The sequence below is a fragment of the Bos indicus x Bos taurus genome, chromosome 23, assembly GCF_003369695.1.
Source record: "Bos indicus x Bos taurus breed Angus x Brahman F1 hybrid chromosome 23, Bos_hybrid_MaternalHap_v2.0, whole genome shotgun sequence".
Lineage (NCBI taxonomy): Eukaryota > Metazoa > Chordata > Mammalia > Artiodactyla > Bovidae > Bos > Bos indicus x Bos taurus.
The window spans coordinates 43868380-43940468 of record NC_040098.1 but is presented as its reverse complement, the minus strand read 5'-3'; the positions used below and the strand labels follow the sequence as shown (position 1 = coordinate 43940468).

The following is a 72089-nucleotide window of genomic DNA, read 5'->3' as shown; positions in this document are numbered from 1 at the left end:
TAATCACTCATTAGCTGCAGACTACCTTCCTCCTGGGGAAAGCATAGCATCTTGAGCATCTCTGAGCAAGGAGGCGCCTTCTGGAGAAGGACATGGTGTGAGTCATTGGTAACCAGTGCTCATGGCAGCCTGAGATGGGCACACCAGCAGGTAAAGGGAAACTGATCAGGGTATCAGCTGCATCAAAGGATGCAGAGTGTGTACATGTTAAGTTGCTTCAGTCATGTCCAACTCTTTGTAACCCCATGGACTGTAGCTCACCAGGCTCCTCTGTCCATGGGATTCTCCAGGCAAGAATACTGGAGTGGGTGCTCGCTTCGGCAGCACATATACTAAAATTGGAACGATACAGAGAAGATTAGCATGGCCCCTGCGCATGGATGACACGCAAATTCGTGAAGCGTTCCATATTTTTAGCAAAAATAAACAAATGGGACCTAATTAAACTTAAAAGCTTCTGCACAACTAAGGAAACTATTAGCAAGATGAAAAGTCAGGCTTCAGAATGGGAGAAGCTAATAGCAAATGAAGCAACGGACAAACAACTAATCTCAAAAATATACAAGCAACTCCTACAGCTCAACTCCAGAAAAATAAATGACCCAATCAAAAAATGGGCCAAAGAACTAAATAGACATTTCTCCAAAGAGGACATACAGATGGCTAACAAACACATGAAAAGATTCTCAACATCACTCATCAGAGAAATGCAAATCAAAACCACTATGAGGTACCATTTCATGCCAGTCAGAATGGCTGCAGTCCATAAGTCTACAAGCAATAAATGCTGGAGAGGGTGTGGAGAAAAGGGAACCCTCTTACACTGTTGGTGGGAATGCAAACTAGTACAGCCACTATGGAGAACAGTGTGGAGATTCCTTAAAAAACTGGAAATAGAACTGCCTTATGATCCAGCAATCCCACTGCTGGGCATACACACTGAGGAAACCAGAAGGGAAAGAGACACGTGTACCCCAATGTTCATTGCAGCACTGTTTATAATAGCCAGGACATGGAAGCAACCTAGATGCCCATCAGCAGATGAATGGATAAGAAAGCTGTGGTACATATACACAATGGAGTATTACTCAGCCATTAAAAAGAATACATTTGAATCAGTTCTAATGAGATGGATGAAACTGGAACCTATTATACAGAGTGAAGTAAGCCAGAAAGAAAAACACCAATGCATATATATGGAATTTAGAAAGATGGTAACAATAACCCTGTGTACGAGACAGCAAAAGAGACACCGATGTATAGATCAGTCTTATGGACTCTGTGGGAGAGGGAAAGGGTGGGGAGATTTGGGAGAATAGCATTGAAACATGTATAATATCATGTATGAAACGAGTCGCCAGTCCAGGTTCGATGCACGGTACTGGATGCTTGGGGCTGGGTTATTGGGACGACCCAGAGGGAGGGTAGGGGAGGGAGGAGGGAGGAGGGTTCAGGATGGGGAACGCGGGTATACCTGTAGCGGATTCATTTCGATATTTGGCAAAACTAATACAATATTGTAAAGTTTAAAAATAAAATAAAATTAAAAAAAAAAAAAAGAATACTGGAGTGGGTTACGATGCCCTCCTCCAGGGATCTTCCTGACCCAGGGATCGAACTCGAGTCTCTTAAGCCTCCGGTATTGGCAATGAGTTCTTTACCACTAGCACCACCTCGGAAGTCCAAGGATGCGGGGACTTAGCTTCAGATTGCGTCTCTGATCACACGGTTGATCATATCAGTGGCCGCATCAGCTATCAGAGAACTCACTGAAAGAAAAAAAAAAAACGCTTGCATTACGAAAGATTATTGGAATTTCACGAGTCTTTCGAATCATGTCATGGAGACACGATCAGCAAATACTTTCAAATCTTAATAGGAATAATGTGGGAAGAGCGTCTTTTGTAGAGAAGTCGGTTGTTAGAACGCACGTGTAAGCAGGAGCCCAGTCACAAGTTTGGCAGTGCTTCTATGGCCAGGGCTGAGTTCCATCATGTTTATGTTCATGGTCTGTCAGCCACGTGAGTGTCTGTCTGTGTCAGTGTAGATTATTTTAGTCTATAAGGTCCTAGTGGGGACAGGTCCCAATGTATATATTGTTCTCTGAGTCACTTCAGTCGTGTCCGACTCTGTGAGACCCCATAGACGGCAGCCCACCAGGCTCCCCCGTCCCTGGGATTCTCCAGGCAAGAACACTGGAGTGGGTTGCCATTTCCTTCTCCAGGGAGTCTTCCTGACCCAGGGATTGAACCCTGGTCTCCTGCACTGCAGGCAGTTTCTTTACCCACTGAGCTACCCAGGAAGCCCTATTTGCTTTGGGATGATGGCAACAGTGTTCTACTTAATAATTGCCCAGGTTTTAGCCATGTGACTAAGACAGCCTCCGAAGCAGGATGCCCACACTCAAACAATTCCAGGAACCAGACAGCCAGTGTAAAAGAGTGAAGCTGATGGTGCATAGAGCAGTAGAGATCAGTGGGAGCTGTCACAGACTAGAGACTGTAAAGGAATTCAAATCAGAAAGCTTGAAACACGACACGGGCCAAACAAAACACTTCTGTGGCTCAGACCTGGTTAAAATGTCACCAGTTAGTGGCCTACAGGCTGATCGGAGCTCAGAGCTGGAAAATCAGGCCAATTACAGATGTCCTGGATGGGCTCTGCTGTCTTACATTTGTCTGGCTCCCTGAAGAGTCAAAAACTATTATTATTTCAAAACCAGCATGAGATATCACCCCACCCCTGTCAGAACGGCTATCATCAAAAAGTCCACAGATGACAAACGTCGACGAAGATGTGGAGGAAAGTGAACCCACGTGAATGGTTGGTGGAACTGTAAATTGACACCCCCACGGTGGAAAACAGGGTGGAGGTTTCTTTTAAAAAGTGAAAATAGAACTACCATCTGACCTAGCAATTCCACTCCTATGTATATAAACGGAAAAAACAAAAGTATTAGTTCAAAAAGATACACGCACCCCCGTGTTCATAGCAGCTTTATTTACAGTCGCCGAGACACGAAAGCAACTTAAGTGTCCATCGACAGCTGAATGATAAAAAAAAAGATGTGGTGCATATATACGATGGAATACTATTCAGCTATAAAAAAGAACAAGATGTTGCCATTTGGAGCAACATGAGCAGACCTGGAGGGCATTGTGCTTAGTGAAATAAGTCAGAAAGAGAAAGAGAACTACTGTATGACATCATTTATGTGTGGAATCTAAAAACTACAACAAACTAGTGGATATAACATAAAAGAAGCCGACTCACAGATAGAGAACAAGTTAGCGGTTACCAGAGGGGAGGGGACAATATAGGGCTGGGGAGGGGGCAGTACCAACTATCCGCTGTAAGTCAGGCTCAAGGATGTATTATTGTACCATAGGTTGAATATAGTCAGTATTTTATACAACTCTAAATGGAAAGTAACCTTTACAATTGTATGAAAGTTAAACATTTTTTTGGAAACTGTTACATTTGCCTCTGCCCACTGCCCCATGGGTGATTGGAAGAACCAGCGTTTTCAGTCACGCTTCTCTGCCTGTAAAACCAGATGTAGAGGTGATCTTGAGATACTTCTTGGCTTGCCAGGGAAATCTGAGTCATAGGTGTCCCATTTACTTAACAAGCTGCAAGAAACACCTCAAAAGAGCCATTTCCTATTACAGTGCCCTACATCGAGCAGGCCCTCCTTAAAAACTTCCTGATGCTCGAACAAGCTAGTTTCATAATACTTGCTTCCACGTCTTTAATCCACCGTGTGGCTTTTATTTTAAGCATGAAGGTTTTCAGTCTATTATGATGCAAAGATTACATGTACGGGTAGCGTGTTGGGGAGGATGTGGAAAGTTGGAACGCTCATGCACGGCTGGTGGAAATGAAACATGAGGCAGTCACTCTGAAAAAGAGTGCAGTGGGTAAACATGGAGTAATCATAGGACCCAGAAATCCCACTCCTGTTCCCAAAAGGAATGAAAGCGTATGTCCATATGCTGCCGCCTTTACGTGCCATCTTGTCCTGACCAATCACAGTGGTGTGTACTAAGGGGAGAATTTTTTAAAGAAAGAGTCTGACTCAATCTTCACAACTGTATTTACTGAAAAATAAAGTCAAATGTGAAATTCACTATGAGGTTTGTTCAGCAGTATCTTTCTGAAAATATGGGGAAATCTTACTTAAAAGTATGTTTGTTTTACTATAAAATTTAAAATATACACTTATGCCCAGAAGGATCTGAATTGATGTTTGCTCTTTTAATTAACACATAATATATGGTTTTCCAATAGCCCACGGAACTTATGATTAAGCCATACTTTTATGAACGATGAGACTAATGACAAGGACGTGTCCAGACAATTTCCTGATGGTCCAGTGTTCAGGACTTTGTGTTTCTGTGGGAACTGTGATCCTGCATGCCAAGCACTGTGGCGAAAACAACAATAAGATTTGTTCACAGATATCATAGCAGCATTATTTATAAGAGTCAAAAGGTGGAAACAGTCCCGATGTCCACCAATGGAAGAATGAATAAGGTAGTGGGGGTGGTATGGTTTAGTCACTAAGTCGTGTCTGACTTTTGCAACTCCGTGGACTAAAGTAGTATATCCATACAATGGAACATCCATACAGTGGAAGTCCATCCATACAATGGAACAGCATTCAACAGTAAAAAGAAATGAAATTCTAACACATGCCACACCATGGATAAACCTTGAAAACTATCTGCTAAGTGAAGAAGCCAGTCACAAAAGACCACGTATTTTATGATTCTGTTTATATAAAATGTCCAAAGTAGGCCAATCCGTAGAGACAGAAAGTAGATGAGTGGTTACCAGGAGCTGAGGGAAGGAGAGATTGGGGAGTGACTACTAATAGTATAAGGTTTCTTTTTGAGATGATGAAAATGTTCTAAAATTGATCGTGGTGATGGTTGTACAACTTTTGAATACACTAAAAACCATTGAATTGTACACTTTCAATAGAAGAATTCTGTGGTATGTGAAACATATCTCAATAAAGCTGTGATTTAAAAGAAGATTATATGTATTAGGGAGGGTTTTGTCCTAGCCACCAAATCCCGTGTGTAGGAATGAACTATAATACAACTTTAAATGCTTTGCTCACTGTGAGGTATATGGTAGGTGATCAAAAGATGCTTAATGAATAAATCTTGAATAGACTTCTGAAAACCTAGAATATTCAGTGAATTGGGTTAGGAGATTCTGATCACTTTTCAAAATTTCTGGAGGCTATCCTGAAAAATATGGATTTTCTTTCCTACTGGAAAGAGCCTAGCATGCAACCTGGCATGTGGCAGCCTCTCAGTAGATAGTACTTCCTTTCTTCCTTTTCCAAAACAGCTTTAAAATCTATTCGTAGTATTCCACTTTCCTTACTTAGTATCAAGTTAGTCAGCTTCATAATGGATCATTAACAGAAAGAGAGGTTAGTTAGTATTAGTTGCTCAGTCATGTCCAACTTTGTACTGTAGCCCACCAGGCTCCGCTGTCCATGGAATTCTCCTGGCAGGAATACTGGAGTGGGTTGCCAGTCCCTTCTCTAGGAGATTTCTCAACCCAGGGATCGAACCCGGATCTCCCACGTTGCAGGCAGATTCTTCATCATCTGAGCCACAGGGAGGCCCAGAAAGAGAAAAAGGAATTCAAAAAGACCAATCTTACTTGTAGTCAACAGTTCGAGTTATAATCAGATAAAAACTGGCTTTTTGAATGCTGTTTAGTACAGTGGTTTTCAAACTTGAAGAGTGCTTCAGAATCACCTAAAGGGCGGGGCCCAGCAATTTGCATTTCCAACAAGTCCCCAGGTAGCCTTGCTGCTTCTATTCTGGGGAACACATTCTGGGAATCCCTGGACTGGAATTTTTCTTTTTTAAAGAATTTTTAAAAATTTTTGAAGCAATCACAAAGTTACGAAGAAGTTACATTTATTGGAAGGACCGAATCTGAAACTCCAATACTTTGGCCACCTGATGCAAAGAGCCAACTCATTAGAAAAGATCTTGATGCTGGGAAAGATTGAAGGCAAGGGGAAAAGGGGATGACAGAGGATGAGATGGTTGGATAGCATCACTGAGTCAATGGACATGAGTTTGAGCAAACTCCAGGAGATGTTGAGGAGAGAGAAGCCTGGCATGCTGCAGTCTAGATCAGATTAGATCAGATCAGTCGCTCAGTCGTGTCTGACTCTTTGCGACCCCATGAATCACAGCACGCCAGGCCTCCCTGTCCATCACCAACTCCCGGAGTTCACTCAGACTCACATCCATCGAGTCGGTGATGCCATCCAGCCATCTCATCCTCTGTCGTCCCCTTCTCCTCTTGGTCCCAATCCCTCCCAGCATCAGAGTCTTTTCCAATGAGTCAACTCTTCGCATGAGGTGGCCAAAGTACTGGAGTTTCAACTTTAGCATCATTCCTTCCAAAGAAATCCCAGGGCTGATCTCCTTCAGAATGGACTGGTTGGATCTCTTTGCAGTCCAAGGGACTCTCAAGAGTCTTCTCCAATACCACAGTTCAAAAGCATCAATTCTTCGGCGCTCAGCCTTCTTCACAGTCCAACTCTGAAAGCCATACATGACCACAGGAAAAACCATAGCCTTGACTAGATGGACCTTTGTTGGCAAAGTAATGTCTCTGCTTTTGAATATGCTATCTAGGTTGATCATAGCTTTCCTTCCAAGGAGTAAGCGTCTTTTAATTTCATGGCTGCAGTCACCATCTGCAGTGATTTTGGAGCCCAGAAAAATAAAGTCTGACACTGTTTCCACTGTTTCCCCATCTATTTCCCATGAAGGGATGGGACCGGATGCCATGGTCTTCGTTTTCTGAATGTTGAGCTTTAAGCCAACTTTTTCACTCTCCACTTTCACTTTCATCAAGAGGTTTTTGAGTTCCTCTTCACTTTCTGCCATAAGGGTGGTGTCATCTGCATATCTGAGGTTATTGATATTTCTCCCAGCAATCTTGATTCCAGCTTGTGTTTCTTCCAGTCCAGCATTTCTCATGATGTACTCTGCATATAAGTTAAATAAGCAGGGTGACAATATACAACCTTGACATACTCCTTTTCCTATTTGGAACCAGTCTGTTGTTCCATGTCCAGTTCTAACTGTTGCTTCCTGACCTGCATACAGATTTCTCAAGAGGCAGGTCAGGTGATCTGGTATTCCCATCTCTTTCAGAATTTTCCACAGTTGATTGTGATCCACACAGTCAAAGGCTTTGGCATAGTCAATAAAGCAGAAATAGATGTTTTTCTGGAACTCTCTTGCTCTTTCCATGATCCAGCGGATGTTGGCAATTTGATCTCTGGTTCCTCTGCCTTTTCCAAAATCAGCTTGAACATCAGGAAGTTCACGTTTCGCATATTGCTGAAGGCTGGCTTGGAGAATTTTGAGCATTATTTTCTAGCATGTGAGATGAGTGCAATTGTGTGGTAGTTTGAGCATTCTCTGGCATTGCCTTTCTTTGGGATTGGAATGAAAACTGACCTTTTCCAGTCCTGTGGCCACTGCTGAGTTTTCCAAATTTGCAGGCATATTGAGTGCAGCAGTTTCACAGCATCATCTTTCAGGATTTGGAATAGCTCAACTGGAATTCTATCACCTCCGCTAGCTTTGTTCATAGTGATGCTTTCTAAGGCCCACTTAACTTCACATTCCAGGATGTCTATGGGGTCACAAAGAGTTGGACACAACTTAGTGACTGAAGAACAACAAAGAAGCTGGAAATAAAGGACAAAAAGCTTTTTAAAAAACTGACCTATTTGAAAATAAGTTGCTGACTCACAACCTATCACCTTCTAAAACTTTAGTGTGGAATTCCTACAAACCAAGATATTCTGCTACATCACCAAAGTATGACCATTGTGATCAGGAAAGGAACACTGATGCATTGCTCCCACCCAATCTTTCCATACTACTCAAATTTTGCAAACTGCTCGAATAACATTGTTTACAGCCAAAGGATCCAGTTCAGAATCATGCATTTCAGTGACTTGTCACGTTCTCATAGTCATGAACAGTTCCTAGTCTCTCCTCGACTTTCATGACCCTGGCACTTTTGAAGGTCACAGACTCATTATTCCTGGAGCAACCCCCGATTTGGATTGATCTGCTATTTCCTCATGAGTAGGTTCAAGTTATGTGTCTTGAGCAGGAATCCCAAACGGATGCTTCTGTGCTCCTCTCAGTGCATCCTCTCAGGCTACACGATTTCAGTCTCTCCTGTTAATGACGAGGCAAATTTCCTTTGTGTAATAAAGGTGGTATCTGCCACGTTTCTCTCCTCTTTGTCATTAATAGCTATTATGTGAAGAAGTATTTTGAGCTGATCTGAATTTCTCACTTCTTGTCAAATTTTCAGTTTATTCATTAGATTATTTACTTGTGTCTCTATGGACACGTGGCTTCTCGTTTTATGCAACAGATTCATAATCTGCTCCTATGATTATTCACCCTGATGTTCAAATTATCCCTGACTTGGCTCGTGGGAACGCTTTCAAGTCGACCTCTATATCCTTTTGACATGCCCTGGTCATTCTTTGAGCATTTGCTTATTTTCTGGCACAACAAAATGCTCCAGGTTCATTTTGTACTTTCTCTGCTGCAGTCCTGGAATCAGCCATCTCTCTAAGGAGCCATGGTTCCTTTCAGTTGAAAGTGGCCTTAAAGTCCAAATCTGGGCCCAGGGGTGCTCACTGCTGCTGGAGCGCTGGTCCCTCAGGCATCCTCAGGGAGCGCTAAGGTACATAGACTGCTGTGCCGGTTCTCTACTGAGTGTTGAGGAGTAGTTGCCCAGTCGTGTCCGACGCTTTGCAACCTATGGACTGTAGCCTGCCAGGCTCCTCTGTCAGTTCTCTATAGCTGCACAAATTAGCAGCTTACGACAACACGCAGTTATTATCATTTGGTTTCTGAGGTCAGGAGTCCAGCCATGGCTTAGCTGATCCTCTGCATCACGGTCCCAAAAACTGTCAGCTGGGGCTGTGTTTTTGTCTCCAGGCTCAACTGGGGAAGGATCCACTTCCAAGCTCATGTGATGGCAGAATTCAGTTCTTTGTGGATTTGTTAGACAAAGAGCCTCAGTTTCCTGGAGGCTGTTGGCTAGAGGTTGTTGCCGTTTAGTTGCTCACTCAAGTCTGACTCTCTTGCGACCCCATGGGGTGTGACCCGCCAGGCTCCTCTGTCCATGGGATTCTCCAGATAAGAATACTGGAGTGGGTTGCCTTCTGTTATGGGATTGGGAGGGTCAAAGAGGACCCTCTCTTATTCTGAGGACCCTCAAGGACCTCAGTTCTTGGTAAGAACACAAAGAATAAAGTTGCCTCCAATTTTTTTTATCCATGTGGGCCTCTCCACAGGACAAGTGACCAAACACAGCAGCATCCTTCGTGAAAACAGGCAAAGGAGAGAGTCTCCAAGCAGGACAGACATGATCTTATGCAATATAATTACAGAAAAGACATCCTATTCGTTTTGTATTCTGTTGGTTGAGAGCAAGTCACTGGTCATGCCACACTCAAGGGGAGGGAATTAATTACAGAAGGGCATGAGCTCCAGGAGGGGTGGACTATTAGGGACCACCTTGGAATCTTTAACCTTAATCACCTTAATAATAGGCAAAGCCAAGGGGGAAGCCCAGGCCTCCTAAAATGCATAACTGGGGAGTCCAGAAGCTACAGTGCATATTTACATACGTACATCTATGCCTGTATCTCTCTCTGTCTAGTCTCTCTATCTGACTATCATCTGTCTTTCTATCTGGAAAATCATGGTTTGTGTTCACATGTCCAGTTCCGATCCAACACCACCATGTCCGTTCTGGCTCTCTCCCTTTCCACATTTGTAACTCCTTTCTCGAGCGTGAGAAACCTTCATAGATTTATTTATCTGATCAGTTCCGTGGGATCACCTCCACCCCTCCCTCTTATGGATGCTTTCCTCTCTGCTCAGGCTCCAACACGCTCACAGAAGGATGACTTGGTCATTGTGTTCACACTCTGACACACACGTGGAGCCGCCCTGTCTGTGGATGCCCCCACCCTCACGGGCTCTGACCCCCCCATCAGATTTCCCCCTGGCACAGAGGTCCTCTTTACCTAGAGTGGGTGCCAACACGCTGCAGGTAACTCTCTCCCTCACCGTGAATGTCCACCTCTCTCTGCCCCATCTAATACTTTAGGATGACCGAATCATTTGGGAAGAGAAGGGAAGGACCAGACAGGAAAAGAGCCACTTCTCTTCAATGATTCTTTATTTCCTCATCAGGTGTGATGCTCCTTTCTTCCCCCCAAAGGTGGGAGAATAGGTATAAAACATTCCCTGAACAGATGGTGTAAAATACAGGTGGCTATTCTATAAATCTGCAGCCTATAAGCTGGAGTTGGAGGAACTCTGATGTGTGAAGCAGTAGAAAAAAAAAAATGAAAGAGGACAAAGGTAAACAAGGATGCTCAGCCCTTTGATTTGAGCTCTAGGCTTTCCCTGAGCTCATCTCTCTTCTAGCCAGAGAAGCCCACTTTGCTGTCCTTCGTGTTAGTTCAATTCCTCACTTCATTCAAGGGCCAGCTCCCAAGGCTCCATCTTCTATGGAAGCGCTCCCTAACCTGAGCCCGGCCGATTTATCCCCTTTTCAAATTCCATCCATGCTCCTGTCCTTGTCATCATGCTCCATTGCTTGATTCTGTATGACCTTGCACTGATCTCTAGCTCTTTTATGTAGACACATCTTTTCTCCTAAGCTAGGTAGTAAGTTCCTTAAAGATCTACTTCGTTCTGTCTTTCACATGCTTGTTGAGTGATTGATACCAGCCGCCCTGGGTAGGCACACGCTACTGGGCTGACGTGAGAAAGATGGGAATCTTTTCAGAAGAATGGCCACTAGCTCTTTCATCTCTTATTCCTTTGTTTGGTTGTGTCTCCAGGCTGAAGGCAAGCACAGCATCAAAAAGTTCAATAAATATGGACTGAATTAGAATTTAGTACATGCAGTAACTATCTCTACAGAATATGTGGACCCCAGAAGCCGTACATCATATTTCACCTACCCCAGTGGTTGGTGGACGATGGTCAGTGTTGTTGTTGTTCTTTCGTCACTAAATCTTGTTCAACTCCCTGCAACCCCACGGACTGCAGCACGCAAGGCCTCCCTGTCCTTCACCATTTCCCAAAGTTTGCTCGAACTCCTGTCCATTGAGTCAGTGACGCCATCCAAGCATCTCATTCTCCGTTGTCCCCCTCCTCTCCTGCCCTCAATTTTTCCCAGCATCAGGGTGTTTTCCAATGAGGCAGCTCTTGGCATCGGGTGGCCAAACTATTGGAGCTTCAGCTTCAGCATCAGTCCTTCCAATGAATATTCAGGGTTGATATCCTTTAGGATGCACTGGTTGGATCTCCTTGAAGTCCAAGGGTCTTCAAACACCACAGCTCAAAAGCATCAGTTCTTTGGTGCTCAGCCTTCTTTATGGTCAGTAACATGCATATAAAACTGGATGGATGGTTTTATTTATATCCCTGGATTTCAGGACCCCATATATAACGTGAGCACCATAATTTAAAGAGTCTCACTGAACATGGATGCACAATTACATTTGCAAACCACTGAAAGAGAGGGATCAAAGAGTCAGATCATCTTCCGACACAGTCTGAGTTAAGAAAGGCAGCAGCTTTGATTGCGATTAAAAAATAGTAAGAACAATTTTCTGGCGTGACGCGCACCCTCAGTCTTGACCGTGTCACAGCCACGGGGTTTAAGGCACTTGCTTCCTGTGGAGACTTCGGAGCCGCACATGACTTGATTTTCAGACTTATAATAACAAACCAGAAGGTTTTCTTATAATAAAATCCCTAGTAACTGTGTAGGGGTGAACATGAGTCACCACCACAGAAATGTTAACTGGTTTGACCCAAGTCACTGAAAAGCATCAGACCTGGAAAATCTTGACCTTGTGACCGGAACACCTTCCAAGAGGCCTTGTGGACATCATCATCTTTTTTTTTCCCTTATTGGTGTTCATCATGAATAAGACAGTGGCTTTGGGTTGTATTTACTTGGTAGTCAAGTGATACTATCAAGTCTTCCCTAATCACCCTGATCTAGCACTCAGCTAGTCAAAACAGACCCAAAGAATAGCATCGTGCAATCAGGACACGGAGCACACCCTTCTGCTGCCTGCCGGGGTGACAGCCCCGGCTCCACACGGCTGCACAAGGCTCCTTTAAGGGGTGGGAGCAGGAGAGAATGCCTGCGGGCTGCCAGAACCCGTGAGCCTGGCGAAGAGGATCCCGAACATGTGAAGAGGGAGATGCGAAATGTAAACAGAGCCCTTTCTCCTTGGCAAAAACAAGACACAAGAGACACCACGGGGGAGAAAGAAACAGAATTTTTAGATGTGCTAGTTATGACTGTTTTTAGAGGTTTTTTCCCCAGCAGATTCAAAAGTAGTTTTTTTTTTTTTTTTTAATAGAACGTTTGAATCTGGTTTTATAAAGTAATCGAATACACATGTACACACACACACCCCCACTTGCCCATGTAGTTGGCCAGGGGATGTCTGAAGAAATGCAACCAGCATTTTGACTCTGTTCTGGGTGCCAGAGGTCACAGTGGTGGCCTCTGAGTGTCCTTGCTCCTTGAGAAGCACAAAGGGAAAGGCTGCAGTTTTAGGAGAGGGTGAGCTCTCCAAGGAACATTTTCTTGAGATTCTCTGAGTCCTTTGTTTGTTTAACTACCATTTTAAATCAACACACTCTCGTGATGGGAAGGAGACCCCTTGAAAAGAGGAGGCTGGACCCTAGCAGGCAGCACAAACTTCCTCAGATGCACGTGCAGCTGAAAATGTTCTCTAGCTGGAAACTGAAGGAGAAACGAGAAGCTTTTGTTCAAGAGAGGTTCTGTGGTGAGTTTTTATGTTTAGCCAAGATTTTGGCTAGATATCCTACTCTCCAGTTAAGAGATTTACTTAAATTCTACCTATATTAATCAGATTACTGTTTTAAAAACACTGGAGTTCTAACCACTGGATGGCCAGAAAGTTCCTTCTAACATTTTTTTAAACACTTAAACTGAACCCAATATAAGACTCACTTCCTTGAACCAAGACAGAGAGGAAAGGTCAAGAAATATGGAGGTTCAGTGACATTTCTTACCAACCATTATTAATAGCATCTACTGCTCAGGATTAACCAAATGCCAATGATTTTGTCCTCATAAGGTTCTCATAATATATGCATCCTCGGATGTAAAAAATGTGTCCAGGGTTTTTCTTTGTTTCAAGCTTAGCTATTTCTTACATCTAAGTTTTAAAGTGAAAGTGAAGTCGTGTCCAACTCTTTGTGACCCCATGGTCTGTAGCCTGCCAGGATCCTTCGTCATGGGATTTTCCAGGCAGGAATACTGGAGTGGGTTGTCATTTTCTTCTCCAGGAGATGTTCCTGACCCAGGGATCAAACCCGGGTCTCCCGCACTGCAGGCAGACTTTTTACTGTCTGAGCCACCAGGGGAGCTAAAGTAGAAGTTTTACAGTAGAAACATTTATTGTTAGCATATGTGATCATTTTTAAGAGTGAATGTTTGTAAAAAAATTTATTTCTTTGTTCATGAACACCATTGCATGTTAGACATTGTGCTGCATGAGATACAAAGAGAAATTAAAGGTAGAATTCTGGAATGCTAAAGTTATCTAGTCAACCCCAATTGTTATTGCTGTTGTTATTTGGTCACTAAGTCATGTTCAACTCTTTTGCAGCCCCATGGACTATAGCCTGCCAGGCTTCTCGGTCCATGGGATTTCCCAGGCAAGCATACTGTAGCGGGCTGCCATTTCCTTCTCCAGTGGATCTTCCTGACCCAGGGACTGAATCCTGGTCTCCTGCATTGGCAGGCAGACTCTTTACCGCTGAGCCACCTGGGAAGCCCCAGTATCTATATTTAAATGTTTTGTGAAGGTAGATGGTTAATCAAACATTAGGGAAAGGAATTTTGTGTGTCACTTCCTCCATTGCCCTACAGGCATCCTTGGGGCAGGAACTTGATTGTTTCCATATCCTGTATTATTCCTGTATTCCACAGCTAAATACCATCTCAGTAGCTCAGTAAATATGGAACTAACTGAGGGCTGAAGACCTGCATCCTCCCTGGCCTAGGCATGTTCTATGTTGAGGTCTTGTGGCACACAGAAGGGGGAGCTGTGGGCACAGTTACAAACCCCCAGGGTGGGCACTACAAAGCCTTTCTCAGCTAAGTTCAGTCTCTCAGTCCTGTCCGGCTCTGCGACCCCAGGGACTGCAAGACACAGGCGTCCCTGTCCATCACCAGCTCCTGGAGTTCACCCAGACTCGTGTCCTTCGAGTGGGTGATGCCATCCAGCCATCTCATCCTCTTCTCCTTCTCCTCCCACCTTCAATCTTTCCCAGCATCAGGGTCTTTTCCAATGAGTCAGTCCTTTGCATCAGGTGGCCAGAGTATTGGAGCTTCAGCTTCAACATCAGTCCTTCCAATGAATATTCAGGACTGATTTCCTTTAGGATAGACTGGCTGGATCTCCTTGCAGTTCAAGGGACTCTCAAGAGCCTTCTGCAACACTACAGTTCAAAAGCATCAATTCTTCAGTGCTCAGCTTTCTTTATAGTCCAACCCTTATATCCATACATGACTACTGAAAAAACCACAGCTTTGACTAGATGGACCTTTGTTGGCAAAGTAATGTCTCTGCTTTTTAGTATACTGTCTAGGTTGATCATAGCTTTTCTTCCAAGAAGCAAGCGTCTTTTACTTTCAGTCACCATTTGCAGTGATTTTGGAGCCCCCAAAATAAAGTCTGACACTGTTTCCGCTGTTTCCCCATCTATTTGCCATGAAGTGATGGGACCAGATGCCATGACCTTAGTTTCTTGAATGTTGAGTTTTAAGCCATCTTTTTGACTCTCCTCTTTCACTTTCATCAAGAGGCTCTTTTAGTTCTTCTTCACTTTCTGCCACAAATGTAGTATCATTTGCATATCTGAGGTTCTTGATATTTATCCCAGCAATCTTGATTCCAGCTTGCACTTCATCCAACCCAGTATTTCGCATGATGTACTCTGGATATGTTAAACAAGCAGAGTGACAATATGCAGCCTTGACAAACTCCTTTCCCGATTTGGAAGCACTCTGTTGTTCCATGTCCAGTTCTAACTGTTGCTTCCTGACCTGCATACAGATTTCTCAGGAGGCAGGTCAGGTGGTCTGCTATTCTCATCTCTTTAAGAATGTTCCACAGTCTGTTGTGGTCCACACAGTAAAAGGCTTTGGTGTAGTCAATAAACCAGATATTTTTCTGGAACTCTCTTGCTTTTTCGATGATCCAGCAGATGTTGGCAATTTGATCTCTGGTTCCTCTGCTTTTCTAAATCCAGCTTGAACATCTGGAAGTTCACGGTTCACGAACTGTTGAAGCCTGACTTGGAGAATTTTGAGCATTACTTTGCTAGCATGTGAGATGAGTGCAATTGTGCGGTAGTTTGAGCATTCGTTGGCATTGCCTTTCTTTGGGATTGGAATGAAAACTGACCTTTTCCAGTCCTGTGGCCACTGCTGAGTTTTCCAAATTTGCTGGCATATTGAGTGCAGCACTTTCACAGTATCATCTTTCAGGATTTGAAATAGCTCAACTGGAATTCCATCACCTCTACTAGCTTTGTTCGTAGTGATGCTTTCTAAGGCCCACTTGACTTCACATTCCAGGATGTCTGGCTCTAGGTCAGTGATCACACCATTGTGATTATCTGGGTCATGAAGACCTTTTTTTGTACAGTTCTTCTGTGTATTCTTGTCACCTCTTCTTAATATCTTCTGCTTCTGTTAGGTCCATACCATTTCTGTCCTTTATCGAGCCTATCTTTGCATGAAATATTCCCTTGGTATCTCTAATTTTCTTGAGGAGATCTCTAATCTTTCCCATTCTATTTCTATTCTATTGTTTTCCTCTATTTCTTTGCATAGAAGTAATGGAACACCTAACTCAAATTAGGTGACTTGGGACCACAAGATGGTGGAGTAGAAGGAAGTGTGTTCATCTTCTCCTGCAAGAGCTCCAAAATTACAATTCACTGCTGAGCAACTGTCGACAGGAGAATGTTAGATCCCACCAAAAAAGATACCCCGTGTCTAAGAGCAAAGGTGAAGCACCAGTGAGACGGTAAGAGGGGGGAAATCATGTTTAGAATCAAACCGCATACCTGCCAGACCTGCCAGGGACGCTCAGTGGGCTCAGACAAACCTCGTGCGAACCAGGACCCGGAGACCCGACAGAGACTGAGCCAGAACTGCTCGAGTGTCTCCTGGAGAGGTACGGGTCAGCAGTAGCCTGCCACAGGGGCAGAAGTTCTGGGTGCAGCAGACCTGGGTATGCATAAGCATACTGGAGGAGGTCACCATTAACCCCACCATAGAGCCACCCCACTAGAGACTGACCAAGACTTGCCCATGAGTGTCCAAGAGTCTCTGGCAGAGGTTTGGGTCAGCGGTGGCCTGCTGTGGGTTGGAGGCACTGAGTGCAGCAGTGCCTGCATGGAACCTTTTGAAGTAATTATCTTCATTACCTCCACCATAGTTTGGCCTCAGGTCAAACAGTGGGGGGACACATCTCCATCCATCAATGGAAAATTGGATTAAAGATTTACTGAGCATGGCCCCACCCATCAGAACAACTTCCAGTTTCCACCTGGTCAGTCTCTCCCATCAGGAAGCTTCCATAAGCCTCTTATCTTTATCCATCAGAGGGAAGACAGAATGAAAACCACAATCACAGAAAACTAACCAAACAGATCACGTGGACCAGAGCCTTGTCTAACTCAATGAAACTATGAGTCATGCCGTTTAGGACCACCCAAGATGGATGGGTCCTGGTGGAGAGTTCTGACAAAACATGGTCCACTGGAGAAGGGAATGGCAAACCACTTAGTATTCTTGCCTTGAGAACCCCAGGAACAGTATGAAAAGGCAAAAAGATAAGACACTGAAAGACAAATTCTCCAGGTCGGTAGGTGCCCAGTATGCTACTGGAGATCAGTGGAGAACTAACTCCAGAAAGAATGAAGAGATGGAGCCAAAGCAAAAACAACACCCAGTTGCAAATGTGACTGGTGATGGAAGTAAAGTCCAGTGCTATAAAGAGCAATATGGCATAAGAACCTGGAATGTTAGGTCCATGAATCAAGGCAAATTGGAAGTGGTCAAACAGGTGATGGCAAGAGTGAATATCGACATTTTAGGAATCGGTCCTTCCTAAAATCACTGATTAGGAATGGAATGGATGAATTTAACTCAGATGACTATTATATCTACTACTGTGGGCAAGAATCCCTTAGAAGAAATGGAGTAGCCATCACAGTCAACAAAAGATTCTGAAATGCAGTACTTGGATGCAATCTCAAAAATGACGGAATGATCTCTGTTCATTTCCAAGGCAAACCATTCAATATCACAGTAATCCAAGTCTATTCCCTGACCAGTAATGCTGAAGAAGCTGAAGTTAAACAGTTCTATGAAGACCTACAAGACTTTCTAGAACTAACACCCAAAAAAGATGTCCTTTTCATTATAGGGGACTGGAATGCAAAAATAGGAAGTGAAGAGATACCTGGAGTAACAGGCAAATTTGGCCTTGGAGAACGCAATGAAGCAGGGCAAAGGTTAACAGAGTTTTACCAAGAGAATGCACTGGTCATAGCAAACACCCTCTTCCAACAACACAAGAGAAGACTCTACACATGGACATCACCAGATGGTCAATACTGAAATCAGATTGATTTTATTTTTTTGCAGCCAAAGATGGAGAAGCTCTATACAGTCAGCAAAAACAAGACCAGGAGTTGACTGTGGCTCCAACTATGAACTCTTTATTACCAAATTCAGACTTAAACTGAAGAAAGTAGGGAAAACCACCAGACCATTCAGGTATGACCTAAATCGAATCCTTTACAATTATACAGTGGAAGTGACAAATAGATTCAAGGGATTAGATCTGATAGAGTGCCTGAAGAACTATGGGTGGAAGTTCATGACATTATACAGGAGGCAGTGATCAAGACCACCTCCAAGAAAAAGAAATGCAAAAAGGCAAAATAGTTATCTGAGGAGGCCTTACAAATAGCTGAGAAAAGAAGAGAAGCAAAAGGCAAAGGAGAAAAGGAAAGATATACCCATTTGAATGCAGAGTTCCAAAGAATAACAAGGAGAGATAAGAAAGCCTTCCTCAGCAATAAATGAAAAGAAATAGAGGAAAACAATAGAATGGGAAAGAACAGACATCTCTTCAAGAAAATTAGAGATAAGAAGGGAACATTTCATGCAAAATGGGCTCAATAAAGGATAGAAATGGTATGGACCTAACAGAAGCAGAAGATATCAAGAAGAGTTGGCAAGAATACAGAGAAGAACTATACAAAAAAGATCTTCATGTCCCAGATAACCACGATGGTGTGATCACTCATCTAGAGCCAGACATCCTGGAATGTGAAGTCAAGTGGGCCTTAGGAAACATCACTACGAACAAAGCTAGTGGAGATGATGGAATTCCAGTTGAGCTATTTCAAATCCTAAAAGATGATACTGTGAAAGTGCTACACTCAATATGCCAGCAAATCTGGAAAACTCAGCAGTGGCCACAGGACTGGAAAAGGTCAGTTTTCATTCCAATCCCAAAGAAAGGCAATGTCAAAGAATGCTCAAACTACCGCTCAATTGCACTCATCTCACATGCTAGCAAAGTAATGCTCAAAATTCTCCAAGCCAGGCTTCAGCAATACGTGAACCATGAACTGTGAACCATGTTCAAGCTGGTTTTAGAAAAGGCAGAGGAACCAGAGATCAAATTACCAACATCTGCTGGATCATCAAAAAAGCAAGAGAGTTCCAGAAAAACATCTACTTCTGCTTTATTGACTATGCCAAAACCTTTGATTGTGTGGATCACAATCAACTGGAAAATTCTGAAAGAGATGGGTATATCAGACCACCTGACCTGCCTCTTGAGAAACCTATATGCAGGTCAGGAAGCAACAGTTAGAACTGGGCACAGAACAACAGACTGGTTCCAAACAGGAAAAGGAGTACATCAAGGCTGTATATTGTCACCCTGCTTATTTAACTTATATGCAGAGTACATCATGAGAAATGCTGGACTGGAAGAAACACAAGCTGGAATCAAGATTGCTGGGAGAAATATCAATAACCTCAGATATGCAGATGACACCATCCTTATGACAGAAAGTGAAGAGGAACTAAAGAGCCTCTTGATGAAAGTGAAAGTGGAGAGTGAAAAAGTTGGCTTAAAGCTCAGCATTCAGAAAACTAAGATCATGGTATCTGGTCCCATCACTTCATGGGAAATAGATAGGGAAACAGTGGAAACAGTGTCAGACTTAATTTTGGGGGGCTCCAAAATCACTGCAGATGGTGACTGCAGCCATGAAATTAAAAGATGCTTACTCCTTGGAAAGAAAGTTATGACCAACCTAGACAGCATATTCAAAAGCAGAGACATTACTTTGCCAACAAAGGTCTGTCTAGTCAAGGCTATGGTTTTTCCAGTGGTCACGTATGGATGTGAGAGTTGGACTGTGAAGAAGGCTGAGCCCCAAAGAATTGATGCTTTTGAACTGTGGTGTTGGAGAAGACTCTTGAGAGTCCCTTGGACTGCAAGGAGATCCAACCAGTCCATTCTAAAGGAGATCAGTCCTGGGTGTTCATTGGAAGGACTGATGAACTCCAATACTTTGGCCACCTCATGGGAAGAGTTGACTCATTGGAAAAGACCCTGATGCTGGGAGGGATTGGGGGCAGGAGGAGAAAGGGACGACAAAGAATGAGATGGCTGGATGGCATCACTGACTCGATGGACATGAGTTTGAGTGAACTCCGGGAGTTGGTGATGGACAGGGAGGCCTGGGGTGCTGCAATTCATGGGGTCGCAAAGAGTCGGACACAACTGAGTGACTGAACTGAACCGAAGGTCCCTTCTATGACAAACCTAGAAAACATATTAAAAAGCAAAGATATCACTTTGCTGACAAAGTTCTGCATAGTCAAAGTTATGGTCTTTCCAGTAGCCATGTACAGATGTGAGAGTTGGACCATAAAGAAGGTTGAATGCCGAAGAATTGAGTCTTTTGAACTCTGGTGTTGGAGAAGACTCTTGAGAATCCCTTGGACTGCAAGGAGATCAAGCCAGTCAATCTTAAAAGGAAATCAACCCTGGGTACTCATTGGAAGGACTGATGCTGAAGCTGAAGCTCCAATACTTGGCCATCTGATATGAAAAGCTGACTCATTGGAAAAGACCCTGAAGCTAGGAAAGATTGAAGGCAAAAGGAGAAGATAGCAGCAGAGAATGAGATGGTTGGATAGGATCAGCGACGCAATGGACATGAACTTGGGTGAACTCTGGGAGATGGGGAAGGCCAGGGGAACCTGGCATGCTGTAGTCCATGGAGTTACAAAGAATCAGACACGGCTTAGCAACTCAACAGCAACAACAAAGGCCCCTTCTAACTCAACTATTCCTTTTCTTGTTTATCAGATTCTTCTATCTATCCTCTCACTTATTTATGTTAATTTTTTGGCAAAAATGCTATATGCCTAAGACCAAAATATTCTAACAATACAGAAAGTTACAGCAGTGAAAAAGTCAGTTTCTTCCCTACCCTTGACTCCTCCCCTCCAGTTTCTGCCCCACCCAAACCACTCTTAACAATCTGCTGTATATGCATTTGTTGTCCCCATACCTTCCGTATACAAGTAGTAACCTGCCACCCAGGTATTCTCCATTCTGCCATGCTCATGTAACTACCTATACATGGTATACACCTATACACCTTCTGGGTCTGAAGAGGTGTGTGTTTCATATTTTGAGAGATAGTGCTAAACTTCCCACTGAAAAGGATGATGCTTGTCTCTCCAATACCCCATCAACAACTTTCCTTATCACTCTTCCATGTCTGTTAGTCTGCAAGATTGTAAAACCACATCTCATTGTGGTTTGACTTTGTCTTTCTTCTATCGTGTAGGTTGAAAGTCTTCATATGCTTAAAATCATCTGTTGGTGTACTTTTCTCTTTTGCACAACTGTAATTTTTTCTTGGAATGCAGAAAATGGGACATCCTTAATACCCCTCGATGGAAAGATGGAATTTAAAAGGCATTGCTATTGAGGCCATTGGGTTACAGGTGTTGGAACAATGGCAGTGGGTGGAGTGGTCCACGAAGAACCCTCAGTGATGGGGGGCCCCACGCAGAGCAGAAACAGTTAAGAAGGGCTTTTATCATTAGATAGGGTTTTAAACAACAGCAGGCAAACAAAAAAAACAAAGAATGTGCAGTGAGGACCCTGTGGCCCATGAAACCTAAAATATGAACCATCATTCCTTTTATGGAAAACATCTGTCAATTCCTGAAATCTGGGATGAAGAGAAAAAGAGGAGGCTGAGACAGTGCTGTCAGGGTTACAGGCGGAGATGCAGACAGACCAGCAGCTGAGAAGCCAGGAGTAGAAAGTTTTATTAGATTGGAGAAGTTATCAGTGTTGAGTTTGGCCAAGAACTCAGGTAAAATGAAGATTTAAGAGTGCTTTGGAATTGGCAATGAGGAAGCAGGTCACTGTGACCTTTGGTAGAGCAGGTTTGGGGGAGGCTTGATTCTTCCCTGGTGGCTCAGATGCTAAAGAATCTGCCTGCAATGCAGGAGACCCGGGTTCGATTCCTGGGTCGGGAAGATCCCTGGAGAAGGAAATGGCAACCCACTCCAGTATTCTTGCCTGGAGAATTCTATGGACAGAGGAGCCTTGTGGGCCACAGTCCATGGGGTCTCAAAGAGTTGGACATGACTGAGCGGCTAACACTTGAGTCACAAGAAAGAAAATCAGAGAGAGGGAGGGAGGGCAGGAGAGAGAGGGTCAGAGAAAAGAGAGAGAAGCCTGGGATAAACCATGAGTGCTTAATAAAAGTTAATTGAAAAAAAACTAGCATGACTTCTTTAAGACAAATTATTTTTTTCATGAATGCAAATATCGTTCACGTCGTTAAAGCATTCTTTGGGCATGCGTGCTAAGTCGCTTGGGTTGTGTCCGATTCTTTGCGACCCTACGGACCGACGCCTGCCAGGCTTCTTTGTCAATGCAGTTCTCCAGGCAAGAATACTGGAGTGGGTTGCCATGCCCTCCTCCAGGGGACCTTCCTGACCCAGGGACTGAAGAATCTCTTACCTCTCCATTGGCAGGCAAGTTCTTTACCGCTAGCGCCACCTACAATGCCCTACGTCGGTCTAACCCAAGCTTTGGATCTTCGTTTTCCCATCTCGTATTCTGTAAGAAAGTAAATCCCCACTGGACATAAGAGCAGAGGTGTTGGCACCGGAAGAGCCCTTGGGTGTGAACCAGTCCATCCCCCACATGTTGCTGGCAAGGCTGCTGAAGCTCAAGGAGGAAAGACAAGGAGACCTGCTGCCACAGGGAGCTGGGCAGGTGCTACAACTCTGGTTTTTTAAGTCCAGCTCTTTTTCTACTCCATGGTTGCCATTTTCGTCTTCTTCGACAGCATCTAACATCTTGCTAACATATAGTAGGTCCTCCATAGATATTTCCAAATATTATATATTCATTTCTGTATGAGCGTGGGTCAGTCACTCAGTTGTGTCCGACTCCTTGTGACCACAAAGACTGTGGACCACAAGGCTCCTCAGGACCACACAGGCTCCTCTGTCCATGGAATTTTTCAGGCAAGTATACTGGAGTAGGTTGCCATTTTTCTCCCCCAGGGGATTTTCCTGACCCAGGAATCAAACCCATATCTCCTCTGTCTTCTGCATTGCAGGCTGATTCTTTGCCTGCTGAGCCATTAAGGAAACCCCTATATTCATTTCCAGACATTGCATTTCATTCATTTTCAAACTGCTACCTTGAACTCCATCTTCTCATTTTTGCAAAATAGTATTATTGAGGTATAGATTTTTTTATTGTAGTAAATATATATAATACAAAAGTTACTATTTTAGCTATTTTTAAGTGTATAGTTCTATGGCATTAAGTATATTCACATTGTTGTTTTAGAAATTCACATGAAGAACCATATGTCACCACCATGAAAAAAGATGAACTTTTTCATCTTCCTCAACTGAAACTCAATGATCATTAAACAGTAACTTCCCATTGCCCTGGTTGGTGTATAAGTGACTTAAAATAAAACTCATTTTAAGTGTATATTTTGTTGGATTTTGACAAATGTATACTCTTGGGTATTCTACAATAATCAAAATATTCTCTCAAGGTCCTTTGCAGTCAGTTCCCAAATTCCACCTCTGACCTCTGATGTAGATTTGTGCTTTGTTCAAACACACACTTTGGATATCCTGAAGATTGAAAAAACCATACCTCACTGTGGTTTTACTTTGCTTTTTAAAAACTGTGCATGAGCTTGAGAATGTTTCTGTCATTGTAGGTTCCCTTCTTCTTTTTTAGAACTTCATAAATGGGATCTTAGAGTGTATACACTTTGGTATCTGTTTTCTCTCATTCAGTGTAATGTTTTTGAAATTCACCCATGTCGGGTATTCCAACAGTTTGCTCTTTTTTATTGCTGAGTAGTGTTCAGTACTCCTGCCTAGAAAATCCCATGGATGGAGGAGCCTGGTAGGCTGCAGTCCATGGGGTCACTAAGAGTCGGACACGACTGAGCGACTTCCCTTTCATTTTTCACTTTCATGCATTGGAGAAGGAAATGGCAACCCACTCCAGTGTTCTTGCCTGGGGAAGCCCAGGGACGGGGGAGCCTGGTGGGCTGCCATCTATGGGGTTGCACAGAGTCGGACACAACTGAAGCGACTTAGCAGCAGCAGCAGCAGTGTTCTATTATGGGCTTCCCTGGTGGCTCAGTGGTAAAGAATCCGCCTGCCAAGCAGTAGATGCAGTTTCAATTCCTGGGTGAAGGAAATTCCCTGGAGGAGGTCATGGCAACCCACTCCAGTATTCTTGCTGGAAAAATCCCATGGAGAGAGGAGCCTGGAGGGCTACAGTCCATAGGGTCACAAAGAGCTGGACATGACTTAGCAGTCAAACAATCTAGTGAAACAAGTATTTCATTATATTTGGTAGAATATACCAAAACACATTTATTGATTCACTTGCTGACAGACATTTTGGTTAATTTCAGTTTTGCTTTTGATATTATGAATATAGCTTCTGTAAGCACTCATGTGCAAGTCTTTGGGTGAACATATTCTTCATTTCTCTTGGGTACAATTAAAGGAGTAGAATAGCTGGGTCATGTGATTAGTGTAACTTTAAGAAACCATCCAGCTGTTTCCCGGTGTGGTGGTTCCATTTTGCATCTCCACCAGCTCTACATCCTTCCCAATACTTACTTGGTGGTGGTGTCAATTTTAAAAATTTGGTCATTCTAGTGAATTTAATTTGCATTTCTCTGATGAATAAAAATGCTGAGCATTTTTCAAGTGCTTAATCCGAGATTACGAAAACCTTTTCCTATCATTTCTTTTAGAAGTATCATCGTTTTTAGCTTTTAGGTCTTTGGTTATTTCAAGTTAATCTTGGGGTTTGACATCAATAGAAGCCAAGGCTCATTTTTTTTTCCCATGCAATTATCCAATTTTTGCAGGACATTTTGTTGAAAAGATATCCTCAACTCATTGAATTACATTGGAACTTCTGTCAAAAATCAATTGGCTATATATGTGAAGATCTGTTTCTAGACTCTTTACCGATTCTATTAATGCGTATGCTTGTTCTTATACCAAGACCACACTGTCTTAACTACTGTGGCTTTATAGCTAGTATTGAAATCAGTTACTGTCATTCCTTCAACTTTGCTCTCCTATTTCAAAATTTTTTGGCTCTGCAATTCCATATAAATTTTAAAATGAGTTTGTCACTGTTTTCAAAAAACATGCTGAGATTGTGAAAGAGATTTCAGTGAATCTATGGATTAATATTTTTTTCATTTAAAAAATTTCATTCTGATCTTGGGGTCTCTTGAGCATGAAGACTGGAATCCTTGTGTGTTCTGAGATAGTTTTATTGTGACTTTTTTTCACAACTATCTATCTCAGGAAAACTATCTCTGATAATTCATTGAGGCCTGTATTGAAAACACGTTTATTAGAGATTTTGCATTCACTTTTTCCAGGCCTCATTTACTGCTCTGGCCTACATTAAACACAAATTCCACGTAGGATTTTTTGGAGAACCATGTATGTGAATTTCAATCTTAAACCCAGGTAAAAATGAATTTATGACTGTAATTTATTCTCTTATCTTAGGTCTGGTTTCCTTGGAAACAGACCCTGAGACCTGATCTGAGTGCAAGTAGTTTATTTTAGAGGTGATATCTTGGGTAGCCCCAGTAGGGCAGTGGAGAATTAGACAAAAAAAGGAATTGGATACGGTGTATTAATGAGATTGAAGTTACCATTGAACAACCGGGACCCAGTTTCACTAAGCTCCTGTTGCAGATGGTACACAGGTACATTAGATGTGCCTGACATGAGAGGTGAGGAAGCTGGGGTATTTCTCTACCCATTTGCAATCATCATTGGTTGCTCCCTGCAGGCAGTAGCTCCCTGGCTTCCAGACATTCAGATGAAAAGTGCTCGGGCAGCCAGTGAAAGCTCTCAGCGGAACACTTATACTCTTTTGTCCAAAAGGAGGATTTCTTTCTTAGGTTCCTTTTCATTAAGAAAACTCAAGTAGGAAGTATCTCCAACACAAACACGCTTCTTGCTTCATCATTAGTCTGTTCTCCTATGATGATTAATTTTGTGGGTCAGCTTGACTGGGCCACAGGGACCCAGATATTTGGTCAAACATTATTCTAAGTGCATGGCTGTAAGAGTGTTTTTGGATGGGATTGGAACACCTTCAACAAGAAAGTCCTTTACTCCTGAAAAACTATTTTAGCTAAATCTCATTTTACATTACAGAAACATTCAACAGTAGGAACTGAAAAGGAGTAGTTCCCTGATGGCTCAGCGGTAAAGAATCCGTCTGCCAATGCAGGAGACGCAGGAGACATGGGATCAATTCCTGGGTCAGGAAGATCCCCTGGAGGAGGAAATGGCAACCCACATCAGTATTCTAGCCTGGGAAACCCCATGGACAGAGGAGCTTGGTAGGCTGTAGCACATGGGGTTGCAAACTCGGACACGACTAAGTGACTGAGTGTGAAAGCACAGTTATGTAACACTGAACCGCAGTGCCATTGACATATAAAAGATAGTAGTTCCTATTATTTGGTTTCTGAATCTGTGATCTAGGAATTTTAGGCCTTAGGAGGAGCACAAGGTTGAAAGTATAACAATGACATAATAAGGATATTGTATTGAGCTATTACCAGTGCCAGCTGCTGTGCCCATGTATCACCTGCTGTCTTGTCCAATCACAATTAGTCTCTGAAACAGCCTTGCAGTGGGTCACCTTCCTTTCCTCATTTACATATAGGGATGCTGCTGCCGCTGCTAAGTCACTTCAGTCGTGTCCAACTCTGTGTGACCCCATAGACGGCAGCCCACCAGGCTCCCCCGTCCCTGGGCTTCTCCAGGCAAGAACACTGGAGTGGGTTGCCATTTCCTTCTCCAATGCGTGAAAGTGAAAAGTGAAAAGTGAAAGTGAAATCGCTCAGTCGTGTCCGACCCTCAGCGACCCCATGGACTGCAGCTTACCAGGCTCCTCTGTCCATGGGATTTTCCAGGCAAGGGTACTGGAGAGGGGTGCCATTGCCTTCTCCAACATATAGGGATACTGATGCTTAAAGAAGTTCCATAAATTTCCTAAGGTTACTCAGGTAGTAGGTTGCAGTCTTGTCACCAAAGACCATTCTGAAAATTTCACTTGCTCGTTAAACAAATATGTATTTGATCTCTGTATACCTGGCACTCTGCTAGGTGCTGGATGTTCAACAATGGATAAAGAGAGTTTGTGTCTTCTTCCTAGGCTCACACAGAAAAATGACCAGTGCTTATTAAATGGCACTGCACTGGGGGCCTTTGGTAAGGAGGCTCCTGACATCCGCTCATGTAAAGATGCAGCCACAGAGCCTGAGTGGGACTTCTTAATCCCTCAATGATTGCAAAGCCCTCTTTACCTGTTTTAATACCTGTGGATGACATTGCTTTCAAGGAGTAAACAAAGAAAGGCTTGGTGGCAGCTGGCATTTTGTGGCTGAGGCCTGATACCTAAAGTGGTAACAAGCAACAGCTTGTGGTCTCAGTGGGTGAAGGCAGTTGGTGGCTCCCTGGCCTTTTAGGAAGAAGCCTCAGGACCGCAAACCAAAGCCATCGAAAGTCCTTGGCTGCTAGGGTCTGAAGGGTCTCAGGCATGTTTGTCTCTGGGGGAGAAGGAAGACCTGGCAGAAATTCAGCAGGGCTAGGAGAGCTGGATGCCCTGGCTTTGTTTCAGGAGCAGGGCATCCTAATACAGGCTCACGGTCCGTGTCCTGTCCTAATTATGGTGAGGGAGAGTCAGTTCCGCTGAGTGGCAGCCTCAGAAGATAACCCCCTCACCTCATCTCTCGTTCTTCCCCTTTCTAGCTGAATATTTGAAACAGCAAATGACATGGGACCTCGTGAAGTTTCTTCCCACAGGTTTGTTCTCTGCTGGTGCTTGGGTCAGAATTTCTTCAAAATTCCACACAGGAAGGTGGTCATGAAGCAATGGGAGGTTTTAGGGGCGACCTCAACACAGATCAAAGTGCCTCTCAGCGATTTTTGGAATGTTTACCTGCAGGAAAGCCTTTGGTGATCACTATCTAGCCAGGAGACTGAGGGGCTTCCTTGCGACGTTTTCCCCAGTATGACTAGCAGACAGGTGGGCATCTTTTCAGGAACTGGATAGGGCGCTGCTGAGATGCTTTGTCCCACGGAACAGGTGGGACTGACCTCGGACAGGCAGCTGGAGCCAGAGGGAAAGAACAGCGTGTGAACAGGATGCCAGAGCCTTGCTTTAACCCCAGTGTGCTAGTCACTCAGTCGTGTCCAACTCTTTGTGACCCCATGGACTGTAGCCCACCAGGCTCCTCTGCCCATGGAATCCTCCAGGTAAGAATACTGGAGTGGGTTGCCATTTCTTGCTCCAGGGGATCTTCCCAACTCAGGGATCGAATCTAGATCTCCTGCCTTGCAGACAGTTTCTTTACCGTCTGGGCCACGAGGAAAGTCAATCAATCCCAGAGGAGCCAGAAAATCAGGGCCAGGAGAGGTGAGACTCAAACCAAGAAACGGAGGAGAATCCAGGAGACCACAGACCACCTTCTACTGCAGAAAAAGCAACAAAAGGAAATGAGGGGAAGTCTGGAAGCTTCCTCACCTGGAGCCTGGGGCCTGGGGCCTGGGGTGTGATGGGCTGAACAGTGCCCGGGCAGCCTGTTCTCCCTGTCGTCTGACATTGATTAATCCTCTTATTCATTCAACAAATATTTATTAAGCTCTTATTCCTCGCCAGGCCCTGGGGACACAACAGCGAACGATACATGCCCTGCCCTCATGGGAAGGAGGAAGTTGGTCAATGAACAGACATGTGAAAATGCCAGCAGAGGCAGTGGAGAACCAGGAAGGGAGCTTAGAGGGATGGAGATGGGGTGGCCTGGGTACATCTGCTATTTTTAGAGAGAGAATTCAGGAATGCTGGCTCTGATGATGCTCAGCAGACTCAGAAGGGGCAGGCTGTCTAGACCTCTGCAGGAGGAGAGCTCCGTTGTTGCTGCGTTAGTAGCTCAGTAGTATCCGACTCTCTGACACCCCATGGACTCTAGCCCACCAGGCTCCTCTGTCCATGGAATTCTCCAGGCAAGAATACTAGAGTGGGTTGCCATTCCCTTCTCCAGGGGATCTTCTCGACCCAGGGATGGAACCCGGGTCTCCTGCATTGCAGGCAGATTCTTTACTGTCTGAACCACCAGGGAAGCAGGAAGAGCGCTTTGGGCAGAAACGTTAAGGACCTCAATCCCAGGAGATGTGGAGGGGCCCAGAAACTTATACTGGCCTCCAGCATCTACACAATTGGCTCAGCTCACAAAGCATTGGTTCTGCCCTCAATGACACCTGATTAGAATGACATGCTTGCCTTCTTTAAAATTTGGATTTTCATTAAATTGCACAGAAAAAAATATTGGTAGCTTTCAAATTCATTGGCCTCACGACTGGATTTGGGTGGAAGGAGGCTGGCTGAGGTAAAAGGCTTTCCTGACTTCATGACATTTCAGATGAGACCTGAAGGATGGAGAGTCACCCAGGGCTTCAGGGAAGGGCAGGTGGGCCACGTTCAGAGGTTACAGTGCATCAAAGGCCCTGAGGAGGCCTGCTAATTTTGAGGATCTCATTTCCAGGTGGTACTCTACTGCCCTGATTCTCTAAGCATGGGATGGGCATCCTCTTCTTAGTGCAAACCGAAGCCATCAGCCCATCTGCCCTGCAGCCATTCTAGGGTGTCTTCTGTTCCTATGCCCCAGGCTGCTATCCAAGATCCTGTTTATATATTTGATGCTGGTCCTTAAATTTTTAAAGACAGCCCACCAGCCCAGCGTTGAAACCATTCCATATGTCTCCTAAGGTGTCTTTTATCTCCCTTGGGTCCTGGGGTGGACTGGCCTTTTGGTCCTGAATGCCTGTTCTCTTGCTTCAATGCCAGGCTTGGCTAGGTTTGCTCAGTGACATCTGGAAAATGACTTTCCTGCCCCATGTTTCAGCTTTTTTCTAACTACATGCCATTCTATCATCTTTATACTTGTAGCTCCATAAGGGCAAGGACTATTTTGTTCATGGCTATTTCCGTAGCAACTAGAATAGTGCCTGCCATCCAGCAGCCCAGAGTTGCTCTTCTGGTTCTGGTCATTGGCTGCTCATATCAATGAATAGCCAATGTCGTGCTCCCTGTGGGTTTCCATCTTGGCTCCTTTGATCCTTTTGATTCTGAGTCAATGCCTTCCTGGTTTATATTCTCTGTGACTCAGGGGCCGCCTTGTGATCTCCTCCTTAGTCTTTCTAGAGAGTGCAATCCTGCCTCTATGATCCACTCTCTATATATTTGCTATTTGAAGAGCAGGAATCTCACCTCTCACTCTCCAGATGTCATTGTATAAGCAATTCATGGATACCTTCCTAAAAAAAAAAAAAATCCAAGTTCTCTTTCTCACCAATGTCCCATCCATGGTCTGGGCAGCCTTCCTGAAAGTCACGTCCAAACTGTGAGCAGACCTTGCCCTTCGGCCTCAAAGAAGCATTGGAGGGCCATGTCACTGCTGTAGGGAAAGAAGTTTGCATTTGGACAAGGACGGCCTGGGTGTGCAGCACCCCAGCTCCGTCACTTACAGTGGGGCACGCTCGGGCAAGCCCCTCCCTTCCCTGTGCTCCACCTTCTGCCCTTGGACGGCAGTCAGTGATGTCAGCCTTGCAGAGAGGCTGTCTACAACTCGTGCAGACCTGAAAAATGCAGAAGGGTCTAGCATGTGGCTGGCAGTCAGCAAAATTCCTCCCAACTGTACGAAATCCTCTGAAACATCTGCTCCCTCGTGTTCAGTGGAGTAGCACAGTGTCCCCAGCAGGGGACTCTCAGACCGGGTGGCTCTGTGTGCAAAATAAAGTATTTCCCGTGGGAAAACGTTCAGCATTCCGTGAAGATTCATGATCACTTCAAGCATATTGGAACAACACAACAATAACCTGTGCGGCAAAATTATGTTGTCAGTTATGTTCACGAGGTCCAGGCATTGTCTCAGGTACAGGAAAGCACAGCTTTACCCCCAGAGCATAGCCCTTAATGAACAAGTGGCACTAAAGCATGATGAATAGACGTGTTTCCCTCTGCCGGCCTCACCTTTGCCAGAGGGACTGGAAACATTTATCCTAACCCTTGCCAAATTCACAGAAGCTTTTCTAGTTCCCACCACTTTGCTACTCAAAAGGAAGGGAATGATCGCTTCCGTGATAGGGTGTGGTATATTTAGCAGAGTGCTGAAAGCAAGTTCAACACAAATGACCGATGTTGGCAGATTGCACAATTCTCGAGTTATTTTTGTGATGGGCAATGTTTTCCTCCCTCTTGAGCTGGCTGATGATTTCCAGTGAATAGAAACACGTCCAGCGCAATCCAGTTAGCCCACACTGAATGTCAAGCATCCATGGGAGGTGCTGTGTTGACACTCTATTTTCATGGACTCCCAGTCTAGTGAAGATGGAAAATGACATGCGGTTGGGATGTTCGTTTGTAATTTGCGCTCTTGGTTTGGAAGTGGGTCATCCGCTCAGCACAGAGAATATAAAAATACACCGTAAGGTCACCACAGCTTCTGAAGCCGGAGCCATCACCTCTTGTGGAATCAAAACATGCGTAGACACATCATGAAAGTGTCTAATACTCTTCTACATGACCAGGTGTGGGGCTTCCCTGTCCAGCCTGGATGAACTATCTCATTTTGGCTTGGCAGAAACTCAGGTGTATGCCCGGCTCCCTGCAGTCAGTAGGTAGCTACATTCACCACCAGCTGCACTTTCTTTGTGATACTGCCAGAAAGAATGTGTTTAATGGTATTATTGATTACTATTGAATCTAACAGATATCCTATCTCCACTCAACAACCTTTATCCATCCCAATGGATAGGGCTGAGGACAGTATCCTTGATGATGAGTCACGTGCACCCAAGAAGGCAGTCAGATTCCATCTTCATATTCACTTTATGATTGTTCAGAGATTCCCAGATTCTTTCTGGGGAGCTGAGTGCAGGAGTCAAGGGGAGTTTTTTTTTTTTCAACAGTAGTATATTAAAAATATTTATTTACTTTTGGCTGTGCTGGGTCTTCGTTGCTGTGCACAGGCTCTTCTCTAGTGTGGCAAGCCGGGGCTACTCTCCAGTTGAGGTGCGAGGTCTTCTCGTTGCCGTGGTTTCTCTTGTTGCAGAGCACAGGTTCTAGGGTACAGGGGCTTCCATAGTTGTGGCTTCTGGGCTCAGCAGTTTCGCCTCCTGCTCTAGAGGACAGCTTCAGTAGTGTGGTGCGTGGGCTTAGTTGCTCTGAGGCATGTGGGATCTTCCTAGGCCAGGGATTGAACTCATGTTTTCTGCATTGGCAGGCGGACCCTTTAACCACTGAGCCACCAGGGAAGCCCCCCCCCTAAGAGGAATATCTGAGTCAGTGAATATTTTCCAAGAGAAGCCTTGGCACTGAATCTCCAGATTTCATTTTTAGAAAGGATTACACGCTTATGGTAAAAATAAATAAAAATAAATAAATAATACACATTGAAGAATGAGTGTCCCTTAACCACTGAACCCCTAGTTCTCTCCCCCACAGACAAGCACTGTTACCATTTTTCATGTGTTCTTCCAGACAGAAGCTACGCACAGAAGAGGAGCTTTGATTTCTAAAACGCAGTTTCATACATCAGCTGAAGTGGTTCACAGGACACCTTTTCCAAATAACTCTCCATGGTAACGCAACTTGGGAACACACACAACACAGACTCGCACGCACACAGGCAAGCACACACACACTCATTCTCTTCAGCATAAAATGGAGAGGAAATGATGCAACAGAAAGTGGCTAGGAAATATATTACCGTAAACCGCAGCGGTTAGTGATTCTCAGATGGTTCCAGACAGCTTTTTGTACAGAAATAGCCCAGCGAGAACACGCCAGCCCACTCAGACTACAGACTGAATCCCGGGAACTTGCTTTTTGTGCGACCTTCCCTGTGAAGTTCAAGTCTAAACACATCAGAGCTTGGCAGGGCTGCAGGCGTACATTAGCTGACAGAGGAAACACTCTAGGTCCTCAGGCTCCCCTGGTTTCTTCCCGGTGAACTGGTAGATTCTTCTCGATGGCACCTGCTCTTCCCCCATCCCCAGCAACATGCAGAAACTGAGAACCCCTCAGGTTACTCTGGGTCACAGAGTTGGATAAAAACCCACCTGACTCTCACACTCGGAAGGAAAGGGAGAAAACAACCCGGGAAGTAGCAAGTTAGGATATATATGTACATGTTTGGCAGAAATAAGAAAAACTGTTCTATCCACCAGACTATTCTGAAGCTAAGTGATAGGTACTGGGTGGTGGTTTAGTCACTAAGGCATCTCCAACTCTTGTGACCCCATGGACTGTAGCCTGTCAGGCTCCTCTGTCCACGGGATTCTCCAGGCAAGAATACTGGGGTGGGTAGCCCTTCTCTTCTCCAGGGGATCTTCCCCACCCAGGGATCAAACCCACACCTCCTGCACTGCTGGCAGATTCTTTACCCCTGGAGCCACCTGGGAAGCCCCAGGGGATGGGTAATATTGTTCAGATTGGGAAGGTGTATTTGTCTTCAGAGTGGAGATGCCTGACTGGTACCTTGATAAGCTGTGGTTCGAGAGACTTGCCATAACTGAAATGTGAATGAGGACGTTGGTGGACTAACTTTTACCTAAGTAAAATCAGTCAATCTATAGGAGCCTCATCAAAAGCCAGCATTCTAATACAGGAGCCACATGGAAGCCAATAGAAAGGATACCTTTCCACTGTATCTTGGAAATACGGATGAGTGCAGGTCTTACTCCCAGTTAAGGAAATAGTTACTTAGGGTATGGCTTTGAGGGACTCTGGCAAGACCACTTTCTGAGAAAATGCTGCCTCAACTTGCTGACTAGAACCTGAAAATTGTTTACTAGTTGAGAGAGTCTTAAATTCCTCAATAACAGATCAAGTGTAATAAGCAAAGTTCCCTGCAAAGAATAGTGATAGTAATAATACTCATTTCCTGAGCACTGAATTATGGTAAGTTCTTCACTTACATTCATACTCAAGACTTTATATTATATTTTTAAAAATATCTCCTAAAAAAAAGATTTTGAACTTCTAATTATATGGGTCAATACATTTCCTTATGGGTTGACTTTTTGGTTACTTGGTGCTGAAAGCACACTCAGGTATGGTGAGTGTTATGACCTGTATGGCTCCTTGTGGCTCAGACGGTAAAGAGTCTGCCTGCAATGCAGGAGAGTCGGGTTTTATCCCTGGGTCAGAAAGATCCTCTGAAGAAGGAAATGGCAACCTACTCCAGTATTCTTGCCTGGGAAATCCCATGGACGGAGGAGCCTGGAGGGCTAAGGTCGAGTCGGACACAACAGAGTGACTAACAGACACACACACATGACCTATATTTTCCATCGGGGACGGAAGGTAGTTTGCAATCGTTCAGACAGCTAGGAAGCAGAAGAGTGAGGATTTGAACTCAGCTCTCCTTGTTGTTGGGTTTCCCAGGTGGTGCTACTTGCTGATGGAGGAGATGATGCAGGTTCAACCCCTGGGTTGGGAAGATCCCCTTGAGGAGGGCATGGCAACCCACTCTCGTGTTCTTGCTTGGAGAATCCCACGGGCAGAGGATCCTGATGGTTAGGTCCGTGGGGTCGCAAGAGTCGGACACGACTGAGCGACTAAGCACACATGCTCCTTGTGAAGTCCCACCCTCATAAGGCCGCCTCCAAAGGGTGAGATGTGCACTGTTCCTGAGAGTAGGTGGTTTGGGGTTTGGTTTTGGTGGGTTGGGGTCCTGAGAAAACATGAAAGGAGTGGGCATCTGGAGACCATGGAACGAAGAGAAGGCCCGGAGAGTGGGCGGCGGGAGGCGGGCAGAGGTGATACATAAAAGACAGACAGTTCTCTCTGAGTTCTGTTCAGGACTGGCCTGGGCTCCGGTATTTCTTCATGTCTGTGAGTTGGAAGATGCCCTCTCTCTCCTCCTTTCTTCCCAAACAGATCGGCACAGCATGTTGTTTTGCAAGAACAATCCTGGAAGACGGGAAGGCGCGTGTTCCTTCGAGGAGCAGGCTGATTGGTCCAGGCAGTTCTATTAATATAAACGGCAACCGCCCACAGCACGCTACTCCAGAGACAGTTTATAATCACACAGGGAACAAGCTGCAGGATTCCAGCTGTCAATGCTGCTGAGACGTAGCAGCAGCAGACCTTGCAAAGATACTCGAGCCACGACATGAAGTCAGGATTTTTATAACCCGGGATCTCTGGGCTCCCTGCCCCCTCAGCGGATGCCAACATCTGAGGGGGACGCTCGCCTCTATTCCCACTATGCCACCTACTCCCACCACATTCCTGCCTTCTCTGAAGAGAGGGATGAGGCCAATTTTAACCTGTAATCTGAAGCCCTGTTTAGGGCAGTCCCGAGGTGGCACAGCTAAAGGACACTTTCAGGCTTCAGGGGAACAAGGCAAATGAGAAGGTGACAGCTCGTCTCTGCAACAAATATCCAGAGTTTACAACGTGTGCTCAGTCGCTCAGTCGTATCTGACTCTTTGCGATCCAACGGACTGTAGCCCACCAGACTCCTCTGTCCGTGGGATTCTCCAGGCCAGAATACTGGAGTGGGTTGCCGTTTCCTCCTCCAGGGGATCTTCCTGACCCAGGGATGGAACCCTGCCTCCTGTGTCTCCTGCATTGGCAGGCAAATTCTTTACTGATAGCGCCACCTGGGAATAGGGGCAGATCACCCTTGATAAAAATTTCAGTGTTCATTCGCTTTGCCTAAATTCATTTTCTCACTTCAATTTGTTCCTGTGTCTCTGCTGGAAAAGGAAGTTTGCAAGGTACTGTGACATGGAAATACTACAGGCTGGCAGTCAAAGGAAGAGGATTCTAATTTTGGTTTTTATCATTAACTAGCTGAGTAACTTCAGTAAATCACTTAACCTCTCTGGTTCTCATTAAAACCAAATGATCTCTTTCAGTAAAAAAAAAAAAAAAAAAATCCAGTGTTGGACTTTCTCCTAATTGTAAACAGATTCCTGTAGGAAAAAGCACATGCATTTAACTGAAGACTCTCCATGGGCTTCCCTCGGTGGCTCAGTGGCAAAGAATCTGCCTGCCAGTTCGATCCCTGGCTTGGGAAGATCTCCTGGAGAAGAAAATGGCAACCCACTCCGGTATTCTTGCTGGGAAATCCCATGGACAGAGGAGCCTGGCGGGCTACAGTCCCTGGGGGCACAGAGAGTCCAACAGGACTGAGTGACTAAGCAACAAGTGGGCAGTGCAGGGCATTATTTTGACACTGGGAAAGGACACCAGTTAGGGACCAGTTCTTCCGAAGATGTTTCTAAAAGGTCGCTGTGAGTCTGGAAAGGACAATAAACCACCAGCTTCCCCCTCCTTATTTTACAGACAAAGAAACTAAAGCTGAAAGCGATTCTGTGGCGCCCAGGCCAGCATGCCCCGGCCTCCTGATTCCCTGGGGAATTATGAAACGTTGATCTTGCCTACCCCGGCCTGGGTTAGTCCAGATTTGGAGGCGTGAGGATGCAATCACGGAACTCCTGTTAGAGCCAAGTGGTGGGGTGCACGAATGGTGGACGTCTCAGCCTTCCCGGCTGGTACTGCGCCCCCTTCTGGCCATACGCTGATTCGCTCCCTAGAAGAGGCCTCTGCGGTCAGCATGGGCCGCCTCTCCACCCTCGCCGCCCACGTGGGTACCCTTTCTCCTGCCATCCTGGGGATGAGAGACCAGCAAGTCCTGACGCTGACTTTGGAGTATCCGGGCCAGGGGGTGGGTCCGGTGCCCTTGAGGAGACAAACTCACAAATGGCCGTGTTCCCGCTTCTCTCCCTGTACTGACCAGGAGTTGACTTTGCCCCTTGTAAAACATTACAAATAGAAGAAGGATGACTATATTATGGCATCTATGAAACCTGATAAAAAGTAATTTAGGACTTAACAGCAACCAAAGCATCACCTCAGGAGACTAGTCAGGAGTCATGAGGCCACAGGAGGAGCTGGCCTCTCAGATCCCAGCGGGGCCGCCAGTCACGGCTGTGTGACTCACACAGTCAAAGGGACAAGTCTCAGGCCTCAGGGCTGCATCTGTAAACCGGAGGTGTAGAATGGACATTAAAAAAGACCAAAAAGCAAACCAACAACACAGCTTTAATGGAGCTAGCATGCAACTTACAAGTGACCCATTTAAAATGTGCCATTCAGTGGTTCTCCGTACCTTCACTGAGCCGCACAACCATCACCAAAATTGGTTTTTATTTTGTTTTTGCTTTTCCAACTTAATTTAGAAAAACAAATCCAGGTCTCAGTGCGCTTGTGCCCCCTGTCCCCCACCCCTAGCCTCTGAAATTTTTTTTTTCAAAATTGGATTTTAGAATATTTTCATCAGTCCAGAAAGAAAGCCTGTAGAATTAGCTCTCACACATCATCTCCCGCCATCCTCAGCCTCTAGCCCTTGGCAACAATCAGTCTACTTTCTGTCTTTATGGATTTGCCTATTCTTGTGAGGTTGTGTATATGTCTGTACAATACATATATATTATTTACAAAATTTAATATATATAATTACATATATATAATTTTTTTAGTGCACAAGAGATTGGGGTGAAAGCATAGTGTGACCTATAAGGGTACCAATTCTTCCTCCCTCCTCTTTGAGATCTGAAATCTAGCTTGGCTTGAGAAGAGGAGGAGACCCTTAGTTTCCATGGAAAGCTGAGAGCAAGCAAGAAGGGCTTTATACAAATAAAATAGAATTCAGATGAGATGTGAATGTTCCCAAGGGGCCTGGGTCAGGATCTGGGGAACCCAGTTTTCTGGGAAATTTTTGAAAAGAGGCTGAAATTTGTTTTATTTTCTCATGTAGTGGTTGATGTCAGAGAAGGCAATGGCACCCCACTCCAGTACTCTTGCCTGGAAAATCCCATGGACGGAGGAGCCTGGTAGGCTGTAGTCCACGGGGTCGCTAAGAGTCAGACATGACTGAGTGACTTCACTTTCACTTTTCACTTTCTTGCATTGCAGAAGGAAATGGCAACCCACTCCAGTGTTCTTGCCTGGAGAAGCCCAGGGACGGGGGAGCCTGGTGGGCTGCCTTCTATGGGGTCGCACAGAGTCGGACACGACTGAAGTGACTTAGCAGCAGCAGTAGCAGTGGTTGATGTCGTTGATTAAGAATGAAATATCCTAGTTAATGATCGTGTCACAGAAAGAAGGGTGAACTAAGCAGGAAGGAATTACCTAAGGCCTAAACATCAGATGAAGCTAAGGCTTGGACAGTGGGCTCCATGCCAACACCAATTCTTTGGTAGAAAGACCTCCAAAGAGAAGTATGGACAGTCACAATTACCCTGGGATTTATATGAAGGGCTGGTGTAGTATAATACGTATTTCCTCTACATTCCTCTAATATCTACTGCAATCTCTATACCAGCCATTCAAAGGATGACGATGTTCTTTTGCTGGGATATGGCATCGTCTGTCTTGGTGCTCTGGGGTGGTTGCTAGGGAGCATACTAAGGGGAATTTACTTGTTTGGGTGGTGGTATAACTAATATGCCTAATAATTACTAGTAAGTGATTCCAGTTATTACACATGGACTGCATTATATTTTCCATGAATGTATGGTTTTACAGTTTGCAGAACGTGTCCATGTGTTTGGCCTCACTTGATCCTCACCAAGTGCTCTCAGTTGGGTGGGGTCTCTATTCCTTAGAGTCAGGAGGCTTGGGCTTGAATCTGGAATCACCACTTAGTAGCTGGGTGCTCTCAGACAAGTTTTTCCACTCTCTCATTCTTGATTCCCTCAATATAAAACAGAGATCATTATAATACTTAATTCCTAGGGATGTGATGAAGATACATGGCAACCCACTCCAGTGTTCTTGCCTGTAGAATCCCATGGACAGAGGAGCCTCGTGGGCTACAGTTAATAGGGTCACAAAGAGTTGGACATGACTGAAGCGACAGAGCACGCCAAGGTTTTAGAACTGTGCCTCTAAGACAGTAAATGAACGCCCTATAATTATTGCCATTATCATTATTGTTGTTGATGCTATTATTTTAGAAACGTGGGACTGAGGATCGGCAATGTTAGATGGCTTCGCCAGAACAAAGCAAGTGGCAAGGCTGGAGGCTGAAACCAGGGCTCCTGACTCATCCTACCCGTGGTTGTGAAATGATCTGCCTGTAAAAACTGGTATGTAGCGACCAGACCAGGATATTGTGCTGCCCTGACAAAATAATCGTGGTTTTGTTCATTGGAAGGAAGACGTTAGTAGACTTTTGTCTGTCTCTCACTTTTTCCCTTAGAGTTTTCTTAAACTTTGTGGATCTGCAGCTGCTTTGCCTCTCCCACTTGCTGGTGTTCATGGCCAAGTCAAGGCATTCACATAAATATTTATGCAGAAAACCGAGAACTCACTGTCCATTCTTGGTTCAACAGCCATGTTTTTTTTTTCGTTCCATGAGCCCCTGACCTTGTGATTTCATTCCATACATGTGTCAGTAGACTTTCTGCAGGTACACCTATCCTGGGTCGCGAGAAGGAATTACAGTTACACCAATAATTTGCAGTATTTCACAAAGAACACATTGTTCTGTAGAGAGCAAGATGCCTTCCAAGTCCACCCACCCTGAACAAGCCTGAGGGCTGTTGTCTCAGTCATCCTTCCCTGACCTTGAATTCTACCAAATGTAGACTTATTTTTCACACTTCCTACGACCACTCGAATTTCAGATCAAGCAGTCCTATGGTTGTCTTTACTGTAGCCTGTGTTTTATTAAATTTTCACGAACATTGTAAACAACACTGTTGAATGCCAATCCAACAACCATTTCCAAACTCCTTCTTCCTTGCCCACCTCCTACCAGAGGGGCTGGAAAGCTAAACATTCCCTTTGGTAACTTTTCTTGCTACAGATGGCCATGTGACCTAGTCCTGGCCTACAAGACAGGAGGGAATTTCTGTGGGAGGGGTGGAAAACCTTCTTCCTGATTAAAAGGAGAGAGACCTCTTATGAGAAGAATGCTCTTATGCATCTCTCTCTTTGTCTTGGATGCTTTGTGAGGATGTGATGCCTGGAGCTGGGGCAGTCATGTTGTGATCAGCAATCCCATGGCTGCAGTTGAAAGCTAATGTACAGAGACCCTGACGCTGGGAAAGATTGAAGGCAGGAGACGGGGACAACAGAGGGTGAGATGGTTGGATGGCATCACCGACTCGATGGACATGAGTTTGAGCAAGCTCTGGAGTTGGTGATGGACAGGGAAGCCTGGCATTCTGCATTCCATGGGGTCGCAAAGAATCAGACATGACTGAGCGACAGAACTAAACTGTACAGAGTAAGGTAAGAGTGGAAAGGTGAAGGGTTAAACTGCCACCCAGTCCTGAGGATCACTTATTTCTAGACTTGAGTAGTAAAAGTCACGAGGTATAAATCACTGTTAGTTTTATGCTACTTACAGTTGAAAGCATCCAACTGATACAAATGTGAAAAAAAAAAAACCAATTCTAAGTGCTCTCACTAAGTGCTCTTCTAAGTGCAGCCCACTCCAGTACTCTTGCCTGGAAAATCCCATGGACAGAGGAGCTTGGAAGGCTGCAGTCCAGGGGGTCGCTGAGGGTCGGACACGACTGAGCAACTTCACTTTCACTTTTCACTTTCATGCATTGGAGAAGGAAATGGCAACCCACTCCAGTGTTCTTGCCTGGAGAATCCCAGGGACGGGGGAGCCTGGTCTGTGGGGTGGCACAGAGTCGGACACGACTGAAGCAACTTAGCAGCAAGTGCTCTCATGGGATCACTGAGTATTTTGATTCCCCCAAGCTTCCATCTTTTCCCCACAAAGTTTTACCACTGTTTTCACAGGTAGCAGTTCTTGAGGTCTGAGCTAGACACTGCCTGATACAGCACTTCAGGTTCGTGCAGGCCATAACTAGTATAAGAGATAAGAGAACTAGTGAAAAATATCTCTGTGCTAGGTAGACACTAGCTTTCATGCTGAGGGACAAGAGGCTGCTAAGCAGCAGTTTTTCTCCTAAAGGAATGGGTGTTGAGGAGTTGGAGATGGCCGAAGTTTTTTAAAAAGCCTTCCCCAAGAAGGTGGTAAGTGCAGAAACACCATGCTGACCTGAAGCTGTTGTGTGCAGCTCTTGGGCTTTATGTTAAGCTGACTTGGAACTTCAGAATCATGAGCAATAGATCAGGGTTTACTGAAACACAGATTGCGTGCAAAAAGAAAGAAGAAATAGAACTGAAAGGAATAGTTAGGACCTTGTAAAATGTGAGCATGTATCAACTTTTTACCCCTGAGTGTTGGCCTAAAAACAGTTCCCCACGTACCTGTGACGTGCAAAACAATGGAAGCTCACTGCTCTCTATTTAAAACTTAGAGATGCTGGAGCTCAGACCCTGTGGCTGACAGTGGCCACCACGACCCCTTGCTGGGGTCCTGGTCTGGTCCTCCATGGAAACTGCAGAACTAGAGTAGAAACACGGCTGCCAGCAGCACGAACAGCGAGACTCCGCTGTGGAGTGCCAGGGCTTTAGAGTCCAGCAACAACGCTGTTTTTAGAAAATGCCTTTCTTTAAAACAATTTTCTTAAAGAAATCAAAGAGCTGTGGTAAAAAGCAGGTTTTTAGTTTGCGCGCCAGACATGTGGAAGGGGAACTGAGGTGAGAAGGCAGACAGAAGACTGACGTCTGGAACTTCAGTGGCACGGTTTTCACAGGAAGGCTGCATTTGTGGGTCATTCAGGGGCTTTGAGAAACCAGATGCCCCCCCCAACCCCTCGGATCTAGTCAGTTCTTGGTGACTCCCTAACTTGAGGAAAAGGTTTCTGGTTGGAGAAAATGAAAGGGGCCCAAAATTAGTTTCCAGGCGCTCACTCATTTATCCACTCCCTCAAGCCATTCCTCTGCTTCCCTCTCGAACAGGTATCTGTCACACAGAAGCTAAGCCTGTGCAGGTGACCCAGAAAAGCCCCACCTTTCAGGGGTGGTGTTTGTGTCAAACAGGTGGGTCCTGGGGAAGGAGCGTGGAGACCCTCTCAGGACCCCTCCTCTGGTTGCTCCTGCAGCGCTTGCTTCGGTTTCTTCCAGGCCCTTTCGCAGTGGAACTCTCCCAGGCTCAGTCGCAGGGCGTGTGCTGGCAACTTCACCACCGTGAAGCTGGTCTGAGAGAACTACCCACCCCGTAAGAAGTGGAAGTGTGAGGTGCCGGCGGGTGAGTTCCCATGGTACCTTCGTCTTGCTCTTCCTGAATTTTGATCACGTAGGCCAAGAAAAGCAAACTCTTTGCTCAAGCTCATCTGATTTGGATTTCTATCACTTGTAACTTGACCTTCAGCTTTTGTAGAAACTTGCATATAAACCACATTTTCCTTCAAACAAAGAGTTAAAACACTTCACCACAAGCATGCTAATAAGAGTCTTTTGAATAAAAATTTATTTTTTAAATCAAATAACCACTTTCAAATGTATCCTGGATGCAAATCCAAATGTTTAGGTTTTAGATTTTTAAAATAATACATCATTGTTATCATATACAACTGGAAGGAAAAAAACAGTATAAACAGAGTGTAGGCAGAAGTTGTTCTAGTTTTTCATATTCAATGTGAACAGAAGAGTATTCTAATCACATAAAATTTAGTATTTTATTTTAGATCATAAGAATATTAGGCCCCCTCTGTCATAGAGTACAATGTAACCAAACATTTGCTTAAGTAATGAAAGGGTTAAGGAACGATCTGGGTTATAATGAGAACAACATAAGTTATAAATCTGCAGGAAGGTTGGTATTTTCCAAATGAAACCCTGATAAAAGGCTAAACAGGCTCAAACATTTTCTATAAAGAATAAATCACTCCTGATTAACATGTTTTTGCTTCAGTGTCAGAAAAGTCACAACACATGTGATGAACGTATGTTAAGAGCCAGTTTTCGAGACGTGAGTTCCATGGTGCCGTCTATACGACATTTGTTCAGGAATGACGCCAAAATTCTCAGAACACGGCATATCGGGGGGGAGAGAGGTCCCTGCCAACGCTGACACAGCTAGTTAGCAGGAGGAGAGGCTGCGGAGGAGCCTGGGACAGAAGAGCTCGTCACTCTGCACAGCAGCAAAGGGCCACAGACCCTGCGGCTCAGGAGTCTGCTTTTCAAAGAGCTCAGAGCAAGATGGCTGGCTTGAGTCAAGCCTTTCTTCCTGAACCAGAGACTTCTCGACTGGTACTTGACATCCTTAAGTGAAAAGACGAGACCTTCAGATGTAGTTTTGTTAGCTACCGAGCTGGAAAAGTACTTAGTGGAGGGCTGAGACCAGCAAGGAAGTCAGAATTCACGTTTCCTCTAAAGAACCATACACACAAACAGGCTTGTTTATGAAGGGAACAGGAGAGGAGTCGGGCTGCAGCTTAAGCTCTTTTAAAAAGATAAAAAGCAGGGAGTGTAGAGAAGGTATGGAGGAACCTTCTGAGCGGTTCGTGCATGAACAGGAAATAAGGGCTCAGGCCACTTGACATTCAGGGTTAGGAACCTGTGCCTGGAAGGGTGATCTTCAGGACCTCACTATGGCCAATTCCCCCATGTGCTAGACGCACAGAGTTTCGTCAGGCATCTTTTCCCTTCTGAGTGCTAATGCTGAATTTCCTCTAAGCCAGCTGAGCTCAGGAACAGTCACACGGAATCCAGCCCCAGCCACTTACAGGCTCACAGACGGCCAGGCGAGCGCTGGGAAGGGTATACTTGCATTTCTGGCTCATGTGCTTTCAAATAGAATATATCTGACTAAATAGAGAACATGGTCCTGAACCGGCAGTCCGGGCCACCAAGAGGAGAGTTCGTTGTTCCCCGAGGCTGGGGAGGTGCGGGCTGGTACTTCGGAGGACTCCACTGCAGTCAGTGATGGCCCAGACCAAGCGACAGGGGTGCAGTCCGCCCTCACTAGGAGGAATGTCACATGGAATACTGGCGGAGGACAGAAAGTCATCCAGCTGAGTGTTATCTAAAAAATATTTTATCAGAATATAAGGTCACTTTGTGAACGCATTGGTATTCGCTTTGAAACCGAACTGCGGACAGTGCTTTTTCCTCCTGGGACTTTGTTTTGTTGGAGCGTGTGTGCTCCAGGCTCCTTCTGGTTCTCCCTAATCAAAGTTATGTTGCAAAGGTGGGCTTAATGGGAGGTCACTTACTTCACTCTTTAATACTTAGGGCAATTGTTAAATGAACAGGATTTTCTGGAGAACCTTCTCTGAAAGGGACAGAATATAGTGATAAAGTACTTTTTGTGGCAGTTAAGGGAACTCTGGATCTAATTGAAAAAAGATTATTTTTCACTTTGAAACTGACACCACGAATGCCAAAGCATTTGATTTTCATACTTATCTGGAGCTCAGACTCTTTAAGTTACACAAATATTCTCAAACAAGGCAATGACTTACAAAGTTTAGAAATGGCATCCAAAGGACAGAGGACAACATTGTACCACTGTGGATGAAGAGTAATGATGGGTACTTTATTCTACCAGTGTGATCCAGAAGTCTCTATGTGGTTTTTCCACGGGACCAGGTATGCATAGATACGCACACGCATGTGTGAGAAAGACAGGAAGGAGACATCTGATGTCATCATTTCTTGAATGCTTATTCTCTTTACGGGCAGGTCATTCAAGTAAGACGGGAATGTGCATTTCCAAGCCCCTCCCAGCTGTATCTAGTAATCTGTTTTAAATGCAGAGGTAAGGTCACTATGAGAATGTCTTTAACAACCAAAGAAATCAACCCATATTAGGCTGATACCTGGCAGGACAGTTCTCTAATTTTCAAAGCCTATGACCTGAGCTTGTAATGGGCAAAGGCATCTTCATTAAAGATATTTCTGAGCAGTACCTACACTAGCTAACTATCTTAGTATTGCTACAGACATTGTGCCTTGTGCTTCCCTTGTATCGTGTACAAAGCTGAAGAAGGCCATTAGGGTGACGATCACACACGCTGAAGTTGACTTCCATGCTGAGAGTGAGCACGTTTTCTAGGGACACAGTGTCATCCCTGGAGCATTATGATAGCTCTTAAATCAAGAGGGAGAGGAGGAGGGACCGAGTAAGGGGGAAGAAGGCAGAAGAAGTCTACACACCAGGAGGATGGGACAGTCTCCATCCTAATCATAATACTTCATTAGGCAATAAGATTTTCCAGCTGGAAGGCGCATAAACAATAAGCAGAATAATAACGAAGATAATGGAAACCAAAAGGAAAAAAATCTCTCTCTGGTGTCAAGTACAGTGTAGCATGAGGCTACCAACTGACTGGACTTGAAACACAACCTCTAACACAGGGACCGGCTGATGTCAGGGTCTGGGTCAGCAGGTGAAGAAGATTCGATGCTCTTGGTTTGGTTACCGTGATTCTTCAGCACTTAGTAAAGCTCCTGGGCCTCTACATGGAGACCCCAAATCCTTGATGAGACAGAAGATTTAAAATTGCAGAGTTATACACATATTTACTATTGCTATGTCCTGCAAGTTAGACTGAGTTCACTGGTCCAGGGGAGTGGAGTCCTCCTTGCTTTGTCCACCACTCAGTTATAAAGTTAACTAAATAGAAGAGATGAAAGAAACAGTTGTGAAATTTCTTACTTCTTTGCCTTGGTTATATGTCCATCATTTGCATAAAATAAATAATATGCATTAAATTAAAAAATCAGCATTATAATTAGAAATGAGAAAAAAAAAGTACAGCAAGATTCTGGTGTTCTTAAGGCAGAACAATAGAATGCTCTTTAAATAGACACTTTATTATATCCACAGGCGATAAAATCCCAGAGCTACTGTTAGGCACGTAAATACAGATCCTGGAAGAAAAAGAACAATTGTGCACAGTATTAGTTCTATTAAATGTTACTTGCAGGAACATCATTTTACTAAAAAAAAAAACAAAAAAACAAAAAAAACACAACAGTCATTTATCCTCCAAGAAAGTAAAACCAAACCCAAGAAACCTGGCTTGTTCACTGATGTGCCACACGCCATGAAACACCTTCCTATTAAAAAACCCCACATCTAATATCGTCATCTCCAAAGGACAAATGCGTTCAATATCCAAGGAAACGTCTCAATAAATGTATAGAAGCCCAAGAATTCTGTGGTCACAAAGTAAATGCACTGGAGAAGGAAATGGCAACCCACTCCAGCGTTCTTGCCTGGAGAGTCCCAGGGACGGGGGAGCCTGGTGGGCTGCCGTCTATGGGGTCACAGAGTCGGACACGACTGAAGCGACTTAGCAGCAGCAAAGTAAATGCACATGTACCACAGAGGGACGCACCCTTTAACCCTGTGAGCAAAATTCTGCTTTTAAATACTATTCTACTTCAAAATATGGATCTAGAATGTTAAATTTGGTTAAAATAATGGTTAAGTAATTTTTTTTTGGTACGTGAATCTTTTCCCCTCTTTTGGCTCAAAAATTTCAACAGCAAAATAACTCCTTATAAGAAGTGTCACCCACTGAAAGATCACGACTCAACTATGTGTAAAACATTCCACCTTGAATGTCACTAAAAGTAATTACCAATAACTACAGTTTGATGATAGCATCTCATCAAATTTAAGATGCCATGAGTAGTAGTAAATAAAGTCAGGTACTTCACAAAGAAAGAAAAAAATGACATTAATAGTATGATACTTTATCTATTGGAAACTGTAAGATGCCTTCTAATTTCAGAGATGTTAAAGCATGAAAAAAATGTTCTAGAATCAATGAAATGCAATATCTGTCTGTGACTCAATTTATACATTTATCTTGGGAGTTCCCTAGTGGTCCAGTGGTCAGGACTCTGCACTTCCATCGCAGGGCACATGGGTTTAATCCCTGGTCGGGGAACTAAGATCGTGTGTGGCTCGGCCAAAAAACTTTAAAATTTTATTTATTTTCAGTTCATTTTAACTATCTAAATGTAAGACGGCTTACCTGCTAAATATTTAATATTATCAAGCTTGTGCGACTCAAGCATGGTTTTTAGGCCAGCAACCTCGGTGTCTATCTTTCTGTCTGTCTGTGTGACGGCCCGATCCTGCTGGGCGTGCTTTTAAAACAAAGAGATTCACAGCATTAAACCACACTGGATTTGTCCCTGAGTCCCTTCCCGACAGGGTGCAGTCAAGGTACACCCACGGTCAGATTAAGGAGACCTGGGCTTTAGCCTTGAGTTCTAGCTTCATGCTATATTCTGCTAGTCAGGGCCTTAGCTATCTCTAGGCCTGTTTCCTTCAGTTTGAAACAAAGATAAAAAGTAACATTGGCCCTGTCTTCACAAAGGCTGTTTAGAGAATCAAGTGCAATTACTGATAGAAGAAAGCTTTTATAAATTATAGGCAGCTTTACAAGTAAGATTAAGATTAGGAAGCTCGTCTGTTCTCAATGGCAATGAATATACCTCCTCCTTCTGAATTCCTCTCTGTAAAAGGTATACAAAACATGCTTTAAGGAACCCTCTTACACTGTTGGTGGGAATGCAAACTAGTACAGCCACTATGGAGAACAGTGTGGAGACTCCTTAAAAACTGGAAATGGAACTGCCATATGACCCAGCAATCGCACTCCTGGGCATACACACTGAGGAAACCAGAATTGAAAGAGACACGTGTACCCCAATGTTCATTGTAGCACTGTTTGTAATAGCCAGGACATGGAAGCAACCTAGATGTCCATCAGCAGATGAATGGGTAAGAAAGCTGTGGTACATATACACAATGGAGTATTACTCAGCCATTAAAAAGAATACATTTGAATCAGTTCTAATGAGGTGGATGAAACTGGAGCCTATTATACAGAGTGAAGTAAGCCAGAAAGAAAAACACCAATACAGTATACTAATGCATATATATAGAATTTAGAAAAATGGTAACAATAACCCTGTATGCGAGACAGCAAAAGAGACACAGATGTATAGAACAGTCTTTTGGACTCTGTGGGAGAGGGCGAGGGTGGGATGATTTGGGAGAATGGCATGGAAACATGTATATCATATGTGAAATGAATCGCCAGTCCAGGTTTGATGCAGCATACAGGATGCTTGGGGCTGGTGCACTGGGACGACCCAGGGGGAGGGGATGGGGAGGGAGGCGGGGGGGGGGGGTTCAGGATGGGGAACACGTGTACACCTGTGGCTGATTCATGTTGATGTATGGCAAATCCAATATAATACTGTAAAGTAATTAGCCTCCAATTAAATAAATTTATATTAAAAAAACAGGCTTTAAAAAAATGAATGGAATCTTAGGTAATCTAAAAGCAACAGTGCTTGCTGACACTATTTCTATTCACATTTTTAAAAAGTTTTCTTTTTTTATAATTCAAATACCAAGTGTTTTATTATGAGGCTTGGCTATACTAAGGGCCTTTATGAGTTCTTTCCCAAATATAAATAGTTAAACCAGATACATAGTTAACACCCAAAGGGTAGTGAGTTTGGTTGATGTTATAAAGGGTTTGTAACAATTCATTAATGTGAATGCGTAAAAGCATGGGAAATACTTCATTAAAAATCCCAGGGCAAGTAAGTAGTCCTCTGTGGTGAACAGTTCAGGTAATGAATAAGGAAATAAATGCGTGGAGGAGTTAAATATTCCAGAGGATGAGTTTAGTATTCTCTCATGGAAGACTCTTCCAGGTTTCAGAGGTCCCAGGTAATAAGGATGGAAAAGAAGTTACACATGCCATAAATTAAAAATATAGTAAAAAAAACAAAACTCCATTCCTTACTTATTCTTCAATTAAAATAACTAAGTACTTTGTTAAGCACCAAAAAATTCCCATGATACTCCACTTCTGGGTATGTATACCCAAAAGAATTAAAAACAGGGACTCCAACAGATATCCACAAGTCCACAATTAGAGCGCTATTCACAATGACCGTAATAATAATCAAAATGTAGTATGTCATAAGGGAGTATTATTTAGCTTTAAGAAGGAAGGGGAGTCTGACATATGCTACAACAGGGATGGACCCTGAGGACGGAAAGCCAAGGAAGATAAGCCAGTTACGAAAGGACAAATACTGTATGATCCCACTTACACGAGGGACCGAGAGTGGTCAAATTCAGAGGCAGAGAACAGAATGACGGTAGCCAGCGGGAGGAAGGAGGAGCTAGTGCGTTTAATGGGCAGAATTTCAGTTCTGCAAGGTGAGAACTGAGTCTTTTCTTACCAGTGACACCATTTCTGTTTTTATTTCCAGCAGCTTCCTTTCGTTTAACGAATACTGAAACAAACATGTAACACAGGTTAGATTCTGATTTAGTCCTTTATTTATTCCTCTCCTCCTTCCCTGGTACCTTAAATATTCTGCTCTTAGCACTTCCAAGATATGTACCATGAGCAGTCACCCCTAGGATGAAGCAGCCTACCTGCTTTCTCCTTTTGATCTTTTTTAAATCTTATTTATATTCACTCGTTGCTTCAACATCTAGATTCCCCTTTGTCATCTCCTACCTCTCTCTCGGTTGGGTTTCTTTTCCTGTCTTTGCTGTGATGTCTCTAAGCCCCTCCCACTACTATGATAGCATCACCTGGGACCAATTTAGATGGATACTGAGTCACAGGCTTTTCAGCTTTGGGAGGGGTGAAAAAAGTAGGGTAACAATTCAATTTCGGAGCTATCCCATCTTAACTACAAACAAAATTGGCACTATTTGAAGCCTAGACAAAAGAGAAAAGACATAAAGTTGGGAAAAAAATAATTTCAAGGATTATTATTCTGTGACATAGATGCTGCCTTCTGATTATAAAACACTATGTAAATACACAGATTCAAGAAATACACTAAACCATCACATGTTGGTTTTAATTGAAAAAAAAAAAAACAAAAAACAAACCCATGTGGGCATTGTCACAATCCAATGTTATTAAGGGAATTGACTAGTTCTACTCAGAATTAAATGATATCTTGCCTTTTTTGCTATTAATGACTGTGTGATTCTGTCAATACTGAGAACAAAATCAGGCGTATTTCCTTAGTGGCAGGCATCAGGATTTGCTTAAGCAAAGAAAAATGTGTAACTTAAGTGAAGAATTTAAAAAATCCTCAATAAATTAACACTTGTTATGGGGGGAAATTAATGCTTTTTAAGTCTCTAGAAACTTTCTAGCTATAAATGTCCCCCTATGACTACCAGGGGATAGAGTATAAAAACAGCATTGCTTAGAAGTTTAAAAAAACAACAACCCAAACCCCAAACCAAGAACTACTTGCAGGACCAAAGAATGCTCATCTCCAGGGTTTCAGAGAGAGCTATGCACCAGATTACCACCAGGGGGCAGGGTGGAACGGGATTTTCTGCATCCCTTAAAATTCCAGCCTTCACTAATACTGACTCAGCCACAAGAGAAAAGACTAAATCTCGACACTGCCATGATTATAAAAGTAGCATCTATCTGGACCCATCTCCCTCTACCCCAAAGCAGTCTATAGGCTACACTTCATTTGAAACTGGCTGTAAATATCACCACAGTCAATGCTGCTAGAACAGTATTCTAAGTGTATTAAACAAAAGAATGAGAAGGTTGGATAGCTCATCTTCCTCAGTGCATGTTAAACTCATGCTAGTTGCAGACTAGTATACTGCTGTCCTGCACTTCAGAGTAATCTGAATTTAGGATTTCCAAAAAGGACTTCTCACCTAGGTTAATAAGTCACACAAATTCACTGACTTTAATCCATGCTCACAGCCCCTATCTCCCAATCTCTGAGATCTAGTTCTTCCTGACTTTGTTGCTAGAGGCATCTTCCTACATCAAGTGGATTCGGAATTCCTGCTAAGCCTATATATAACCCTTAAGGGCAAAGGTAACCAAAGGACTTTAAGTCATATGCTAGTGATCATTATATATTTCAGCAATACTAAGTGATTTCCTCTTCATGGTTAAAAGTGTTTCAAAACTAGAAAGGCAGGTAACACTGGCATAATAATTATTTAGTATATCATATGGGGGCTTCCCTGGTAGCTCAGTGGTAAAGAACCTGCCAGCCAATGCAGGAGACACAGGTTTGATCCCTGTGTTGGGAAGATCCCCTAGAGAAGAAAATGGCAACCCACTTGCCTGGGAAATCCCATGGACAGAGGAGCCTGGTGGGCTACAGTCCATGGGGTTGCAAGATAGTCAAACATGACTTAGCAAGTAAACAACAAATATATGTCATATAATATATATATATATCCCTTCTGCTTATATACAACCCATAATTTGTGGTATCTTTTTGGTAATGAAAGTTTTACTTTTCAGTTATTTTTCCTAACTGAAAATTTCAATTTAGCATGACTTAAAGAATCATTTAGAATTTGCATTTCAAAACAATGCAAAAAAACTCATTAAGATTTCTCTATTAAAAAAACTACATGAAAATAGTTTTCAAACCCTCAATTTTTAATGTAGAATTTAACATTATTTAATATTTATAATTTAATATGATTCAAGTCAGATAATCAACTTAACTTCTGCAAAATCAGGACCAGTAGAGATTTAAGTTAATATCAAAGAGATCAAAATAAAACAATTTATTCATGTCTAAGTGACAAATAGTTTAGTATCTCTGAAACAAACAAGATTCAAACTTGACTTGACCAAGATTTTAATTTTAATGTTACTTTTTAAAGTCCTAATCCAAAATATAGTTGAAATAAAGAAACACCATGTGTAACAATCATATGTAGGTAAATATTTAACAGTACTTATGAACTGTAAATAACCTTAGACTTGACCAAATGTTCCATCTTGCAAAGAAATTAATTCATGTTCTATTTTTAAATAAAGAAACATACCAGTTCTTTCACTCTGCTCTTTTCTAGATTGAAGTCCAATTTGGTATCTGTTCGGACTTTGATCACTTCATCCTAGTGGGAGGGCAAACATCAAAGACAGAAAGAAATCCAAAGTAAGAGACCCAAAGCCTGTGTGGACACGAGCCTGGGTCCACTGTCTCCACTGCTCCACCGGAGGGGTCGAGGGTAGGGGCCGGGGGTGTGCAGAGTGATGGAGCTAGAAACGAGGCAGGTCAAGAGACTGGTTAAGCCATGTCTGCGGGGACTTCCTGGTTATTTATACAGATAATCCCCTTTTATGTTGAAGTCAGATCACAGTGGGTTACTGTTGCTTTTAACATCAAGATTCCCAATACAATCGCCTTGTGGAATTTATGAATCAAGCTGTTCTCTGGACAACTTTGGAAAGCAGAGATGGACTCAAGTCAAATATTAGATTCTGGTTCAAATAAAGCTTTCTGACACTCATCAAAACCTTTTTCTTATTTAACACCAATGTCCTTTCCACTCAAAAAAATCAAGTAGCTGGCATTAGTCAGCATTTTAAAATCACATGTAATTCTTTTAAAGACAGTCTCTCCTAAGAGAATGTAAGGATTCCATGTGGCTGTTTTAGAAAAATTTTATTTAAAAATGACTTCATTCCTTCTGGATCACAATTTTCTTAATGGATTTGGTTACAGACATCAGTTAACTTATTCTTTGGCTATGTTCTCAGTTAAATCTTCCAATATGTACTTTTGAGACATATCACACAAATATTTAACACAGAAGCAAGTTTTTAAGAACACATAAATATTTTGGACACTATATTTATTACTGAACTTATGTAATTATAAATGAGCAAGCAAACAGGAATGAGGATCTTACCATTACTTGTTGTTTTAACCGATGGAGTTCAAGTTTTATTTTCTAAAAAAACATTAAAAAAGAAGTCAGTCAAGGGTATGTTTGGAAGGTTAGAAGAAAAACCTAAAACTTGGTAATAAATATTACAACCTGCGTTTATGAGCAAGTTCTTCAAGTTCTTTCCTCAAGTCAACATGAATTTAGCTACATTTAGCACACAACCATAACTGAACAGCCTCAGAGGCAGAAATGATCACTGGCCATGCCAGGATGGCACTACAGTCATGGCGTGTCCTGAGGGCTTTCAATTCATGTTGAAGGCCACATACAATCAGTAACGCAACTGTCTTCAATAGTTTCACCTCCCTCCAGCGATGCTTTAGTACCTCTTTCAAGTTTCCTTTTAACTAATTCTGCCCTCAAATAAATGACTTCAAGACAGTTTCAAACTTTTATCTTTTTTTCTAGCAAAAGAAGGAATCGTTTGCTAGGTGGGTTCTTATAAGATCAAAACTAACAGGTGATCAATGAACTTCCTTCATGGGACTCTAAATACAACTAAAAACAAAAGGAAGATGTGGAGACAGTACCTATTTCAACACTGATCTCATACGCCCACACTTTAAGTAAGACATGAAGAGATATTTTACAGCACCACTTATTCATAATAACCCCAAACTGGAAACAACTCTAATATGCATCACAGTAGAATAATGTGGTGTGTTCCAATCATACTATGAACGATGAAAGAGAGTTATCTATTGCTGCAAGACACATTTGTGATTCCATTGATAAAGTCAAAACCAGTTAATGGCCATGTAAGCTGGGATGGTGATTTTTGCTGTGGGAGGAGTGACCAGAAGGGGATGACAGCAGGTCTTGGGGTGCCAGTCAAGGACCGCTTCTTCATCTGACTGACAGTCCATACTGAAAATTCACTGTGTACACTTCTTTGTACACTTTTGTGTATTCACATTATATCTCCATATCCTAATAGAAAAGCACTTGAGAAATATGAGTGGCTCTTTGGTTTTACCTCATTTTCTGATCTGAGGGCTGAAAATTCACTCTTCTCCAAAATAATCATATCTTTTTTCACGTTGGCGATCTGAGACATTATTTGCTGAAGAGTGATCTCCTGGGAAAAGAAAAACTAAACATATAACCTTGTCTGGCCTAGGAAGTCCACCTCCTACCATCCCAACTTGGGATCATCTTAATGAGAAACCAGGACGTGGGCACATAGAAAGAGGTTCAGTAAGGTATTCCTCCGTCTCGAAACGAGAAAAGAGGAAGAACTCCAGGCCAGTATCAGCACCAGATGAATCACAGTTAACAGAGTGGCAGTCAGAGGACCGCCAGCTACAATTCGGGCCACATCTCCATTTATTAAAGCATTTTGTTGTTCAGTCGCTCAGTTGTGTCTGATTCTCTGTGACCCCATGGACTGCAGCGTGCCAGGCTTCCCATCTCCTGGAGTTTGCTCAAACTCATGTCCACTGCATAGATGACTAGAAGAGTTAGTTTTCAAACTTAATGGTTCTATAGAAGTTGAAAAAATAGCTCTGAATAAATATATTTTATGCCACTCTAGCCATTTGCCTCTCGTCTATACTAAAATTGCTACATGCTGGGACTTCCCTGGTGGCTCACTAGCTCAATCTGCTCCAGAGCCCAGCAAGCTACCTGCTGCATCTTGGTGACCATATCTTTGTAGATGATATCCATGTTGGCCTCCATGATCTTGATCAAGGCAGATACGACGACTTCTGCTTGTTGAGTAGTAAACCCTAGGCAAACACACAAAGACAATTACTCAGGAGACCGTAATTGTCAGAATTTAAAAAAAGAAAAACATCCTTCATTGAAAGGGAGAAAATGCAAAGTTACACCTGCAGGTGAATGTCTGAATTCAGAAGCAGCTGGAAAGTTTAGCATGGCAAGAGGGTGGAGTCTAGTCACAGGCTGTGGTGTGTCTGTCACTCAGGACAAGCTGGGACACATGAGCATTTACACGACTGTTTCCTTACGTACAATGAGGGGTGGGGCTGACTGAGCTCTGATGTCCCTTCTAGGGGTCAAAAACCATGTTTTCAGAGAATGTCTAATGACAGGAGATAACTGCTCTGCAAGGTCAAGTGAAAAGATGCAAGACTCAAAAATACAGATATTATACAAGTTATTGCTTTCGTAATTTATGAGAGAGTCTAGGTAGCTGTTATTTTCTTCTGTGTTGTCTTATTTCTACAATGGATATGACTTCCTTAATTTTAAAGTGTATATATTAGTAAAAAATAATTACATTAAGTAGAGAAAGTTTGTTTATTTCCAGCACAAATCGGTCAAGTCAATGGCTATATAATAATAATTCAGCTGTTAATTTATTTAATGTTAAAAGACAAAATCAGTTCTTACATTTTTCCCTCCACAATCTTCCTCAATCACTAGTGAGGAAAGCCCAAATTGGAAAGAATATATTCTTTTATATTCAATAAATGACGCTGAACTGAATTACATAAAGACTCAACTTAGCAGTGCTACTATTTTTAATAACTATAGGTACTAATATATTTCACATTTAAAATTCTAATTAAAATGCTTAATTTTAAATACTTAAGATGAATAAGTACCTGGTATATAATTCTTTGTTAAATACTTTCATTTATAAGAACTTCAGAAGAATGTACTGATACTTATAATTAGTTCATGGCATATTTGTCTGGATAAAGTTATACCTGATTCAATCTGGATGAGATTAAGCATGGGACTATACTGAAAAAGAACAAAGAAACAAATTCAAAGAAGACAAAAAGACCTCCAAAAACCTATTCTTTTCACTTTATTCAAAATCCTTTTAGTTTCAATGTGTGGGTCATGAACAGCTAGCAAAAAACATCACTCAAATGTTAACAGTTTAGCTCTGGCACTGGGATTCACAGTAGTTTTTCTTGGTTCTTTTCTGTTTTCCTAATTTTAAAAAAGTCAACAAGTCTTTTGCAATTTTTAAAATTTATTAATAAGAGTTCATAATTAAACATAATTAGGCTTGGGAATTATAAAGAAAAGAAAAAGAGAAACCAAAGTGGACTTACACTGATAAGAAAAGAGATAAACTTTACAGCCTTATAATTTAGAACCACCTACAGGAGGAGAAAGGATAAGAATAGGGAGAAGTTAAGCCTGAAAACTTCTGGGATACCCAGATGCAAATGAATTCTTTGTTTTAATAGGAAAGAGAGGTGGGACAAAATCAGGGCCAGTGAGATTATGGACAGAGGACATTCTGTGAATCAGGAGACATAACTCCAGGGGAGGAAAAAAAGGATAAAGGACAGAGCATTCCCCAAGGGGTCCTTCCTGGTCTTACCCTAACCCAGCCACCATCCAGGTAAGCACTTTCACATGCTACACCCAGTGGGGTCCTTACATCACTGGTTTTGAAATAGGCAAATACTCACGGGCCAGGGTTTCAAATCAAGAAAAGTAGGAAGTACATATGTTGAAACATTCAACATCTATTATTTTTACTTTGTCAAAAATAAGTACATGGATTCTGAAAGGCAGGAGGAGAAACAAACCCCACCTTTCATGGGAGAAAGGCTTTGGGACCACTGCTGCTACCTGGCCACAGTCACGCTTAGCAAAATGAATGACGTTCTCTTAGCATCATCAGACATCCAGTCCATGTAGAGACACTCCTAGTATCTCTGGAATGTCTTTTTTACAATTGGTTACTTCGAATACAAAAGGTCCATGAAAAAAGAAAAAAGGAAAGAAAAAGAAAAGTGGAAAGACTTCTGCTTTTCAAGATAATTTTAGATGCCCCTCTTATTCTACTTTTCTTTTTAAAATTCTGAGCAGAAAGACGTGGTGGTGGAAAAGGCTGACTGTTTCAAGTTTGAGAAGAAAAAACTGTAAAAATTATCACAGAGCATGTGACAGTTTTCCCAACGTGCATTCAGGACATTACTTAACACTCACAAGGGCTCTCTGGAATTCTCTGGGAACTGAGAGGGGAGAAAGACTGTGAGGCCACGCAGCTGGAAGCTTGCAGAGCCTGAACCCAGAGCTGCTAACTAACCCACGTACGCACAGAAGGACCCACCCCATCACCGTGTTCTGGGCAGACAAAGCACATCAACACAGGGCAGCTTTTCAGATATGAACACGCATAACCGGATGGATGACTGTACTATAGCACAGACTGGTTTATTTCAAAGGCATAAGCTATGGTATCTGAGATTCTGATTGTGAGAGGATATGTGTCTATGGTTTAAAGAATTATCAATATAATATGTATTAAACTTACACTGTGCATTTGTCTAGACAAGATTAAATATGAGACTGCTACCTACATATTAAGTGTACTTTGAATAACTGCCATACATATAGGAGTAATCTTTTACATCAGTTGGTTCAACAGCAGTAAAAGAAAATGTCAAGTCTGAATATTTTTTTAAAACCACAGTAAGCTAAAATGATCAATAACTGCTGCTCCGCAACATTTTAATTTCACGAAAAATTTTAGAGCACACGAGATGCACAGGAAAAAACTGTCCCTTCTGACCTTAGACAGCTGTCCTAGGAGCCATTCCTGAGTTTTGCTGGCTTGTGTCTAATTTTTAACCTGTAACACTATACTTCCAGAGTGATGTTATACACACACACTTCACTTGGACAAAGGGAAAATGTAGGAGAAAAGTCTCAATTGTGCTGATGAAGCAAAAATGCCCTTAAACAGAGAAAAAACAAGGACTTAAAAAAATGGAGACTGATCAAAAGGCGACCTGTGGACTTCAAAGTCAAAGGGAAATACGGGAAACTAGGTAAGACCATCAGGAAGCCGTGAGGTACAGGGTATCTCGATGGCACCGAGTGGCGACTGGCAGAGGATTACCATTCTCCTCGAGCACACACACTAAGGCATGGGTGTCAAAGTAGAGCTTCCTGTTCCCAGAAGAGGTGAACTCTCTCCTTCTGCTGTCCAGCTGCAGGTTCCCAGCACTGAGGCTAAGCTCTAGAAAGGAAAGGACACTATGGTTCATAACAGGACCTGATGGTAAAAAAAAAGCAACTCAGCATCAGGAAAAAAAAAAACCACAACAACAAGGCATACCTCAAAGGCCTTTTTTTAAATTAACAACAGCTTTATTGAGACACACCTCACATGCATATGACCCACCCATTTGCAATGCATACTTCAGTTGTTTTCAGTATATTTACAGAGCTGTGCAGCTGACCCACAACTAACTTTAGAATACTTTCATCAATCCCAAAGAAATCCTAGACCCTCTAGCTACCCTCTCTCATTTCCCTACTCTGTGCCCCCCAACCTCGACAATCCCTTAATCTATTTTCCATCTCTATGAATTTGCCTACTCTGGACATTTCATTTGAATAGAATCATTAGGTATATGACGGAGAAGGCAATGGCACCCCCATCCAGTACTTTTGCCTGGAAAATCCCATGGATGGAGGAATCTGGAGGGCTGCAGTCCATGGGGTTTCTGGGAGTCGGACACGACTGAGCGACTTCCCTTTCACTTTTCACTTTCATGCATTGGAGAAGGAAATGGCAGCCCACTCCAGTGTTCTTGCCTGGAGAATCCCAGGGATGGCAGAGCCTGGTGGGCTGCCGTCTCTGGGGTCGCACAGAGTTGGACACGACTGAAGTGACTTCGCCAGCATTAGGTATATGATATCTTGTGACTGGTTCTTTCCCACAGAGTGGTATTTTCGAGGTTCACCCCACCGTGTTCTATGTCAGTATCTTATTTCCTTTTATTGCCAAATAATATTTCATTGTACAGATATACGTTTTTTTTTTTTAATGCAGTCACCAGTTAAAGGACTAACTGTATGAAGGTTCTAATTTCTCCACATCCTCAACACTGTTATTATCTGTCTTTTTTTTTTATTATAATTATCCTACTGGGTGTCAAGTGGTATCTCTCTGTAGTTTTGATTTGCATTTCCCTGACAGTTAATGATGCTGAATATCTTTTCATGTGTTTACTGGCCATCTGTACATCTTTGGAGAAATATACTTTCAGACCCTTTGCCCATTTTTAAAAACTGGGCTATCTTTTTATTACCGAGAGTTTTTTTTCTTAAATACATCTTAAGATAAGTCCAATTTATCTTTTCCTTTTGGTCCTTTTGCTTTTGGTGTCACAACTAAGAAGCCACTGGCAGATGTGAGCACAGCGATTTACATCTGTCTTCTAAGGGTTTTGCAGTTTTAATGTTCACATGTAGGTCTTTAACCCATCTGAGCGTTTTTGTATATGGTGTGAGATGGGGGTTCAACTTCATCCTTTGACATGTGGTTATCCAGTTCTCTCAGCACTATTTTCTCCCTTAAATTGTCTTGTGACTCTCATCAAACATTCAACCCATTTTAAGTGGGTGGGTTTATCTGTGGATTCTCCAGTCTCTTCCATCGATCTATATGTCTGTCCATCTGCTAGTGCCCCATTTTCTTGATTACTTGCAGCTCTGTAATAAGTTTTGACACCAGGAAGTGAGTTCTTTTTGTTCTTTTACAGGATGGTCTCGGCTATTTTGAGTCCATTGCATTTCCATACAAATTTTAGGATTATATAGTATCAATTTCTGCAAAGAAGCTACTTAGAACTGTGATAGAGATTGCATTAAATCTGTAGGTCAATTTGGGGAAGCAGTGCCATCTTAAAAATATTAAAGTCTTCCAACCATGAACATGGAATGTCTATTTATTTAGGTCTTTAATTCCTTTAATAATGTTATATATAGATTTCAGAATATAACTTTAGTGCTTTTTTTGTTGTTGTTAAATTTAAGGATTTTGTTCTTTTTGATGCTACTGTTACTGGAATTGTTCTTTAGATTTTTCAGACTGTTTATTGCTAGTATATAAAAATACAACTGAGTTTTGTTTTTGTACAGTTTGTATGTTGATCTTGTATCCTGCAATCTTGCTAAATTTGTGTATTAGCTGTGAAAGTATTTTAATGAATTTCTTAGAGTTTTTCATGTACAAGGTCATGTCATCTGTGAATAGTGATAACTTACTTCTTCTTTCACAATCTGGATGCCTTTTCATTTTCTTGCCTAACTGTACTGGCTAGAACTTCTGGCACAGTGTTCAACTGAATAGCGAGAGCAGACATCCTTGTCCCTGACCTTGGGGGGAGAATAATCTTGTCTTTCACCATTAAGTACAAAGTTCACTATGGATGTTTCAGATGTCCTTAATCAGATGAGGCAGGTTCCTCCTGATTCAGATTTGTCATGAATGGATTACGGAATTTCATCAAGTTCTTCGTTTTTTCCCATGATCGTGTGGTTTCCCTCCTTTGCACGGTGAGTGTGGTGTGCTACACACATTGATTTTTTCATAAGTGAAGCTGCTGTTCCTGAGGCGGAAGCCCACATGGTCCTGGTGTTGACTCCCTCTCACATATCGCTGGATCTGGTTTGCTAGTATTTTCATAACAGATATTTGTCTGTAGTTTTCTTTCCTTGACTTTGCAAAAGTCTACCTTTGGGGAGGGACTTCCCTGGTGGTTCAGACGGTAAAGCGTCTGTCTACAGTGCGGGAGACCCGGGTTCGATCCCTGGGTTGGGAAGATCCCCTGGAGAAGGAAATGGCAATCCACTCCAGTACTATTGCCTGGAAAATCCCATGGACAGAGGAGCCTGGTAGGCTACAGTCCATGGGGTTGCAAAGAGTCGGACACGACTGAGCGACTTCACTTTCACTTTCACCTTTGGGGAGACATGTTCTAACAATTCATATATTACCTGTTGTACGAATTTCTGTGTGTTTAACCACAGATCCAACCTGTTTTGCAAATTTGTTTCAAGATGCTCATTTGATTTTTAAAATTTTTTTGGCTGCTCCTCATGATATGTGGGATCCTAGTTCCTGACCAGGGATTGAACCTGCAGCCGCTCTACATGAAGGGCGGAGTCCTAAGCACTGAACAGCCCAGGAAGTCCCTCCCGGTGCTCATTTGAAAGAGGCAGCATAGTAATGGTTTCCTGGGTTTTGTATTCCACAAACCATAAAAGTAGTTTTAAAAAGACAGGGAACAACTGCAAAATGAACTTGTAATTTTTATCAAGAAAGGCCATTTAAACATTATAGTTTCTTATTCTTACAAGCATACTAAAACTGACAGCAAAAGAAAAAGAGAGATGGACAATATAAAATAAAAATCTTTCAATTAAATGTAATAAACATAGCTATATAAAAACCAGTCCATCCTAAAGGAAATCAGTCCTGAATATTCACGGGAAGGACTGATGCTGAAGCTGAAACTCCAATACTTTGGCCACCTGATGCGAAGAACTGACTCACTGGACAAGACCCTGATGCTGGGAATGACTGAAGGCGGGAGGAGAAGGGGACGACAGAGGATGAGATGGTTGGATGGCATCACCGACTCGATGGACACGAGTTTGAGTAAGCTCCACCAGTTGGTGATGGACAGGGAGGCCTGGTATGCTGCAGTCCATGAGGTCACAAAGAGTCAGACACGACTGAGCGACTGCACAGAACTGAATATAAAAACCTACATTTTTGTTCTTACTTGTCTAAGATGCCAGGTGTAGAAGAGTGAGAGAAGACAGAATAGTCATCTATTAATTCAGAGTTCAAAGGTTTTCTCAGGAGCTCTCCTAAACATCCTTCAGCTGATCAACTCTTATTCTCATCCCCTAAACATTCAAAGGAAATTCCAAGTAAGCAAAAATGTGACATGGACAGAACCCTACAGATCTGATGCTTTTCTGTAAGACGACAGCAGTGATTCCCAAGTTACTGGAAAGAGTGGGGTGGCTGCAGTCACAGTCTGTACCAAGATAAGGACTAGAAAACCAATAATCACTTTGTACCAAGCACCGTTTGCAGACCAACAAAACATCAAATGCAGCAACTACTGTATGTATGTGTGTGGCAAACAGTAAAAACAAAACAGAAAAACTTGAGAGTTGCTTAGATTCAAAGAAGCACTCGCCTACAGCATAAGGCCCTTGACAAGGCACACAAAGCTCATCCCAATTTAGCCCACTCACCCCTTTAGCTTTCGTTCTGGCCACCTAAGCTATTCTGTTTCCCGCACTGTCAGACTCTGTACTCCATCCTTAAGCTTGGCTTGCTCCCCTTTCTCAACTGGTAAATTTTAAGCATCTCTTTTACCCCTCTTCATCTGATCTAACAGTGTGCTAAGCACCCATTACGCTCTGGGCAGGGCATTATGCTACCCTGTAAGGTTCTCTCTGCTAACTCCTCCCAGGTAAGGGAGCAGCCTGTATTCCTTCCTTATCTGTGTTCTCAGCCCAGGACAGACAACCCCATCATAGCACTTACTACATTTATTTCCATGTCTGTGTATCATTCCAAACTCCCCAAGAGTGTTCAGTCAGTTATTTTTGTATCACTAGCATTTAGCAGAGGTCCTGGTACATTGCAGGCCAGAAATAACTTAACAAAATATGCAACTGTATGAATTCTTAGATCCAGATCTATAAACCGTCTACAAAGAAAGTTTGAGATGAACTAATTTCTCCTCTTCACCTACGGTTTTCCCTTTTCACATAAGTGAGGTCACTTAAATCTGGCACCTCTTTCTTCATCCTTTATCTCCAGCTCTGGGCAAAAACTGGCCTTTATGAGAAGAGACCCCGACACAGAACAGCCCTAGCTGGATGGCAGGTGAATGAATGAATGCACCTCTTACAGGGCTCTTTACAGGCCACCCCACCCATTTCAGAACCGTGCTGGACTGTTCCATGGGTTAGAGAGCTTAAATATATTTGTATCCAGAACTGGCTTGATGCGATTATTCTAGTACAAAATTCCTTTCTTCTAATAACAACAATCATTCATGTAATTTAAAACAATACTGCAAGCTTATTTTAAATAAATATTATCGGCTGAAAAATGGAGACGGCCTAGTCATGTGTCGCTTGACCCTCCAACCCTGGCTGATGGAAGGTGAAGTCCATCTTGCCTCCATCACAGGGCAGGGCCTAGGGACACCAGAAGCAGCTCTGGTCCACTTTTCTTTCTTTATTGTGATAACAAATTGAGGTCCAAGAACTATGAATTCCCAGAATTAATCACCAGGAAACAAGGAAACTGAGCTATGATATGTAATTCTCCTTTGGGGACGTTCTGAGTGACTTCACATGCATTGGAGAAGGAAATGACAACCCACTCCAGTGTTCTTGCCTGGAGAATCCCAGGGACCGGGGAGCCTGATGGGCTGCTGTCTATGGGGTCGCACAGAGTCGGACATGACTGAAGCGACTTAGCAGCAGCAGCAGCAGCAGCAGCACATCAAAAGCATACACAAAAGAAGCCCAAAGTTAGCCCTGGACAGAGGAAGAAACTCAGCACAAAGTTCCTATTCATAAATCATCCTTAGGTCTGAGTAGCTCTACAGAGAATTCTGGACACCAAACAGACCACTAGGCTGAAGACCAAGAAACAAAATTCTCATTAGCTGATGGGATCATGAGAGGAAAAGAAATTACTAGTTACTAGCTTGTCAAAAAAAGAGGAACAAAAGGCAAAGGACAGAAATAAAGACTCACAATTACTGCAGCGCACTGCCAGCTGACCACTCACTTCCCAGTCTCCTACACAACTCTCCTCACGCTTTGCAAGAAACTAACCAGTTTCTTGCCCAGCCAAAGATATTCTTAAATTTCAGAAGCAACCAACATTTACCGAGCATTTCTGTTGAGGAAAACATTTTTTAAATAGCCATCAGTGTGGTTAGGGAGAGCCACTGATGTATATGTATAGATTCCCCAAAGTTAGACTTTTGCTAATAAATAACGATTACCCCAAATGATTTTTTTTTTAATCAACAGTTTTCAATCTAGTACACTGAGTCTGCTTGGACTTTCCTCATCTCATACAAGGGAGTGATTGATCTCACGTTCTCAAAGAATTTAATCAAATGCCAACTTTTCAATGAAGCTTATTACGAGGACTCCATTTAAATGAATAACTGGAGGACCACTCCACTTCCCAACATTTACCCCCTCTATTTTTTCCGACACCATTGATCAGATGTTATTATATACACATATATAGTTGTATATAATATATATATTTATATATTATAACATGTTATTATATTATATATATATAATCTCCTTTGCTAGAATTAAGCTCCAAGAAGGAAAAGAGTTTGCTGACCGATACACCCTGAGTACTTAGAAAAATGCCAGGCAGAGCAACGAACCAAAAGAGGGTCTGAAATTAAACTGTGAAACAATCCCTTCGTCTCCTATAGCTTCGCACCTCCCATCGCAAGCCTACTACACGCCGTGTGTGCACCCGACCCGGGGGATCTGCAGAAGTACGCACCCCCTTCCCGCAGCCATCAGTCACAACCTGCGCCGGACACCGGGCGCCCGCCTCCCGGAAGGGTCGGACCCTCCCGTGTGGGGAAGCCCAGGTTAGCGCGTGGCCCAGACGTCTGACCGGACAGTCCCCCCGCCCGGGAGGAGACCGGCGACCTCGGCCGGCCTGCCCAGCTCCCGCCGCCCCGGCCCGGCTCTCACCTCTCCTGGAGGACGCCAGGGCGGCCACCCGGCCGAGGCACCGGGGGAGCGCGCCCGCCGCACCCGCGAGGCCCGGGGCCAGGCCCGGCTGGCTTCTCCACACGCCGCCGCGCCCGGCCGGGGGGCCCGGAGGGGCCGGGGGGCCGGCGCGCGGGCGCTCCCAGTCCGCGGGCGGCCGGCGCGAGGCCGCGGCCGCCCGGCGCGGGCAGGGCACCAGCAGGAGGAGGAGCAACGGGGAGGCGCGTGCCGCGCCGCCGCGGGCCGCCTGGGCGCAGGGGCGCAGCGCCCCCGGACCGCCGGGTAGCGCGGGCAGGAGGCGGCGCGCGGGGTTGCCGCGGCCGCCCAGACCTCCAGCGCGGCCGGCGGCCAGGAGGGGCAGGAGCCGCCGGCGGCTGGGCGGGCACTTCGGCCTCTCGGCCGCGATGGAGCCGCAGTCCATCCCCGACGCGGTCACTGGCCCGGGAGCGCGCTCATGCCAGTTACGCGCGGCCCCCGCCCGACACCTACGGCAAAAGCGAGCACGGGCGGCGGCGCCGAGCCCGCCCTTTCCTGCCCGCCAGGCGAGGCTCGGGGCCCGCGCCGGGGGCGGGGCTGTGCGGGTAGGCGGGGCTCCAGGCCTGCGCCGGGGGCGGGGCAGGGCCGAGGGGCGGGGCTCCGGGCGCGCGCTGGGGGCGGGGCCGGGCTCGTCTACCGGAGCCAGCACCCTAAGAGAGGCGAGTCTTTAGTTTAGTTTAGTCGCTCAGTCGTGTCCGACTCTTTGCGACCCTATGCACTGCAGCACGCCAGGCCACCCTGTCCATCACCAACTCCCGGAGTTTACTCAAACTCATGCCCATTGAATCGGTGATGCCATCCAACCATCTCATCCTCTGTCGTCCCCTTCTCCTCCTGCCTTCTGTCATTCCCAGCATCAGGGTCTTTACCAATGAGTCGGTTCTTCGCATCAGGTGGCCAGAGTATTGGAGTTTCAGCTTCAACACCAGTCCTTCCAATGAATATTCAGGACTGATTTCCTTTAAGATGGACTGGTTGGATCTCCTTGCTGTCCAACGGACTCTCAAGAGTTTTCTCCAACAACACAGTTCAGAGTCTGGTACACATCAAACCCTCATACTGCTTCGTGACGGCGACCAGGGAGACCAGGAGGTGGTCGTGGGACTTCACAGAGCTGGAATGAGCTTGGAACTGCCACGATTTGCGTATTTATTACACTAATGTCCTTATAAAGACATTAATTATCCTGGGCCCCTTTAGAATCCCGTGGAAAGTCCGCCGAACTGCCCTGGGTTTTCCTGATTTTCCTGGTCCGAAGTCCCTCAGAGTGTTGGCGCCGAAGTGCATTTTAATAATTATTAACAGGGTCGAGGGTGTAGCACTTAACGTAGTCAACGCATTTAAATCTAAACTTGAAGAGCTTTTGTTTCCGGATTAGTGGATCAAGTGAGAAACTCTCAATCTGGGAATTTAAAACGTGGGGGTTTGAGTGTTAAATGAAACCTTCTGGTCTAAAAGGATATCTGATACTAGCAGTGTTTAGTTCAGTGAGCTTTTTGAATGCCCGCTGCTGCACCTGTCTCAGTTACTGGTCCATTGTGTGAACTCAGAGGTATTCCTTGGACGAAGGAATGAAATGTCTAAGGCACCAGCCTAGGAAATACAAAAAAAAAAAAAAAAGATTGAAAACAACATTTTTATTTACATAAATCAATAAACTGTTTTTGTTTAAACTTGATAGAGTAAGGTTTCTGTCTCTTACCCTAACACAGAAATCTTAATAAATAGACAGACTAGATACAGGGATTAAAAGGCCAAACGAAAAAGAAGTATCTACAAATTAAGGCTTCAGGCAGGGACCAAACAACCTACGGGCTCATAACTTTCTGACAAAGTTGGATTGGAGAATATGTTTGGACATGGGGCCCTCCTGCTGTCTCCCCACAACTGGACCTGGGGACTTCCATGAGCCAATTTGGGTTCGCAGAGCAAATTCTCTGAGACCCACCAGCTGTGAGATCTCTAGGCAGGCCTCACACACTCAGAGGTCACCAAGGAGAAGAGAGTGAAGGATGGCAGGGCTGTCCCTGGAGGCCCTGGGCCTGGCCAGGGTGTAGTTACCATGTGGTGACCTGAGGGTGACGTCTCTATAATGTAACTACAAAGTAAAGGGGCAGGGATAAAGAGATCTTTGTGGTGGTGAGTTTTCTTCTTTGCACTTGAAGTGCTAAAATACTGAGTCTAAATAGATTTAGAAAAGTTAAAAAAAATATGTACACCATAATCCCTAATCTATAAACATATTATCTGAAGAGATATAGTCCAAACACATAATAGGTAAAATGTAATAATAAAAAATATTCAAATAACCCCAAAAAGAGACAGCAAAGGGAAAATAGATAAAAAACCAGAGGAAACAAACCGAAAGCAAATAGTAAAATGGTAGACCCGAATTCAAATGTAGTAATAATCATATGAAATGTAAATTGTCTATACCAGAGAAAATCAAGCTAATATACTGTTAAATAAAATATGGTTTATCCCTCTTCCCTCTGAAAGGTAGCAAAATATGCCACCCCAAAATACACCACTTTGGCATGAAGGTTATATTGAACTGAAGGCTGTTGAAAAAAAGCTGATAGAAGAGAATCTCTCTACTCTCATTTTGGCCTAAAAGCAGGACATAAGTTTGTAAAGGGTGTCCCCCTCCCCTCTCTACTGTGAAGGGCAGAAGGTAGTCACCAAAGAGAACTCTTAGCAGCCCAGAGACAGCATGTGAGGAATCTATATGATCAACTCACTCAGACTAGCCCTTATCTATTACTTTCCATATATTGACCTTGCCACAATTTGCTGCCTTACATGCTCAAAGTCCTTTTCCTCTGTCTTGCCACTTCTCTGCAAAATTATGGTTCTTTGCTAAGACGCTATGTAAGTCCAAGTTCTGACCACTCCTTTGTGTTACTCCTCTCTGAGTACTCCCATGTGTATGTTCTTCATACGTGTTAATAAGCTTGTCTGTTTTTCTCTTCTAAATCTATCTTTTTAATCAGCCTAATATACAGGGCCCTAGCCTATGATTCTAAGATGGAAAAACAATTTTTCTTCCTTACACTTGACAGATATACTTTCAGACTGGAAAAATAGAAAATGTGTAAAACTTGATTTTTCATGGTTTTGCAGAGTTTTTACATAATTGAAACTTGGCAAAATATTAAAGAGGATGAATGTAATTATCATTGGGCACATTGAGTTCCTGAACCAGTGATGTTTAGATGAGTACTGAAACACTTTCCTATCCTATGAATTTTTACCTACTCTATAAAATTAATTTTTCTTTCCTTCATTTTAACAAAATCAAATTATCTTGGTATAGTGGAGACTTTCACATAGTTCATTTTCTAGGATAGGAAAGATCTAAAGAATTGAAAAGCGGAATGTACTCAAATTGAACAAAAGTTGAATGATCTACATCAAAAACATAAGGTAAATGCAAAAACTGTAAAAGTAGATTGCTTTGATAATTTATACATTTTCTTCAAAAATACTGGAGTTGCTCTTTTAAAAGAAAAATAATTATAATTAAAAATCAAAATTTTATTTCAAAATTAAAGTTGACAGCTTATTTAATTGTGTACATTGGAATACAACCACATAAATCTTTTTGTATTGGAAAATGATTTGCAGTTTTAGTTTTTAATGTCCACATAGTTACCAGTGTAAAGAATTAGAATCATGCCTCACACATGCTGTATCTTGTATGTATGTGTGTATACACTTAACAATAATGTGTGACTTGTTTACTATTGCAAAATAGTAAATTTCTTAGACACCGTGTGCCAACAGTTGTGAGTATTGTCAATCAAAAATTTAAAAAAACCAGAAAGCCTGCATCTACATCTGACACCATGTAACGTCAACCAAAAAATCTGAGAAAGTCTGGAAATGAAAGTTTTTGTTGTTGTTGTTGTCTTCAAAATTGCAATTTGGGAGACACTTTGTAGGGTAAAACCAAATGAGTGTTCCAAGGAAGAGAGTCAGAGGCTTATCAAGGCAAGAGCCACAAGGCTGTACGCTAATAGGAGAAAGAAATTATTTGCCTGAAGTTATTTTAAGGTTGGGCTTCCCTGGTGGTTCAGATGGTAAAGAATCCGCCTGCAGTGCAGGAGACCAGGATTCCACCTCTGGGCTGGAAAGATCCCCTGGAGAAGGAAATGGCAACCCCCTCCAGTACTCTTTTCTGAAGAATCCCATGGACAGAGGAGCCTGGTGGGCTACAGTCCATGGGGCCGCAAAGAGTTGGACATGACTGAAGCGACTTAGCATTCACACACACATACGTAATGTAGGCAGCCCTAACCAGACCTTCAGTTTGCTTGGATGGTCTCGTCTTACATCTTTACTGATTTTCCCGTGAGACCTTTTTGTCTCGATGTCTGTACTTCAGCTTGAGAGTGTAGTTCTTGGGCTCTATATACTTGGCCATAGCCTGAAGCTATAACACTCATGGGAGAGAGCTCAGCTGCTATTGCCTCCAGCCTTTCTTAGAGAGATTGTACTCAAATCGTTCTTCGATCTTATTAAGTATCTTGCAATAGACTTTGCGTCACCATAATGGGCTAGATATGAGAAAGAGGTAACAGAGGAGTAATTCTATTTCCATTAGAAGGAAAAATTTCACTGAGTGTATGTTTCTGTTAGAATGAGTCAGTCACACCTGGCTATGCAAGCTCTCATTTTACCTGCCTTCCCTCAATAGCTGGAAAAAAGCATTTTTGGAAGATTAGTTTTGCATCAGTAGTCAAGATGGATTGAAATGGAGAACACTGGACTCAGGGAGATTAAAGAGGTAACTCTTATGGTAATGTTGGGGAGAAATGAATTAGGTTGAAGTGCTGAGTGTATATAAAGAGTAATATATATATATATATATATGTTATTCTAGAAGCACATGTATTAAAATATTTAACAGTGATTATTTCTGAAAAGGGGTTAATAGATGCATTTATTTTTCTTTGTACTTTGTTTTTCAAATTTTCTACAAATGAACATGTATTGCTTTTATAATAGAGAAGAAGCTGCAAATAGGAATAGTATATAGTACTATCTTTTATGCAAATTTCCATGAAAAATTATTTAGAAGTTTCATTTTAAATCTTGACCAGAGAAACTTCAGTGATTTGTGCATTTCACATTTGGCTGGTCCAAACTTAAAAGAGCTGTAAGTGTAAAATATAAAATGAATTTCAAAGACTTACTGCAAAAAAAAAAAACCAGAATACAAAATACCTCTTGTATTTTCAGACATTGGTTACTTGTTGAAATGAAATTTTGAATATATTAGGTTAAATGAAATATATTATTAAAGTTAACTTCATGTATTTCTTTCTATTTTTTTAAAACATGCCTACTAAAAAAAACCGTTTAAATTACATGTGTGGTTTTCATTTGTGACTATGTTTTATGGGACATAAAACCTGGTCTGTATTTTATCCAATTTTTAATAAACCAGTGAAAACCAATTGACTTAAGGTGCTACTTTTCCAGTGTCACCCGTTCAATAAATGGCCTTATCCTCTCTGAGCCATTTTTACTCACATTTCTGACATCACAGGGGTGGGGATATTTTTCGCAACAGCCACTTTCTCCAACTCTCCAGATACCAATTGGATGTCTTAGAATTCAGTTCAACAACTCTGGGAAGTTGGTGTCAGACAACATGCATTTCAGGGCTCAGTTTCTGAAGCCAATTTCACGTCTCAGGTTGTTACTTGTTTGTACTACTCCATTGTATACAAGGGACTCGAGCATCCATGGATCTGGGTATCTACAGAGGTTTCAGAACCAGTTCCCCGTGGATACCAAGGGACGATTGTACTTCTGACTAAATAAGTGGCTATGTTCACCAACCCAGATGCTGTCAGAATTCTGTCACTTAAGGGTATTTATGGAGTTTTTGGAGAAGGCAATGGCACCCCACTGCAGTACTCTTGCCTGGAAAATCCCATGGATGGAAGAGCCTAGTAGGCTGCAGTCCATGGGGTCTCGAAGAGTTGGACACAACTGAACGACTTCAGTTTCACTTTTCACTTTCATGCATTGGAGAAGGAAATGGCAACCCGCTCCAGTGTTCTTGCCTGGAGAATCCCAGGGATGGGAGAGCCTGGTAGGCTGCCATCTATGGGGTCTCAGAGTCGGACACGACTGAAGCGACTTAGCAGCAGCAGCATGGAGCTTTCATTACTTAGGCATGATTGATTAATTCATTGGCCACCAGTGATTTTTCTCAGCCTCTAGCCCTGCTCCCTTCTCTGGAGGTCAGGGGGTGGGGCTGCAAGTTCTATGCCTTGGTCTTTCTGGAAACCAGCCCCCGTCCTGAAGCTATCCAGGGGCCCCCAGCCTCCAGTCAGTTCGGTGCACAAAAGACACTCATCACTTTGGAGATTCCAAGGGCTTTAGGTGCCAAGAATTGGGGACAAAGAACAAATCTACTTATTTCTTATTATATCACACCCTCTGTTCTACCTGCTGATAGCATCTAGTTCTTCTCTCCGCCCCTTCCAAGGGTCTCCTGGATTTGGGACACACACAGAATTATTCCACAGCTCAGGTGGGTTTCCTGCTGAAACTTGTCATCTCATCACTGCTGGGAACAGTATTCATTTTGCTATTGGGTCACTTCTACCCACCCTTCCATTGCTTCTCCAAAACCGTGCTAATACAAGGCTGTTTTGATTAACAAATGTTTATGAAGTTTGAGGATAACTATAGCAGAATCAAGATTGCCGGGAGAAATATCAATAACCTCAGATATGCAGATGACACTACCCTTATGGCAGAAAGACCCAGAAGGATGGTATGGGGAGGGAGGAGTGAGGAGGGTTCAGGATGGGGAACACATGTATAGCTGTGATGGATTCATTATGATATTTGGCAAAACTAATACAATTATGTAAAGTTTAAAAATAAAAGAAAATTTAAAAAATAAATAAATAAAAATGGAAAAAAAAAAAAAAGCCTCTTGATGAAAGTGAAAGAGGAGAGTGAAAAAGTTGGCTTAAAGCTCAACATTCAGAAAACGAAGATCATGGCATGCGGTCCCATCACTTCATGGGAAATAGATGGGGAAACAGTGGAAACAGTGTCAGACTTTATTTTTCTGGGCTCCAAAATCACTGCAGATGGTGACTGCAGCCATGAAATTAAAAGACGCTTACTCCTTGGAAGGATAGTTATGACCAACCTAGATAGCATATTCAAAAGCAGAGACATTACTTTGCCAACAAAGGTCCGTCTAGTCAAGGCTATGGTTTTTCCTGTGGTCATGTATGGCTGTAAGAGTTGGACTGTGAAGAAGGCTGAGCGCCGAAGAATTGATGCTTTTGAACTGTGGTGTTGGAGAAGACTCTTGAGAGTCCCTTGGAGTGCAAGGAGATCCAACCAGTCCATTCTGAAGGAGATCAGCCCTGGGATTTCTTTGGAAGGAATGATGCTAAAGCTGAAACTCCAGTACTTTGGCCACCTCATGTGAAGAGTTGACTCATTTGAAAAGACTCTGATGCTGGGAGGGATTGGGGGCAGGAGGAGAAGGGGACGACAGAGGATGAGATGGCTGGATGGCATCATTGACTCGATGGATGTGAGTCTGAGTGAACTCCGGGAGTTGGTGATGGACAGGGAGGCCTGGCATGCTGCAATTCATGGGGTCGCAAAGAGTCGGACACGACTGAGCGACTGAACTGAACTGAACTGAACTGATAGCAAATGTTGAAAAGGACTTCAAATGATGTCCCTTTCTGTAAGTTTTCCCATCACTCTCAGCAGTGATGAGCAGGCTCTGTCCACATGTGCATACCCCCACTGGCCATCCCCCACTCTCTTTCTTCTGGAGTCCGTTTCCCTTTTGTAGCACTTGCTGACAACTCCAAATTTTCTTCATACTTTATTGTGTACAGTGAGCTTCTCAGGTGGAGCTAATGGTAAAAAATCCTCCTGCCAATGCAGGAGATGAGTGCTTGATCCCCAAATTGGGAAGATCCCCTAGAA

At 43.3% G+C, this 72089-nt stretch overlaps 1 protein-coding gene, 1 long non-coding RNA gene and 1 other non-coding gene across 3 annotated transcripts; 2 read left to right on the top strand and 1 right to left on the bottom strand.

Annotated features, from left to right (window-relative positions):
• The first annotated feature begins 308 nt into the window (after nucleotides 1–308).
• On the top strand, nucleotides 309–415 carry LOC113882341. The gene has a single exon (XR_003508350.1). It is a non-coding gene; the product is annotated as a U6 spliceosomal RNA (small nuclear RNA).
• A 40881-nt stretch (nucleotides 416–41296) lies between these two features.
• LOC113881280 lies at nucleotides 41297–45399 on the top strand. The gene is made up of 2 exons (XR_003507986.1): nucleotides 41297–41833; nucleotides 41918–45399. It is a non-coding gene; the product is annotated as an uncharacterized LOC113881280 (long non-coding RNA).
• Nucleotides 42246–64630, bottom strand: MCUR1 (mitochondrial calcium uniporter regulator 1). The gene is made up of 9 exons (XM_027524198.1): nucleotides 64050–64630; nucleotides 57382–57501; nucleotides 54171–54274; nucleotides 53521–53622; nucleotides 52506–52547; nucleotides 51636–51707; nucleotides 49025–49078; nucleotides 46786–46900; nucleotides 42246–45670 (listed from the first exon to the last, which is right to left on the bottom strand). Exons 1-9 carry the CDS (start codon nucleotides 64486–64488, stop codon nucleotides 45615–45617), a joined length of 1104 nt encoding a protein of 367 aa, XP_027379999.1. The 5' UTR covers nucleotides 64489–64630; the 3' UTR covers nucleotides 42246–45614.
• Between the last annotated feature and the right edge of the window lie 7459 nt (nucleotides 64631–72089).

Excerpts from the sequence above, each read along its gene's own strand:
- MCUR1 (XM_027524198.1), bottom strand. The coding sequence starts at position 64,488 with ATGGACTGCGGCTCCATCGCGGCCGAGAGGCCGAAGTGCCCGCCCAGC. Across the intron at positions 53,623-54,170 it reads TGGTCACCAAGATGCAGCAG|GAGATCACTCTTCAGCAAAT; the intron begins GTAGCTTGCTGG and ends TTCTTTTCCCAG. Across the intron at positions 51,708-52,505 it reads GGTTAAAACAACAAGTAATG|GATGAAGTGATCAAAGTCCG; the intron begins GTAAGATCCTCA and ends CCCTCCCACTAG.